We start from the raw sequence: 71,766 nt of genomic DNA on the forward strand, positions 1-71,766 counted from the left end.
GTGGGCATAGGGATTTTGACACCTTTGCAATATTGCATGCCGAATTTCCTCAACACATCCTTGAGGTATTTCTCTTGAGATATGAAGATGCCTTTCGCTGTTGACGAATTTGAAGACCTAAGAAGAATTTCAATTCTCCCATCATAGACATTTGATATTCCTCACTCATCATATAGGCAAATTCGTCACTGTAACGTTAGTCAGTACAGCCAAAGATGATATCATCAACATATATTTGGCACACGAATAATTCATCATCATAGGTTTTGGTGAAAAGAGTTGGGTCAAGTGAACCGGGTTTGAAGCCTTTCTTCATGAGGAATTCCTTCAAAGTATCATACCACGCCCGAGGGGCCTGCTTGAGATCATAGAGGGCATTATTGAGTCTGAAGACTTTGTCAGGATGCTTTGGATCTTCAAAACCTGGGGGTTGAGCAACATATACTTCTTCCTCAAGCTTACCATTGGGGAATGCGCTTTTCACATCCATTTGATATAAGATGATATTATGATGGTTTGCATAAGCAAGCAATATGCGAATAGCCTCAAGTCTAGCAACAGGTGCAAAAGTTTCATCGAAATCAATTCCTTCAACCTGTGTGTAGCCTTGAGCTACAAGCCGTGCCTTATTCCTCACCACAAGGCCATTTTCATCTTGCTTGTTGTGGTAGATCCATTTGGTGCCGATGATATTGTGCTTGTGAGGGTCTGGTCGCTTGACAAGTTACCAGACATTGTTGAGCTCGAATTAATGAAGTTCCTCTTACATCGCTTGAATCCACTCAGGCTCTAGAAATGCCTCATCTATTTTGGTGGGCTCTGTGATAGAGACAAAAGCAAAGTGCCCACAAAAGTTAGACAAATGTGAAGCCTTTGAGCGTGTGAGAGGACCTGGTGCGTTGATGTCGCTGATGATTTTCTCGATCTGCACTTCATTTGCAACGCGAGGATGAGCGGGTTGACGATGTTGAGTAGGCTCAGCATTTTCTTCAAAGCCATTTTCCTCAGGTGCACCAGCATGATGTTCTTCACGATCTGGAATGACTTCTTCAACAGATTCTTCGGTAGGAATGACATCCTCTATAGCCTTGAACTTGATGGATTCCTCAGGTGACATTTCATCTAGCACAGGAGGTAGGTGCTCTCTTTGCGAGCCATTAGTTTCATCGAACCGCACATCTATAGTTTCAACAACCTTGTGGTGAACGGTGTTGAAGACTCTGTAGGTGTGCGAGTCCTTTCCGTAACCAAGCATAAAACCTTCATGTGCTTTCGGTGGAAATTTAGAGTTGTGATGAGGATCTCTAATCCAACATTTAGCACCGAAGACTTTGAAACAACTCACATTGGGTTTCTTGTCAGTGAGGAGTTCATATGAGGTCTTTTTGAAGAATTTGTGAATATATACCCTATTGATGATGTGGCACGTAGTATCAATTGCCTCAGGCCAGAAATGACGAGGCGTCTTGTATTCATCAAGCATAGTGCGAGCCATCTCAACAAGAGTCCTGTTCTTGCGCTCCACGACGCCATTCTGCCGAGGAGTATAAGGAGCAGATAACTCATGAGTAATACCAAGTTCATCAAGATAGTCATCAAGACCAGTATTCTTGAACTCGGTCCCATTGTAACTTCTAATGTGCTTGATCTTCACACCAAAGTTGGTTGAAGCCCTCGAGGAAAATCGTTTGAAGACTTCCTGCACTTCAGTTTTGTAGGTGATGATATGCACCCATGTGTAACGAGAATAGTCATCAACAATAACGAAGCCATATAAAGATGCAGCATTAGTGAATGTGGCATAATGAGTAGGGCCAAAGAGATCCATGTGAAGCAATTCAAATGGACGAGTGGTAGTCATGATAGTCTTTGAGGGATGCTTGGCCTTGGTCATCTTTCCAGCTTCACAAGCTCCACACAGGTGATCCTTGAGGATTTTGACGCCCTCGATGCCAATGACATGCTTCTTCTTCGCGAGCGTGTGCAAGTTCCTCATGCCAGCATGACCAAGTAGTCGATGCCATAGCCAGCCTTTGAAGCTTTTGCAAGTAGACATGTAGCAGGTTGTGGTCCTGTAGAGAAATCAACAATATACAAGTCTCCTCTCCTAAAGCCTTCAAAGGCTTTGGAATGGTCAGCTTCCATGATCACAACACAATGATACTTGCCAAAGACAACAACCATATCAAGATCACAAAGCATTGAGACAGACATGAGGTTGAATCCTACGGACTCGACAAGCATGACTTTGTCCATGTGTCGATCCTTTGAGATCGCAACCCTACCTAGACCCAATACCTTGCTTTTGCCTTTGTCAGTGTAGGTGATATGTTTCAGATGTGATGGAGATAAAGTAGTGTCCATCAATAAGTTCCTGTCACCAGTCATGTGATTTGTACATCCACTGTCGAGGACCCACTCAGTAGCTTTGCGTTGATCATCCTACAGATGAATTAGTGCATCTTACAAACTCATATACTTCATCAGTGAGTAATATGACATCAAATTCATCAGATCAATTTCATCAAGCAATAGAACAGCTATAGCAGTATGAGGACGTGAGAAATGAAAATTCATTTCTTCATGATTAGCTTGTGTCCTTTCAAGCGTATTCAGGTCTCCAGCAAATTCTTCGGACGTTTAAGTTCGTCTGGAGACCTGACCCTGCATAAGAGATTAGTTATTTTTCTTCACCACCCACATCTGGAGGGGTGGCAAAGAGTTCATCATTCTGTGAGCTCCATAAGAGAAAGGTGGCATAGAAGCCAGTCCACTTCGTTTCACAGAAGAGGGGTTAGAGTAAGCATATGAATAAGCAGAGAAATTCTTTGAGGACTTATGAACATAATGATTTGAAGAATAATGCACATATTCATAGCCCTTACGCTTTCCCCACGAAAGGGAAGTGTTAGCACGATGATGTTCATATGAGGATTTTGATCCATATGAGGAATTTGATCCATGTGAGGAATTTGGTCCATATGAGGACTTGGATCCATATGAAGACTTTGGTCCATATGAAGAATTTGATCTGGGGTTCCTATTCTTCACAGGTGGTGTCAAGATGACATTCACCTGAAGACTTTCAAGGCACCTTTTGGGAACCCAGATTTTCTTCATAGGGGGGCCATTCCTGTAGTTAGTGCCAACATATCTAGCAAATACTTCACCATTCTGATTTTTGAACAGTTTATAGTTGGAGTCAAATGACTCATCAGAAGAATATGAAGATTCACATGTAAAGCCAGATAAAGTGGATGGATCTACTGGAGGTCCCTTTGCAGCAACCCATGAGGTTTTGGGATACTGCTCAGGTTTCCAGTAAGTCCCATCAGCATTGAGTTTCCTATCAAAGGCAATACCCTCTTTCCTAGGATTCCTGTTGAGGATCTGCTTTTTAAGCACATCACAAAGAGCCTGATGTCATTTGAGGCTTTTGTACATGCCTGTCACATAAAATTCCTTCAGCCCTGCATTGTCAGTGATACTAGTAGCATCCTAAGATGAGGAATTTGTGATAGCAGAGATAGTTGAAGAATTTGCAGCAATAGAAGCATTTGAACTTTTAGGTGAAGAGTGAGCAGATTCACATTAATGCATTTCAAACATGGTGGAATGAATTCATCCTGAGCGGCACTGATCTGTTGAGCAAGCAATGAATCACGTTCCTTCTGAAGATCTTCATAACTCACCCTTAGCTTTTCAAGATCTTGCTTTCTTTGAAGAAATTCATAAGAAATCTTCTCATGATCAGATAAGAGAGTGTTATGATGACTTTGAAGGTTGTCAAACTTAGACTGAAGTCTCTGAAGATTATTAGTCAAGGTTTGAGTTCGATCCATTTCTTCACCCAACAGGTCATTGCTTTTGTCTAGCATATTTTGAACCTTTTCAAAAGCCTTTTGTTGTTTCATAGCAATCTTAGCAAGTTTAGAATAGCTAGGCTTGAGGTTTTCATCAGATTCATCCTCACTTGATTCAGAGGAGGGGTATTTGAGTACCTTGGCACCCTTTGCCATGAAGCAATAGGTGGGAGTGTAGTCATCATCGCCATCGTCAGCAGTGTTGGGGAAGTCATTTTCTTTAGAGTTGAAGATGGACTTGCTGACGAACGCAGTAGCGAGGACTAGGCTCGCCACACCAGAGTCTGACTCCTCAGATGCTTCCTCTTCCTCATTTTCCTCAGATTCAGCTTCAGACTCCATTTACTTGCCAATGAATGCCCAAGCCTTTTTGGAGCTGCTAGGTGGGTATGACCGTTAGGTGGGTAGATATTTTGGGACACCTAGGGAGCAGCCCGACATGATAAGACATAAATGCCCTTCAATGATATGACCGTTAGGTGGGTAGATATTTTGGGACACCTGGCGCGTAGCACAACAACAGTCGGATATTTGAGTATCAAATTCCTCAGGGCTATCATATTCCTCACTTGTAGGCAATCCGCACCGGCGAATTCCTAACTCCTCAGTCAGAACAAATTCCTCAAAGAACAGAAGATCTTTGTTGGCGTCCTGGGAACGGGGGTCCCCAGACTTGCCTGCCTGCGGCCCATGGCGTGGCTCTGCTAGCAGGCCTGTACGGCCCATCTTCATCAACAAGGCACTCAAGACCCTCCCGAGGGGCCAAGCCTCGCGAGGCGGACGACGCAAGACCTCCTCAGGAGCGGCCTCGCCAGGCAGGCTCACGAGGGGCGGAGAGACCAAGGCACGGCAAACCTCGCGAGGTTCTCATGACGTGAGCCATGACGATCGAGACCAGGCGGGCGCCAGCACGCGCAGCGTCCTTGTTTCCTCTTTGGTGCCAAGGAGGCAAGCGCAGGCGCAGAGTACCGAGGCATCAAGCAAAGGTTTCCACATCGGTGCAGCGAGACCAAGACCAGCAGGACGGCAAGATGGAGGTCACCATGGAGCCCAAGGCGGCGTCACCACCAGAGCCTTTTGCAGGCGAAGACTACTTTTGTCAGGATAAGTTGTACTAGCTGTCCCCTTTCAAATTGGCCGTTGTTGGCTCCCTTCCCGCTCAATATTTGGGGAGAGGACCAGGGCCTCTATAAATAGGACCAGCCACCACAGTAGAAAGGACGAACTAATTCAGAGGCATCTCATCCGATCTTTTGCCACACACAAAGCACAAGAGCACCTCATCCTCAGGAGGCTGTTCTTCCCCTTGTACTGTTCATCATCAGCCCAAGAGGCAATCCACCACCACCACACTGGAGTAGGGTATTACACCACAATGGTGGCCCGAACCAGTATAAATCTTGTGTCCCCTATGTTGTGAGTTCATCGAGTTCGTTCTTGAGATCTTAGCTGGTCAGGACGTGGATCGGTAGGGAGGAAATCTTCGTGCGCACCCTAGTGTTCGAACCTTGAGGGTTTTGCCGGAACCCGTGATCCGCCATTTGGCGCGCAAGGTAGGGGTGCGTCGGAGCCTCTTCCCCACCAGACGATCCATCGACGCTCCGCGGTTTCGATGTCTGGCGATCCGAGGGCCGACGCCGACCGCTGGGCAGCCTGGCCCGCCCGGGCGCCGCTGCTTGCCCAGGAAGACCTCAACCCCGCCCTCCAGGCGGCACGGGCGCTACCTAACACTGCTGGGCGCGGGCGGCGCGGCCAAGCGCCGTCCACCCTTACTCCACGACAAGCGCGAGTCGCTGCAAGGGCCGCAAGCCACGCTGCAGCAACGGCGCCACACACCCGGCGGGAGCACGCGAACATGGGGGCCGCACTCACAGTGGCGCGGGAGCTGCTGCGGTGCCGACTGATGGAAAGCGGCCGGGATGCTTTGCTGGAACGCGTCGCCGAGCTACTGGACGCGGCGGCCACCGGAGCGCCGCCCTTCTGCTATCAGCTCATGCCTCAGGCGGTGGCTGGGTCACATGGCGGGCCTCGCCGTGCCCGCGTGCTCCCGGGTGCGTCCGGGGGCCTCGTCGACGTCAACATGACCCACGGTGGAGGGCGCCCTGCCGCGCCCGCACCACCCCAGATGGGTGCGGGCACAAGTGTTGCCATGTACGGCCCCATCGGAGCACCACCCTGCCATCCTCGGGACGGCATGACAGGCCGGGCAACATGGAGCGTGGGGCACTTCGGCGAGGTCTTCGGGGCAGCGGCCTCGGAGGCCTATGTGCCCCGCATGATGGACCAAGGGTACACGCCGGAAGACGACCCTGGCTCGTTCCTCGGGCCAGGTTGGGAGGAGGAGGCGTTAGGAGCTGAAGCCTTCCAGGAGCCGCTAGAGAGCCCCACCAGCCGCGCGGTCGACAATAGATACAGGGTACCACTAATCCCTCAGGAGCAAGCTTACGCTAACCATGAGTCGCAGGGGGATCAGGTCACTACAGCGGCTGGCGGCCCCAGCTCGGCGGCCTTCCTTCCGCCAGGGGGATCGCGCTGGGGGCTGCAGGAGAGGGGTCGGGAGCCAGATCCCTCCCCGCATCGCACGGAGCAAGGCGCCCCCCGGAGGTAGGCCCTCTGCTGGGGAGGTGCTGAAAAGCCTACCCCCGGCAGAGGACCCGTGGTCGCCGAGGGCGCCGCTAGCGTCCCCTTTGCCCCTTTGGTGGCGTCCTGGTTTCTGGTCGCCCCCAGCGGTGGCCGAGGGAGGCGCAAGGCGGGGCCCTCGCCTGGCGATATGAAGTAAGGCTCACGCCAGTGAAGATCGCCGCCCGTGACACTCACGTAATAATGAGTGGGGCTGTACACGCCCCGGAGCCTTAGGAGAGCCGCCCTCGGGCCTCGGGGGCTTCCTCCCACACCCTAGTGGCAGCAGTTAGCTCTGTGCTGGTGAGAAGACTTGAAGACAAGAAGACTAGACTAGGTACTGGACGCGGCTATTTGCTTTGAATCCCTTTTTGTAGCCTTGCCTTCTGGATTTGGATTTAAGTTGAAGTTGAATTTTCATTGATGCGCGGGGGGGGTGCCTTTTCTCGTTCGAGCGATTTCTTGCTTTCCGGTTCTCGCCTTATTTGGGACTCGCGCCAGTTGCCTCCCCTCACGAGCCCCTTGCGAGCGGGACTAGGCGAGGCACACGCGTGCCGCGCACGCGCCAGCGTCACAGCAGATGCTTACCTCTCACGAGGCCCCCTCGGAAGGATCGGCAGGCCCCTCAGGAGCCTCGGAAATGCACGACCCCGCGACCCAGCTCGGAACATGCGCTGGATACGGTAAGCCGTACCAAAGACCCTTCATCAAAGTTAGGGCTCCATCGGTCGTGATTTTGACTATTGTACCCAAGTCAGGTGGCCGCCAGCCGTGACCCGGAAGAGTCAGGGTGTCTTTCCTTGGCAGCTGTAAGAGGGAAATAGCTTCCTTGATAGATCTCAAGGTTGATGTGGGATCCCTCCCCTCATCACCATGCTTGATGCGGTTCCTGGAGTGCCAGATGGACCACATAGTGGTAGTGATCTTAGCACGATCATCTGAAGTGAACTGTGGGTGACATGTTATGTCTCGCGCCCACGTATCCGAATGAAGAGGAGGCAGGCGAAGACCTAGCCAAGACCACGCCTCTTCCCAGAAGCGCTGAGCATGTGGACAGTGTATTAGCGCATGCTTCAGATCCTCCTCCATGGAACAGCACACCTTGCATTGTCGAACATCTGCAAGATGTCTGTAGTTTAAGGTAGCCTCATCTGGGAGAATGCCACGCAAAACTCTCCACCAGAATACTCTCACTTTGGGAATAACTTTCAATTTCCACAAGGATTTCAACAACTATTGATCGTCCGTTGAAGTTTCGGTAGCCGTCCCTTCTTCTTGAGCCATATGCTCGTTCTGAGTCACGAGAGCACGGTACGCCGTCTTTACAGTGTAGTTTCCTGATTTATCAAAAGCCCATGCGAGAAAATCTTCACCTCCACCTTGCCTGATTGGGATGTTAATAATGGCGGCGGCATCCTGGATGGTGAAATTGTCCGTAATCACATCATGTTTCCAAGTCCAATGATCAGTATCAATTAGATCCGATACTCGGTCAATGACTGTATCCGCAGGCCTCGTAGTAGGTGTCATGGAGACCGTCCCCGGTATCCATTTGTCCTCCCATACTGAGATGGTGGATGTAACGCCCACGATGCGGCTATATCTCCCACGTGTCGAGGCACGAGTTAGAGGCATAACCGCATTGTGGTATTGTCGCAAGAAGGGTTATCTTCACACAATCCCATGTAATGAATAAGAATGGGATAACGAGAGTTGGCTTACAATCGCCACTTCACACAATACATAAATATAATTCATACATCATCCAAAATCCACACATAGACCGACTACGGTCAAATCCAAATGAAAATAAGATAACCCCAAATGCTAGATCCCTGACCGTCCCAACTGGGCTCCACTACTGATCATCAGGAAACGAAACATAGTAACGACCACGTTCCTTGTCGAACTCCCACTTGAGCTCGGTTGCGTCATCTGCACTGGCATCGTCGGCACCTGCAACTGTTTTGGCAGAATCTGTGATTCACGAGGACTCAACAATCTCACACCCGCGAGATCAAGACTATTTAAGCTTATAGGAAAGGATGGTGTAATGAGGTGGAGCTGCAGCAAGCACTAAGCATATATGGTGGCTAACATACGCAAATGAGAGCGAGAAGAGAAGCAACGCAACGGTCGTGAAGCTAGAAATGATCAAGAAGTGATCCTGAAACTACTTACGTTCATGCATAACCCGAACCGTGTTCACTTCCCGGACTCTGCCGAGAAGAGACCATCACGGCTACACACGCGGTTGATGTATTTTAATTAAGTCAAGTGTCAAGTTCTCTACAACCGGACATTAACAAATTCCCATCTGCCTCATAACCGCGGGCACGACTTTCGAAAGATAATACCCTGCAGGGGTGTCCCAACTTAGCCCATCATAAGCTCTCACGGTCAACGAAGGATAAACCTTCTGCCGGGAAGACCCGATCAGTCTCGGAATCCCGGTTTACAAGACATCTCGACAATGGTAAAACAAGACCAGCAAGACCACCCGACTGTGCCGACAAATCCCGATAGGAGCTGCACATATCTCGTTCTCAGGGCACACCGGATAAGCGAAGCGTACATGTACCAACGTAACCCAAGTTGCCAAGGGACGGTCCCGCACGATGCTCTAGTTTGGACCAACACTCAGAGGAGCACTGGCCCGGGGGTTAAAATAAAGATGACCCTCAGGCTCGCGAAAACCCAAGGGAAAAAGGCTTAGGTGGCAAATGGTAAAACCAAGGTTGGGCCTTGCTGGAGGAGTTTTATTCAAGGCGAACTGTCAAGGGGGTCCCATAAATCACCCAACCGCGTAAGGAACGCAAACTCAAGGAACATAATACCGGTATGACGGAAACTAGGGCGGCAAGAGTGGAACAAAACACCAGGCATAAGGCCAAGCCTTCCACCCTTTACCAAATATATAGATGCATTAATTAAATAAGAGATATTGTGATATTCCAAAATATCCATGTTCCAACATGGAACCAACTTCAACTTCACCTGCAACTAGCAACGCTATAAGAAGGGCTGAGCAAAAGCGGTAACTTAGCCAAACAACGGTTTGCCAGGAAAGGATGGTTAGAGGCTTGACATGGCAATATGGGAGTAATGATATAGCAAGTGGTAGGTAGCACAGCAAAGCAATAGAACGAACAACTAGCAAAGCAAAGATAGAAGTGATTTCGAGGGTATGGTCATCTTGCCTGCAAGGTTCTCAGAGTTGTCGAAAGCTTGATCCTCGTAAGCATACTCAACAGGTTCCTTATTCACGAACTCCTCTCCCGGCTCTACCCACAACAAGAACACAAGCAAAAGAACCACAATCAATCACGGGAAATGCACAAGCAACATGATGCAAAACATGCATGATATGCGGGATATGATATGCGATGCATATGCGTGCTCCGGAAGAAAAAGGATGAACAAGGCAGTAACTTGGCAACCCAAGTATGCCACTGGAAAGATGAGATGATTTCGGTCGAAATCGATATAAAGATCACCGGAAACGGATGCACGGTTTGCAAACGGCAAGCAAAACAAGAATGACACGAATCTGCGATTAACAGCATGATAGCACTTAGAATACATCAAGTAACTATGCTACAGCACCCCAACATAGCAACAAAGCACAGTAATCTACAGGAGATGCTTGACAAAAGAGAAACACTGAGCTATGGCTAGATCACACAATAACAGGTTCAAACAAGCATGGCAAAAGTGCAAAAGATATCAGGATCACAGACTTAGTGAAAATACTGGGCATGGCTGAAACAGCATCAGGTAGCAATGTTCAAAGCAAGCAAAACACATGCTACGGGTACTTATCATAGCAAAACAAGGTATGGTATGAATGTACTAAATGCATAGAACAAAAGTCCCTTACTGATCATGAGCTAAACAGGATCGGAAGATATGATGACACCCATGTAAACATAGCAAGTTTCGTTAACAGATTTCAGACTTAGCAGAAAACAGAGCATGGCAGTAAACAGAATTATGAAGGCATATTGGTGAGCTTGATTCACTCATCACAAGGCAATGCATGACAAAAAAAGCATACCTACAGCAAGATGGCATGTTTATGAAGCTAACCATGGCCAGAGAAAATACATAGCATATATGGATCAACTACAACAACCTTGGCAAAATTGAATATCATGTTAAGAATCTGCCAGGAATATTTTATAGCAAAAGTGGAGCAAGATTAAGATATGCTATAGTACTCCATAATTCCAAACAGGGGTATGGATGGATAGAGAACAACTATATCTACAAAACATCCTTAATGAACATACTCAAAATAAGCATGGATCTCTCTGTAGCCACATGGATACGTGGCAACAAAATAACAGCAGTCACAGACTTAGCAAAATTCCAAGTTCCTGAAAACAGAAACATCACGAAGCCTAGTTTGCATGCTTGTGCTAGTCACCACATAGATCACAAAAATACATGGCATACACCTCTGTAAAGATGGCATGGCATAGATCAAAACACCTGTAGAGCTCATGCCCATAAGATGCACACATCAAATGTAGCAAAAATAACAAAACACCAAGTTCTGATAAGTAACGGCAGTAAACATCATATAGCATTCTTGCACCAGAGATTTGGGCATCAAGATGGACTCAAACGAGCATGGCACAATGGAAAAAAATGAAGAGCATCTCGAGGCAAACATTTCGATATATCATGCATGCAAAATGGAGCAGTATGCGATGAGATATGATGCGATGAACAGGGCAATATATTGCAATAGTTCGAGGACTTAGAGGAAAATACGGGGTCGACCTGATCCCAGATCTAGGGTTCTTCGGCACGGGCTTCGAGGCGCGGCGCTCGCCGGAGACGGAGAGGAGACGGCGGCCGGAGGTGGAGGAGCTCGCCGGGGTCGGGGAGGCGACGGGGCACGTCGGCGCGGGGTGGCGCGGGTCCCGGCGACCGGGCGCGGCGGCGAGGGAGAGAGGCGGCGGCGGACGCCGGTGGCGGGCGAGCTCGGCGGGCGTGGGGCCGCGGCGGCGCTGGGCCGGTGAGGCGCGGGCGGGCGCCAGCGGAGCGGGAACGGCGGCGGCGCGGGGAGCCGCGGGAGGAGGCGCGCGACCCGGCGGCGGCGAGACGGGCCGCGGGGGCCGGTCGCGGGCCGAGAGGGCCGGCGGCGGCGCGGTGGCGCGGGGGCCACGTGGCGGCTCCCGATTGGCCCGGGGCGGCGGCGGCGACGCGTCCGTCCGGACCGGACGTGTCCGGCGGCGCGGGGTGGAAGAAGACTAGGGTTAGGGTGGATTTGATCCGAAATTTTCGGGGAAGGGGTGTTTATGTAGGTAGAGGGAGCTAGGAGACTCCAAATGGAGTGCGGTTTTCACCCAAACGATCGTGATCGAACGACCGAGAGCATGGAAGGGACTTAGAGGGGTTATTGGACTGTTTGGAGGGGGGTTTTGCTGCAACACACAAAAGGACTTTGCGGTTACCCGGTTAACCGTTGGAGCATCAAACGACCTCCAAATGGAACGAAACTTGACAGGTGGTCTACCGGTGGTGTACCAAGGCCACTTGACAAACCTCGGTCCATTCCGAGAAAGTTTAATACCCGCTCACGAAAAGAAACAAGAGGGGTGCGCCGGTGCACGTGGGAGTGTCGGATTGCAAAACGGACAACGGGGAAAATGCTCGGACGCATGAGACGAACACGTATGCAAATGAGATGCACATGATGACATGATATGAAATGCATGACATGAACAAAAAGCAAAACGACAAACAAAACCCAACCACGCAGGGAATATCATAGCACCTAGCCGAAAATGGCAAGAGTTGGAGTTACAAGTATGTAAAGTTACATTCGGGGTGTTACAACACTCCACCACTACGAGAGGATCTCGTCCCGGGATCTAGGACTGAAAGAACTCCGGATATTCGGAACGGAGGTGGTCCTCTCGTTCCCAGGTGGCTTCTCGGTCGGAATGGTGCGACCACTTCACTTTCAGGAATTTGATTGACTTGTTGCGAGTCTTGCGCTCAGTTTCTTCAAGAATAGCAACGGGGTGCTCATGATAAGACAGATCTTCTTGGAGGTCAATCTCTTCGAAGTTGATGGTGCGCTCAGGCGTCTTGAAGCACTTGCGAAGCTGTGACACGTGGAACACATCGTGCACGTTCGCGAAGTTGGAGGGAAGCTCAAGTTGATAGGCGAGGTCGCCTCTTTTGCCAATGATCTTGAAGGGACCCACGTATCTAGGGCAAGCTTCCCTTTGATACCGAAGCGATGAGTGCCTTTTATTGGAGAGACGCGGAGGTAGACATGGTCTCCGATCTCGAAAGCCACATCACGGTGCTTGCTATCATAGTAACTCTTCTAGCGCGATTGCGCGGCTTTGAGATTTTCACGGATGACTTTACACATTTCTTCAGCCTCTGTGATTAAGTCATTGCCAAGAAGTTGGCGTTCACCAGTCTCTGACCAATTGAGAGGTGTACGGCACTTTCTGCCATAGAGAATCTCGAATGGGGCCTTGCCCGAACTCGCTTGGAAGCTGTTGTTGTAGGAGAATTCGGCATATGGAAGACAATCTTTCCATTTCATGCCAAAGGAAATGACACAAGCCCTGAGCATATCTTCAAGGATTTGATTGACTCGCTCGACTTGGCCACTAGTTTGAGGATGGAAAGCTGTGCTGAAGCGAATGTTGGTGCCCATGGCCTTCTGAAAGGTGTCCCAGAACTTAGAAGTGAAGATGCTTCCACGATCTGAAGATATCAATTGTGGAATGCCGTGCAAGGATACAATCCTGGAGGTGTATAGCTCTGTCAACTGAGCTGTTGTGATAGATTCTTTGATTGGAAGGAAATGAGCCACTTTAGTAAGCTTGTCGATGACAACGAAGATAGCATCATTTCCGCGCTTGGACTTGGGAAATCCAGTCACAAAGTCCATTCCGATATGATCAAACTTCCATTCTGGGATAGCAAGAGGTTGGAGGAGACCAGCTGGTTGTTGATGTTCTGCTTTCACTCTTCGACAGACATCACATTCGTTCACGAATTGAGCGATTTCTCGCTTCATTCGAGTCCACCAATACGACTGCTTGAGTTCAAGGTACATCTTCGTACTTCCAGGATGAATGGAAAGAAGAGAATTGTGCGCCTCATTCATAATGACTTTCCGTAGATCACCTTTAGGAACCACAATCCGGTCCTCGAAGAATAAAGTGTCTCTGTCATCAATGCGATAGCACTTGTATTTGGAAAGGCCCTTGTCAATACCACGTTTCACCTTCTTCACCATGGTATCCAGGAGTTGTGCCTCACGAATTTGATCTTCCAAAGTAGGAGAGACTATGAGGTTGGCAAGAAAGCCTTGAGGAACAACTTGGAGATTCAGTTTGCGGAAAGCTTCACAAAGATCCGGTTGGAATGGCTTGAGAATTAAGCTGTTGCAATAAGCCTTCCTGCTCAAAGCATCTGCAATGACGTTGGCCTTGCCTGGAGTATATTCAATACTCGGATTGTACTCTTGAATCATTTCGACCCATCGAGTTTGCCTGAGGTTGAGGTTTGGCTGAGTGAAGATGTACTTGAGACTCTTGTGATCGGTGAATATGTCCACTTTTCTTCCCAACAAGAGATGTCTCCATGTTATTAATGCATGGACAACTGCCGCCAACTCAAGATCGTGAGTGGGGTAGTTCTTTTCGTTGGGCTTCAACTGACGAGAGGTATAGGCCACAACTTTCTTCTCTTGCATTAACACAGCACCGAGACCTTGAAGAGAAGCATCACAGAAAACTTCAAATGGTTTGGATTCGTTAGGAGGAGTCAAGACAGGAGCTGTGACGAGTTTCTCTTTGAGAGTGTTGAAAGCAACGTCACACTCAGGAGTCCAGACATACTTCACATGCTTCTGGAGGAGGTTGGAAAGAGGCTTTGCAATCTTAGAGAAATTCTCAACGAATCTTCGGCAATAGCTTGAAGACCAAGAAAACTGCGAAGCTGCTTGACATTCTGAGGAGGTTCCCAATTTACAATTGCAGACACCTTCTCGGGATTAACAGCGATGCCCTTGGCAGAGATGATATGACCAAGGTAAAGAACTTCATCAAGCCAAAACTCACATTTGGAAAACTTCGCATAGAATTGATACTCTCTGAGCTTGTCGAGCACCAATCGCAAATGTTTGGCATGATCCTCCTTATTCTTGGAGAAGACCAAGATATCATCGAGATACACCAGGACGAATTCAGTGGTATAGGGGTTGAAGATGAAATTCATCATTCGAGAGAATGTTGGAGGAGCATTGACAAGGCCGAAAGACATGACAGTATATTCATAAGAACCAAAGCTTGTTCTGAATGCTGTCTTGGGAATATCTTCTTCACGAATGCGAATCTGATGATAACCCATACGAAGGTCAAGCTTGGAGAATACTTTAGCACCCTTGAGTTGCTCGAATAGCTCATTGATGTTGGGAAGTGGATACTTGTTCTTGATTGTCTTCTTGTTCAATGGACGGTAGTCGACACAAAGTCGGTCCGTGCCATCCTTCTTCTGGACAAAAAGAACACCACAACCCCATGGAGATGAACTCGGTCTGATCAAACCCAGACGCTCTTGTTCATCGAGCTGTTTCTTCAATTCCTTCAGCTCCTTGGGTCCAAGCTTGTAAGGACGCTTGCAAACGGGTTCCGTGCCAGGCTCAAGATCGATAACGAACTCAACTAGCCGGTGCGGAGGCATACCCGGAAGCTCTTCTGGAAAGACATCTTGGTACTCACAAACGACTGGAATTTGAGAAATAGCATCCAATTCGCCCTTCTCATTGAGAGAAAATAACCGAATGGTTTCATCATGAGCGGCATAGATGATAACATCCTCAGAAGAATGTGTCAATTGAATTTCTCTGGCAGCACAATCGAGTTGAGCCTTGTGCTTAGAAAGCCAGTCCATCCCGAGAATTAGATCAATATCCGAGTCACCAAGAACAATTGGAGAAGACAGAAATTTATAGTTTCCCATCTTGATGGAAACATCCGGAACTATCGAGTTGGCTCTCATTGACTTCCCCGGAGAAACAACACCCAATGGTTTATCCAGGTAAGACCAAGTAAAATCATTCTTTGCAAAGAACGATCTTGACATGAAACAAAGTGATGCACCAGTATCAAATAAGACTTTTGCAGGAATATCATTAACTGAGAGATTACCCATTATCACATCAGTAGATTCCTCCACTTGAGCTGCATTCATCATGTTCACCTTTGTAGACTTGGGATTATGCTTGACCACTGCATTGCTGGAAGATCTCACAGGAGGAGGAGGCGGAAGGCGCCTTTGGTTGAAGCATTTGTTAGCATAGTGACCTTTCTGCTGACACTTGTTGCAAGTCACCTCTGAGAGTGGACGATGATAAGGAGCATTCGACTTTGGAGCTTGACTTTGGAGCTTGATTCTGAGACTTGTTCTGATAGCCAGGGTTGGATGAGTGGGAAGATCCATGGCCACCTTTGTTCTTCTGCTGGAAAGGCTGACGAAACGGAGGAGGAGGAGGCAACCAGAACTTCTGTTGCTTAGCAGCCACTAGTGAGGAAGAAGAAGACTGGACTGCGTCCCTGACTCTCTTCTTAGAAGCCTCACACTTGAGCTGAGCAGCCTCTTGCTTCAGAGCCATATTGTAGAAATCATCATACTTGGTCGGCTCAAAAAGCACGAGAGGTAATTGCAGATCTTGGTGAGTAGAAAAGTACTCATGGGATAGGTCGGAATAGATTGAATCACATACTTGAGCAAAGTTTCCCGTCCTGCACATGCAAGCAACTTTTCGGACCACCCTTGCATCTTCCCACGAGCTCTCTCGCTGATGTGGTCGAAGGTACCACTAGTGATCCGTCCAACAGCAGTGGGGAGCCCCAGGTATTTCTCGTTGAACGCCTCTCTCTGGATGTTCAGAGTTGATTTCAAAATTTGCCTGACAGTATCCGGAGTATTCGTGCTGAAATATACCGAGTTCTTCTCTCGGTTAATGCACTGACCCGAGGCGGCACCATATATCCGCATGATCTCGTTCAGTCATTCCGCACTCAGGGCGTTTGCATTGATAAAGACTAAGCTGTCATCTGCAAACAACAAGTGAGAGACCCAAGGTGATCTATAGCTCACTCTCAGGCCTCTATCAATAGTTCCACCATTGTAAAAATTTAACAATGAGGATAAACCCTCTACACATAGCAGAAAAAGGTAAAGAGATACTGGGTCACCTTGTCTGAAACCCCGAGTCGACGTGAAGTAGGGGAGTAGTTCACCATTGACCCGGACAGAAAAGCAAACCGAGGTTACACACTTCATAATCAGCGGATGAATGTGATGCTGAAACCTAGCCGGGATAGAATTGCCTTGAGGTAGTGCCACTCGACGCGATCCTAAGCCTTCTTCATGTCCAGCTTGACCGCACAAGAATAATTTTTACCCTTCTTCCTTCTTCTCATCGTATGTATGCTCTCATAAGCGACCAATACATTGTCTGTGATGAGACGTCCAGGAACGAAAGCGCTCTGTTCTTCGCTAATGATCTCGTCCATATTGCCTCGGAGGCGGTTTGTGATCACTTTGGCTGCAATTTTATAGAGCACCGAACATAACGCAATAGGACGATACTGGGAGATCGACTGTGGGTGCCGAACCTTGGGGATAAGAGTTATAGAAGTGTCGTTCAACCCCGACGGTAGCTCACCCCCGTTGAGAAAGTCCAAAACTGCCTTGGTTACATCATGTCCCAACAGATCCCAATGTCGTTGGTAAAACCCTGCAGTAAATCCGTCCACTCCAGGAGCTTTTGATGGGGCCATTTGAAATAATGCCATTTTGACTTCCTCCGGAGTGTATGGTTTTGTAAGATCATCGTTCATGGCCTGAGTGTGACGCCCCCGATTCAATCGTATACTAATCATACACGCAAGCGTGTACGATCAAGATCAGGGACTCACGGGAAGATATCACAACACAACTCTAAAAATAAAATATGTCATACAAGCATCATAATACAAGCCAGGGGCCTCGAGGGCTCAAATACAAGTGCTCGATCATAGACGAGTCAGCGGAAGCAACAATATCTGAGTATAGACATAAGTTAAACAAGTTTGCCTTAAGAAGGCTAGCACAAACTGTGATACAGATCGAAAGAGGCGCATGCCTACTGCCTGGGATCCTCCTAAACTACTCCTGGTCGTCGTCAGCGGCCTGCACGTAGTAGTAGGCACCTCCGGTGTAGTAGGAGTCGTTGTCGACGGTGGCGTCTAGCTCCTGGGCTCCAGCATCTGGTTGCGACAACCAGGAAGAAAGGAAAGGGGGAAAAAAGAGGGAGAAAAGCAACTGTGAGTACTCATCCAGAGTACTGGCAAGCAAGGAGCTACACTACATATGCATGGGTATATGTGTAAAGGGCCACATCGGTGGACTGAACTGCAGAATGCCAGAATAAGAGGGGGATAGCTAATCATGTCGAAGACTACGCTTCTGGCCACCTTCATCTTGCAGCATGTAGAAGAGAGTACATGGTAAGTTCACCAAGTAGCATCGCATAGCATAATCCTACATGGCGATCCTCTCCTCATCGCCCTGTTAGAGAACGATCACCGGGTTGTATCTGGCACTTGGAAGGGTGTGTTTTATTAAGTATCCAGTTCTAGTTGTCATAAGGTCAAGGTACAACTCCGGGTCGTCCTTTTACCGAGGGACATGACTATTCGAATAGATAAACTTCCCTGCAGGGGTGCACCACATTACCCAACACGCTCGATCCCCTTTGGCCGGACACACTTTCCTGGGTCATGCCCGGCCTTGGAAGATCAACACGTCGCAGCCCTACCTAGGCACAATAGAGAGGTCAGCACGCCGGTCTAAATCCTATGGCGCAGGGGTCTGGGCCCATCGCCCATTGCACACCTGCACGTTGCGAGGGCGGCCGGAAGCAGACCTAGCCCCCTTAATACAAACGCGGGCTTACGGTCCAATCTGGCGCGCGCCGCTCAGTCGCTGACGTCAAGAAGGCTTCGGCTGATACCACGACGTCGAGTGCCCATAACTGTTCCCGCGTAGTTGGTTAGTGCGTATAGGCCAGTGGCCAGACTCAGATCAAATACCAAGATCTCGTTAAGCGTGTTATTATGAAGTAACCGTGAACGCCGACCAGGGCCAGGCCCACCTCTCTCCTAGGTGGTATCAACCTGCCCTGTCGCTCCGCCACAAAGTAACAGTCGGGGGCCGTCGGGAACCCAGGCCCACCTCTACCGGGATGGAGCCACCTGCCCCTTCAGCCCCCATCTCCGAACAGTATCATAAGTAATGTAACAGTATAAAGTATATAGCATATGCCCGTGATCACCTCCCGAAGTGATCGCGGCCCAGTAGTATAGCATGGCAGACGGACAAGAGTGTAGGGCCACTGATGGAATACTAGCATCCTATACTAAGCATTTAGGATTGCAGGTAAGGGTAATTGTAGCAACAATGACAGGCTATGCAACAGAATAGGATTAACCCGAAAGCAGTAACATGCTACACTACTCTAATGCAAGCAGTATAGAGAAGAATAGGTGATATCTGGTGATCAAGGGGGGAAGGGCTTGCCTGGTTGCTCTGGTAAGAAGGGTTCATCGTCGATGTAGGCGATCACAGGGGTACAGGCAGCGGTCTCAGGGTCTACCGGAAAGAAGTAACGGAGGGGAACACAATAAATAATAGAGCAATCAAAGCATCACAAAGCATAACATGGCAATACGCGGTGCTAGAGGTGATCTAACGCAGGGATAGGTAATACCGGCGAAGGGGGGAAACATCCGGGAAAGTATCCCCGGAGTTTCGTGTTTTTGGACAGATGAACCAGAGGGGGAAGGTTGCAGGTTTGCTATGCTAGGGACGCGTGGCGGACGAACGGGCTGCGTATCCGGATTCGTCTCGTCGTTCTAAGCAACTTTCATATATAAATTATTTCTATCCGAGTTACGGATTATTTTATATGATTTTCAAAGATTAAAAGATTTTATGGAAAACTTTTATTTCGAAAATAAATGACTAAAAGCTAAGTGTACCCAGGGTGTGTACACTAGCAGTGTGGCTGTTTGACTGCCAGGTGGGGCCAGAGTCAAAATCAACAGCCCCGTCAGAGTTGACTAGTCAAAGTCAACAATGTCGACCGGGCCCAATTGTCATAGATAGTAGGTAATTTGATTTTTGTTTAATCTCTAGGGTACCCGCATGTCAGTGTCACATGTGCTAATAAAAGTAACTAGACTAAATTAATCTAGAAAGGGCCACATGTCATCTACACATCTCACTAACTAAACAAATAAACTAACCTAATCTATTCCTAGACTAATCTAACTGGGGCGGCCTTGCTGGGTAGTAGAACATACAGTCACGTATGCACGGGAGTGCATAGCGACCATGGCCTGCGTTGGCAGCAGCACGCAGTAGCAAAGAGCAGCAGCAAGGATTAGGAGCAGCGGCAGCAATGAGCCGGAGCAGAGAGCACCAACGGTGGCATGAGCAGCAGCAAAGTAGCAGGCGCGAGCAGCAAGCAAAGGCATCGGCAACGGAGCAGTAGCAGAAGATAGCAGCAGCGACAACAGCAGGAGGCGGGCGTGGGCGCGTGGGCTGGGCGCGGGGCACAGCGGCCGGGCGCGCGCAGGGGGGCGGCAGGCAGCAGCGGTTCCAGAGCAGCAGCAGCGCGGGCACGCACGGGAGCTCGAGCTCTGGCCATGGCGGCCGAAGTGCGGGGCGGCTAAACGGCGACGGATCGAGGGGACGAGCAGGGGGAGCCGGCAGAGGAGCTCACAGTGGACTCGGGGACGTGGTCGGGGCGGCCGGGGACGGACCGGAGTAGCGGCAAACGACGGCGTACGGCGACGATGTACGCGGAGATGTGCTCGATGGCGACTGTAAAGTACGTCCTTGCTCGAGAGTGTTGTTGTGGAGGTAGAGGACGTCGAGGCGCAGCTCCTGGGCGCCTTCGAGCGGGACGGGGTGGTGCCGGAGCATGTCAACAACGAGGCGGCGTCAACGGCTGCGTACGGGTGCCTCTCCAGATCGGGGAGGAGAGCAAGGGGGAAGAAGTGGATAAGGTAGGGTTCGACAGCGGCGTCGGGGACGGTCTCCTTATCCACCAAAGGGCCGCGGGATGCTTGACAGCGAGGCAATCGGCGGGTGGACGGCGTACGCGCCATGGCCTCTCTGCCTCTGGTGAGAGGTTGGGGAAAAGGCCAACGCGGGCTGGGCCTTATGCACTGTAGCAATAGGCTTTATGAGCACAGTCTGTGCCGGGCCTCGTAAGAGCATAGTGCCCTTTTCCTCTCTTTCATTTTCTTTATATCTTTTTTTATTAGCTACTGTTTTTTGTTAAGTTGAGCCACCAAATGAATTTTTTTTAAAGTCCCACTTGTCAGAACAAATACTAGGAATTATCTAGTACTTCAACAAAAAGTTTGGAGGCAATAATATTTCATTTAAATTTTATATAAATGAAAACGGATTAATGGGGATGTTTTGGGCACTGTTTTATTTGCCCGGGGCATTCTAAACATCTCCAAAAATGTTGGTTTATTCATGAAAATTAATTAGTGAATATTTGCAACCTAAAAAACATTTTTATTTTAATGTTTGAAGAATTAATAACTTGACATTATTAATTTGAATTTGAATCCGGTTTGGAACAAAGTGAGGTTTAGAAAATGATTGTGATGACATGGCACCATTAGGGTGTGATTACTGTAGCCTAATTATCCGGGCGTTACAAATCTCCTCCACTACAAGAAATCTCGTCCCGAGATTTAAGAGGGGGAGTAAGCGGAAAAGTTCTGGTTGAGAAATTCTAACAAATCTTCTCATTCTTGATTGCTCTTCGCGAGGTAGTCGATCCTTTTTGTTGATGTCTTCAGTTCTCTGTTTCAGGGCATCGTGACAAAGTTGTCATTCTTCCTTCATGATCTTCATCGTACTTACGGGAAAAAAAATAAGAGGGGTATTCTAGGAGAACGGACCCTTGCAAGGTTGACTATCTGGTAGATAACATCGGGGAAGGTGGCGGAAAGTAACTCTCGAATGGAAACTTAAGAAGATATCGAGAGCAAAGTAAGAAGGTACCATGAGAAGTTTCAAACAGATAGGCAATCGTTTGATGCCTGAAACAAAGTGTGAAAGGGATTCAAGCAACGGGAATAAGTATTGTGTCTGATACCAGAATAGATCACTAGGAATGTGGTTCGTGAATTGCATACGAAGCCAAGCTCAAGGAATATCTTTGGCAATAGGGTCTACAGGAGAGTCAGGTTTCGATCCTGTGGAACTGTGGGTTATGGGCCCACCATGTGGGTTAAAAGTAGAAAGTGGGCTGACATCTTGCACGGTCACAATAGCAAGGCATGTCAGAGGGTAGTCTGTCAGTTATGTCGGCAACAACGTCGGTACCAAGGGCGAGGGACGAAGAGAACCATCTTCCTGCTCGTTGAACGAGGCAGACCAATAGGCAAAGTTCTCGTCCATCGGTGGTTACCGGAATGCTATCGACAAATGCAACAGGGTCTTGCTGACAGAATTGTACACCGGGGTGTTTACATAAGCAGGAGAATATTACTGCTTAGATAATATAGATCACAAGAAAGATCAAAAAAAACAATGGAAAGGGAAATGGGTTTAAACACATATTTCAGGGGTATATTCTTCCCAAGGACAAGCAGAGCATGATATCCATGGCAAGATATAATGTAGATAACCCTTTAGGTAAGGGGAGAGGAAGTTCATGACATTTCCCAAACAACGGTGTTTGAATAATTGATAAAGGAAATTTAGCATGGTGCTTCAAATGTTCTTATCGATGATCAGAGTACCACAAACATGCTTCGAGATAGCATTACATGGTCTTCAAGCAAGGTCAGACTTTGGAAACACAAAGGATCCATCAGGAATAACTTGTGGAATAAGTCTTACAATTTCCTCATGGAAGAATGGATAACCTTGTTCAAAAGGAATCTATAACAATAGGGCCTCCGGCCAGGTGTGCTAGGCACGACATCACCTTACCAGGTCACATAAGGACCAATGTTATTACCCTTGGAAAATGTTCCAACCATCATATTTGACCGAGATTCAGATCTGGATGGTGTCCGGATACCTTAGACCTTAGGATGCCTGAGAAGGAAAAGGTGCAACACCAGTTGACGAGATGACATTGTAAGATTCTCGGGAATGAACTATGGAAGCGAGTTCCGAAACAGGAGTTCATCATTAAACCAAGGAGAGGATGAGGAGGTGGCTGATGGACTCGGCGACAATTCATCGAGATTTCCAAAAGGATGGATTTCCACAATTATGTAAACAAGGAGATAATATTAGTCAGATCAAATGATATAATGATGTATGTTCGATGAAAACATACACGATTGAACAATGATAGAAAGGTGCACCCGAAATATGGGCTTAGGTAGCATGACCGATGTTATAATGGTGATTCGATAACCAATGGTCTAAGAATGAAATGTCGACCATTAACTTCAAAGCAATAGGGTTGCTAGAAGGAAAGAATCCAAACAACACCGTTCACTTGTTGAAATCAACACGGGGACCAAGAAAGAATGGTGATGGTGAGAAGTATCACTATACCAAGAATTCTTAAGAGGTGGAGTAATCCTCATGACATTCTTGACATAAAAGATGGTAATACTCCAAGGTAAAGAAGAACAAATGCTGGATAGCAAGGAACTCAAGGTATAACACAGAACACGAACAAGTTTGTGTTGGAAGGCAATAAAGTGGTCGATGACAACACAAAACATCGAGGGCAAGGATGGTATTTCTCATCAAGAATTCGATTGGTATCCTGGAAGGAGTCGAAATGTTGATGATGATCACGACAAATTTTGTCGAGATATTTCATGAAGATGTAATCGATCAGCGATGACATCAAGTCAAAGGAATGATGAAGCAAGAGGTTATTGGAACCACGGTTACGACACAAACTAGAAATCAAGCTTGTTGTTTAAGGTGAAAGGGTATGACGAGGAAGATCGACATAAGCTTAGCTATCGTCGCAAATTGCGCTCCCGGAAGGACCAGATAGCACAGTTAAAAATTTAGCACGATAATGATATACTCGATCAGGCTAGGAATGACTTGAAGGATTAATAAACTCATAAGCAACAAAGATTATTTAGAGTTATTGAATCGGAGTGCAGAATTGATGCACTTATCAGTGTTCTCGGTTGACGACAACCCAGAACCCAGGAAAATTGGAATCGGTGAGAAATAACAATTGATGAAGAACCCATAAGAAGTTATGCAGTTCCATGATATTCTTGAGATACCAGAGTGTAATACTCGAAGGTAGATCAAAGTAAAGGTTGGACAGGTGCAATGATCTGTAGAAGACAAGTGCTTAAACTTGTCCGAGAAATGGGATCAAAGAAGAACAATATGGTCAGAAACCATGATTGCAAAAGACCAAATCCCAGATATAAGATGAAATTATATCAAGCGGATAATTATTGTTGCGAGAAGCTTCCATGACAAGATCTACATCATGTCCATGGGCATGAACACAAAGTTCAAGGTCGACTCCCACTTCTTCAATGTATAACCTTTCATTCACTTCTCATTTTTTGAAGAAGTTGTAATGTTAAAAAAAATCTAGCAAAACACCAGAAGAGTATGACTCGTGATAGCTCTCGGGTTTACCCGGATCTGGGAAGGCATAGGTTCAACCCTTAGGGGTATCTTGGGAACATATACCACAAGCTTCAATAGTAATTAACACAAGCTCGATAGTAGAGCATGGGTGACAAAAGAAGAGGATACAATTTACCGAAGGCATTATGTATCAGGGAAAGAACTTCTCGAGGTTTTTGTATACGAAGGACAATGTCGGATGATATTTCAACAAAGGATTTGACAGTCCATAGCAGAGCTGATGTGAGTATCGGCACACAACCAGAGGAATAAACAATGCGAAGGCATTGGATTATAGAAGCAACTGACTAGTTCAAAGCTCACATGTAAAGGAATTATGATTTCCAAATCAAAGGATCAGAAGCAAACGCTCTGATTAAGGATAGATAAGTTGAGTAAGCTTAGGGGTAAAATCGACAACAATTCGATTGGTCGAGATCCAGCTCATGCTTAAAATGACGTCTGAACCAAAAAGATATTTTAAAAGGATCAACCGATGATTGCGTGCACTCGCACTCATGCTGAATCAATAGGTTCAAAATGACGGTGTCAAAAGGAGACTAATGGATATTGCCAGACATATGGGAAGCATCCATAATGCAAGCAGACAAGTATTTGCAGAGCAATAAGCTGCTAAGGATTTTCGAAGGATCGAATAGTATTTCGAAGACTTTTGTGAAACACATGAACAACTGGGGATGAGCGGATACTAGGTAAGTGCGAGGAATTATCCGTAGGAGTATTCATGTGGCAAAGAACTACAAGGCAGTAGGCACAAAATATTCTCGGAACAATAGAGAGAATTTTAAGGTATCTTATAATAACAAGATCAACGGGGAATGATTGTATGAATGGGAGGTATACTTGGTTATCCATTGGGGTTTATCGATGGAATGGAATTGCAAAAGCGATGGCACAAAGTATCGAGGGAACATCAGAGAGTAACTTCGGAATCTTCTAGTGCATCAAGCGATCATCTGTATCGAGTGGCTCTCCGGGAGGAAGTAGTTACGAGAACCTAGAGTTAGAGTTAGTAAACCATTTAACCCGAGTAGAAGAGAGATAAGAGTCCCAGAGTATAGACGAGAAATAAAAAAACCTAATACCACCCAATGGCGACGTGGGCCTGTAAGCCACACAGCCATGTTAGTAAAAGTTTTTCAATGTCTAGACTCAACTTCGGCCAAGGAGTTTGGAAGGGGGATTCCTATAGGCAGTTGGCTCTAATACCAACTTGTGACGCCCCCGATTAAGTTAAACAAGTTTGCCTTAAGAAGGCTAGCACAAACTGTGATACAGATCGAAAGAGGCGCATGCCTACTGCCTGGGATCCTCCTAAACTACTCCTGGTCGTCGTCAGCGGCCTGCACGTAGTAGTAGGCACCTCCGGTGTAGTAGGAGTCGTTGTCGACGGTGGCGTCTAGCTCCTGGGCTCCAGCATCTGGTTGCGACAACCAGGAAGAAAGGAAAGGGGGAAAAAAGAGGGAGAAAAGCAACTGTGAGTACTCATCCAGAGTACTGGCAAGCAAGGAGCTACACTACATATGCATGGGTATATGTGTAAAGGGCCACATCGGTGGACTGAACTGCAGAATGCCAGAATAAGAGGGGGATAGCTAATCATGTCGAAGACTACGCTTCTGGCCACCTTCATCTTGCAGCATGTAGAAGAGAGTACATGGTAAGTTCACCAAGTAGCATCGCATAGCATAATCCTACACGGCGATCCTCTCCTCGTCGCCCTGTTAGAGAACGATCACCGGGTTGTATCTGGCACTTGGAAGGGTGTGTTTTATTAAGTATCCGGTTCTAGTTGTCATAAGGTCAAGGTACAACTCCGGGTTGTCCTTTTACCGAGGGACATGACTATTCGAATAGATAAACTTCCCTGCAGGGGTGCACCACATTACCCAACACGCTCGATCCCCTTTGGCCGGACACACTTTCCTGGGTCATGCCCGGCCTCGGAAGATCAACACGTCGCAGCCCTACCTAGGCACAATAGAGAGGTCAGCACGCCGGTCTAAATCCTATGGCGCAGGGGTCTGGGCCCATCACCCATTGCACACTTGCACGTTGCGAGGGCGGCCGGAAGCAGACCTAGCCCCCTTAATACAAGCGCAGGCTTACGGTCCAATCTAGCGCGCGCCGCTCAGTCGCTGACGTCAAGAAGGCTTCGGCTGATACCACGCCGTCGAGTGCCCATAACTGTTCCCGCGTAGTTGGTTAGTGCGTATAGGCCAGTGGCCAGACTCAGATCAAATACCAAGATCTCGTTAAGCGTGTTATTATGAAGTAACCGTGAACGCCGACCAGGGCCAGGCCCACCTCTCTCCTAGGTGGTATCAACCTGCCCTGTCGCTCCGCCACAAAGTAACAGTCGGGGGCCGTCGGGAACCCAGGCCCACCTCTACCGGGATGGAGCCACCTGCCCCTTCAGCCCCCATCTCCGAACAGTATCATAAGTAATGTAACAGTATAAAGTATATAGCATATGCCCGTGATCACCTCCCGAAGTGATCGTGGCCCAGTAGTATAGCATGGCAGACGGACAAGAGTGTAGGGCCACTGATGGAATACTAGCATCCTATACTAAGCATTTAGGATTGCAGGTAAGGGTAATTGTAGCAACAATGACAGGCTATGCAACAGAATAGGATTAACCCGAAAGCAGTAACATGCTACACTACTCTAATGCAAGCAGTATATAGAAGAATATGTGATATCTGGTGATCAAGGGGGGAAGGGCTTGCCTGGTTGCTCTGGTAAGAAGGGTTCATCGTCGATGTAGGCGATCACAGGGGTACCGGCAGCGGTCTCGGGGTCTACCGGAAAGAAGTAACGGAGGGGAACACAATAAATAATAGAGCAATCAAAGCATCACAAAGCATAACATGGCAATACGCGATGCTAGAGGTGATCTAACGCAGGGATAGGTAATACCGGCGAAGGGGGGAAACATCCGGGAAAGTATCCCCGGAGTTTCGTGTTTTCAGACAGATGAACCGGAGGGGGAATGTTGCAGGTTTGCTATGCTAGGGACGCGTGGCGGACGAACGGGCTGCGTATCTGGATTCGTCTCGTCGTTTTGAGCAACTTTCATATATAAATTATTTCTATCCGAGTTACGGATTATTTTATATGATTTTCAAAGATTAAAAGATTTTATGGAAAACTTTTATTTCGAAAATAAATGACTAAAAGCTAGGTGTACCCAGGGTGTGTACACTAGCAGTGTGGCTGTTTGACTGCCAGGTGGGGCCAGCGTCAAAATCAACAGCCCCGTCAGAGTTGACTAGTCAAAGTCAACAATGTCGACCGGGCCCAATTGTCATAGATAGTAGGTAATTTGATTTTTGTTTAATCTCTAGGGTACCCGCATGTCAGTGTCACATGTGCTAATAAAAGTAACTAGACTAAATTAATCTAGAAAGGGCCACATGTCATCTACACATCTCACTAACTAAACAAATAAACTAACCTAATCTATTCCTAGACTAATCTAACTGGGGCGGCCTTGCTGGGTAGTAGAACATACAGTCACGTATGCACGGGAGTGCATAGCGACCATGGCCTGCGTTGGCAGCAGCACGCAGTAGCAAAGAGCAGCAGCAAGGATTAGGAGCAGCAGCAGCAATGAGCCGGAGCAGAGAGCACCAACGGTGGCATGAGCAGCAGCAAAGTAGCAGGCGCGAGCAGCAAGCAAAGGCATCGGCAACGGAGCAGTAGCAGAAGATAGCAGCAGCGACAACAGCAGGAGGCGGGCGTGGGCGCGTGGGCTGGGCGCGGGGCACAGCGGCCGGGCGCGCGCAGGGGGGCGGCAGGCAGCAGCGGTTCCAGAGCAGCAGCAGCGCGGGCACGCACGGGAGCTCGAGCTCTGGCCATGGCGGCCGAAGTGCGGGGCGGCTAAACGGCGACGGATCGAGGGGACGAGCAGGGGGAGCCGGCAGAGGAGCTCACAGTGGACTCGGGGACGTGGTCGGGGCGGCCGGGGACGGACCGGAGTAGCGGCAAACGACGGCGTACGGCGACGATGTACGCGGAGATGTGCTCGATGGCGACTGTAAAGTACGTCCTTGCTCGAGAGTGTTGTTGTGGAGGTAGAGGACGTCGAGGCGCAGCTCCTGGGCGCCTTCGAGCGGGACGGGGTGGTGCCGGAGCATGTCAACAACGAGGCGGCGTCAACGGCTGCGTACGGGTGCCTCTCCAGATCGGGGAGGAGAGCAAGGGGGAAGAAGTGGATAAGGTAGGGTTCGACAGCGGCGTCGGGGACGGTCTCCTTATCCACCAAAGGGCCGCGGGATGCTTGACAGCGAGGCAATCGGCGGGTGGACGGCGTACGCGCCATGGCCTCTCTGCCTCTGGTGAGAGGTTGGGGAAAAGGCCAACGCGGGCTGGGCCTTATGCACTGTAGCAATAGGCTTTATGAGCACAGTCTGTGCCGGGAGCATAATGCCCTTTTCCTCTCTTTCATTTTCTTTATATCTTTTTCTTATTAGCTACTGTTTTGTGTTAAGTTGAGCCACCAAATGAATTTTTTTTAAAAGTCCCACTTGTCAGAACAAATACTAGGAATTATCTAGTAGTTCAACAAAAAGTTTGGAGGCAATAAGATTTCATTTAAATTTTATATAAATGAAAACGGATTAATGGGGATGTTTTGGGCACTGTTTTATTTGCCCGGGGCATTCTAAACATCTCCAAAACTGTTGGTTTATTCATGAAAATTAATTAGTGAATATTTGCAACCTAACAAACATTTTTATTTTAATGTTTGAAGAATTAATAACTTGACATTATTAATTTGAATTTGAATCCGGTTTGGAACAAAGTGAGGTTTAGAAAATAATTGTGATGACATGGCACCATTAGGATGTGATTACTGTAGCCTAATTATCCGGGCGTTACACTGAGTCACCTTGACAGGCACATGAGGTAATAGGTCACTAGCATCCGCAAAGCCCTGCGTATGATACAGGTCTTGGTAGAAAGCTAGCACCTCCGCTTTGTCCTCATTCTCATTTGCACAAACTGAGCCATCTGCTCGGCAGAGGCCAAGAATTTTGTTCATACGCTTGTGTTGGGCTGCTTGTGCCTGAAAATAGGAAGTGTTCCGATCGCCTTCACGGAGCCAAGGGACTCGAGATCGCTGTCGGATCCATACCTCCTCTTGGTATAGGGCTTCCTTCAGTTTCTTAACTATGGATTTCTCCTCATCTGATGGCCCCGTGCCCACCGAATGGCACCGAACACGGTCAAGTCTCTTTCGGAGTTGTCGGACTGTACATGCCAAACACCCGAATTCCTTAGAGCCCCATGGCTCCAACGTTGCCTGCAGGGTCCCCAGGGCAGACGCAATTCCTTGGAGCCCTGCCGAGCGCTGAATTCCCTGCCAAGTGCCACTCACCAGGCGGTCGTAGTCAGTGTGTGTCTGCCATACGTTCTCATACCGGAACTGTTTCTTGGCCCTTGGCCCGTGTGACATAGTCTCTTTTATTTCCGCCATGACAAAACAGTGATCAGACTCAACCGAAGGCAAGTGTCTGACCCTTACATGTTGGAAGAGTTGCCTGAACTCCTCATTTGCAAAAGCTCGGTCTAGTTGTGCCTTCACATTTGCCTCACCCGCTTGGTGGTTATCCCATGTATACGGCATCCCAGACCAGCCTAAATCTTGCATGGAGATCTCATCAGTGACCTCCCGAAATGCTCTCATTTGCGCATCAGGTCTCGCTCGTCTGCTGAAGTGTTCAGACGCGAATAAAGTTTTGTTATAATCCCCCATAGTCAGCCAAGCAGCATGGGGTAAAGCAAACAGGTTACGAAGAAGCTGCCAATGATCACTACGGTCAGCTGGTCGCGGCGCCCCGTAAAAACCGGTGAATCTCCATGGAGGAGAAGAATTCTGGTCATTGCCATTAACCACAACATCAATGTGACAGTTGATGTAGTTTTTTAATTCAACACTCACGTCGCGAGACCAGAACAGACCTATGCCGCCACTCAGGCCGACACTGTCAACAGCAAAACAGCCTCCAAAACCTAGAGCATACTTCAACTCCTCTACTCTTTTTGCTTTAATCTTCGTTTCCATAACGAAGAGTAGAGTGGGCCCTTCCAACTTCACAATGCTGCGAAGCTCACGAACTGCCTCGGGGTTCCCAAGCCCCCGGCAGTTCCAGCTCAGGCATGTCATGATGACGGGCAGGACCGCGTAGCGGTCTCTGCCGAGTTCTCAGGTGTGGGTTTCTTCTTCTTTGCGTTCCTGACAAAATCATCATGTTCTGTGTCATTACTAGCGGAAGTATCACCATCCTTGGCAAGGATTCCCTGTCCTTCGGCTGTGTTCACTCCCCCGTCAGTGAGCAGCAAGGTTTTTGCCACAGGTCTGTAGACTTGGTTTGGGGCATCTTTTCTCTTTAGTGGCTGCTTACTCTTGATCGGAGAATCAACTTCCTCACCTTTGTCCTTGTTTGTGCTTGAATTCCTCGTGGCCGGCTTGCTAGCGCCTGACCTCGATGTGTTACCACTGTTCGCCGGCTTCCAAGACTCCTCTGGAGCCCTCAGATTGGGGCCAAACGGGAGCTCGCCCTTCTCATCCCTAGACCCATGGTTAGGGCAATATAGCTCCGAGTGCCCTAGTCTGCCACAGGAGAAACAAAAGTAGGGTATCTGTTCATACTGAATATCGTACATGTCCACCTTTTTCCTCCTGGCCGAATCAATCAAAATCCAACGCCTGAGCGGCTTGGCAACATCTATAGTAATCCTGGCTCTCAAGTATCCACCATTGTGATCAAATTTAACCGCAAAAGCATTCTTGTCCATCTGTTTGGCTATTGGATTCCACCAGGTTTCATCCCGCAAATTGTATGGCAGATTCACAACCCTAGCCCAAACCATTAGCTTGTCAAACTTCACCTCATCAGGTCTCATACACTCATCAAACTCGGCCAACACCACGGCATTCTTGTTGATGTGCCACGGGGATCCACCCCAAACCCGATCTCTGTCTCTCTGGCTGTCAAACTCCGCCACGAAGACATTGACGCCCGCCGATCTGAACTGTAGACCTCGTGGGTTACCCCACGCCGGCCGGAGAGCGTTGGTGATAGTCTGGATGTGAAATTGGTTGCGGTGTAACACCTTACCAGCCAACAACCACTTCTCCGGCCCGCCGTCGTTGCGATCATCGAGTATTAGAGGAGTCGCTTCTTCCTCGGAGATGTCAAGTTTTCCCAACGCCTCCTCCAATTGCTTCCGGGCGGCGCGACTCTCAGTTGAGTCGCTCTCCGCCCCCGCCCCCGCAGCAGGGTTGGGTGTTGCCATGCACGCCCTTCCCTCGATTTCTCTCACACCGGCGACGAATCACCAGGCGAAGGTAGGTTTCCACGTCCAAGCCCTAATCGCCTCCAGCGCCGCCAGGGGTTTTTAGGGTTAGGGGAAAAACGTTTGCCACTTTTGTTTGTTAATACGGCAACGTTCTCATCTTCTAGACAACCGTGAAGACCGTCAAGCTTCGAATCCTATCCGTGGCAATGGAGTGCAAGACCGCATCCAAATGTGTCAAGATGAGGAACGACACCAACTTGTTCGGTAGCTTTTTGGTAAAATCTTATATGGCAAACTCTACCAATAACCTACACTACTATCTCAGCTCTTATACAAAAGCTTATATCCAGGTATAACCGAGCAGTGCGATCAATTGCGTGTACAGGGCGTCTGGGTCTATACGTACGCACCTTATACTCAAGATAAAGTTCAGGTTGAGTGCAATTCTCAGAAGGCTCGACTCCCTATCCCCTCTAAGCTCCGCAGGTCATACCACACTGATACCAAAAGTCAAGTTCGCCACAAGTTGATTCAAACATGGCCATGTTAAGTATGAACACGCAACAGACATCTACTCCTTCCGTTTCTAAATATGATTTCAATATGATTCAAACATGGCCATATTCACTCATTTTGCTTTGTTATTTGAAATCTCTAAAAGACTTGTATTTAGGAACAGAGGGGGTACCACATTGTATGACAAATAAATGTGCTATCTTCATAACTGGAAGGTAAGAGGAATCAATCACTTTAGATGAAGAACCTGGAACATAAAGATTGACAAGATTTGATAATGACGTGAAGGTTCAATACACTACCGTAGAATATTCTTCAGGTTTCAGCCACTTGGACAAGCAACCACAAAGATTAAGCAGAAGGGGGTATAGCTTTCACTGTTCGAAATATAGATGACCTGACGTAATCTAAATTTGTTAGGTGGCTTCACGAGTCCAAGTTCAGTGTGGCATCTGCCCTGGCCTCGATATCGTTCTTGCTCCTGACGACGCATCTCTTCTTTGTCTCGTCGTCCAGGTACCCGAGATCTTCAGCCAGTGCAATATGTGCATGCAGCAGCTCTTCGAGTTTGTCAGCAGGAACTGAACTCTTACCTTTCTCGCATAGTATCTGATGGAGTTCTTCCTTGCCGTGGTTCTCAGAGCTGAAATGATCGTGAATTCTCATTGCTTCCTGAAATCCAGATATTGTTGGTAGGAACTTGACCACAAACACACTCTGATTGGCTGGTCTTCCCTGGGTTATCTTTGCCTTGTCACATGCAACACCAATATCTGGAGACACAAGGTGATGATATAAGAAACGTTGAATAGTTCAAACAGAAGAAACAAAGCAGTCAAAGCATAACAGAGGGTTTCCTTTTCAGAACTACATAATGCATTGTGTCAGAAGTTGTAGAATCAGTAGACCCGTTAGTTTGCCTCACAAGTGGTCAGACTACAGAAAGAAAGGGAGGGGGGGAGAGAGATGTTTGTACTATATCAACAATTGATATTACCATGGAATCTCAAGAAAGCACATGATAAAAAAAATGAATGGCCCAGGCTGGATACTTTGGGGAACAAAAGAAATAACAAGTGGCAGACTAATAACATATATATTCTTCAAACTAACCTGCAAGTACACCTTCGATTTCTTCTATTGTCACAATCTTTGCTTCAGAGACCTTTGCCTTGTTTGTGATAGAGCTGTTGTGTATCAGGACAACTGGAGGCCATACCATCAGATCTCTCTTCATGGCATTTACTTCCTCAGCGGGAACAGACTGATAGGCTTTAGAAGTGTCTGGAGCAACATGCCAATTCCACCCCATCAGAACACAGAGTGCCTTGTGAAAACCTAAATGCTTTGTTTTCAAACCCGGTTTGTGTGTATCGTAAGCATGTGACATCAAGGCATCAATGTCTGGAAACTTCCTTGCGACACTGTTGTAAGAATAAGTGAACAAAAAGCAAATAAACAAAGCATATCTTCATGTTAGACATTCAATATTCAATGACATCACAATTGAACAAATACAAGAAATTTGTTTTTATAACTAACGAGAAGAAACAATTTCAAAGGACACACAAATCACATGGTATAATATAGGTTTAGACATTATATATTTCCTAGGAAATTTACTTAGTAACACCCAAAAAATAGGTTGAAGATACTAGAAAAATTAACATGAAACTATGCTACATTAGCCCACAAAGTAAACAAAATGCTCAACTGTTGCTTCATGTAAACACATCTAATGGAGGTCAAGTGAATAAATTTAGCCAAAATCAATATGCCACATTGCACATGGGAAAGCAAAACGCCATCTGGTTGGACAAGGTAGAAACTAATCAATTTGCAAGTAAGATAGCATTTGCATACTTACTAAAAAGTAGACCATCCTACAAAGTCAAAATCTAATCCATCCTAAGGGATAACTAAGTTCCAGGAAAAATATCCCTGTAAAATACTCCGTTAATCAAATTTCTGGTCTACAAGAAAAAAAAGCTTAATCTTATTACAAACATGTTTATATATACCTCCTTATTCAATAATGTCAAAGTGAGTTGCTAACAAAACTCAAAGTAGCAAAGTACACGCTATCCATACTGAAGAAAATAAATACTAGGAACTATGATGAAATGGAAATGTTAAACTAGAATTCAAGCCAAACTTACTCACCAGGATAGGAAGAGGAAAATACAACACAATAGTTAATAGATAGGCAATATTCCCCGCATATCTTATTTTAAGTTCTATAAGTGCAACTGTTGGTTCAACCTACAGCCTCTATGCACACTAAAGGCCATCTTCAAAGCGGACCCTCACATCGCATGCATACGTCCAGACTGTGCTGTCCGGACACAGCTTGCCATCCAACACCGTCCTGAATCAGTCCGCTTGTCCGTTGCCCGCAAACCGGAAGCAAACTAGGGGGGGGGGGGGGGGGGGGGGGCTTTGCGGGAGTCCGGACCGCTGGCACAAGGACTCCGACACCCCCGGCCCACCCAAACCCCGGGTCTCCATCATTCCCTCTTTCTCTGCATCCACTTCCTCCCTCGCTGCCGCCGCCACTCTACCACCCCGGCCGCCCGCCAAGCCTTCCCGGACCTCCAGCGCTACAACCGGTCGCCACGCCGCTTGTCCTGTGCCGCCGGTCCACACCTCTCGCACGTCTGCCGCGCAGGTACCATCCGCCCCACGGTGGTCACCACGCGGGCAAGTGTTTGGTGAAATGCCCGTGCTAAATTTGTTCCTCCTCCTTTGAAGGAATGGATTCGGACATGGGAGTACATGGACAAGCACTACGCTGAGACATCCGGCAAGGAGGATTATGCGGATGAAACAATGATGATGCAGGCAGTCCATGCATGAAGCATGCGGAAGAACATGTCCTCAATTTCAAGGGATGGATCAAGGGTCATCGAGGGCTGAATCGGAAGGTTTGATATGCTATTATTTTGAGTGCTCCGGACTTAGAAAAAAAAAACAGAGACGGACGTTTAGGGGACAGGGTTGGATGGCCGGCTCCGACATCAGTGTCCGCGGACTGGTCCGGATCCGTCCAGGGACAAATATAGTGTCCATTTTGGGGCCGGCGTTGGAGATGCCCTAATATAGCATGCATATGCGCGATACAACTAAGTGGATCCTATGCTACTGGTATGTGTCATACTCCCTCCGTTCCTAAATATAAGACCTTTTAGAGATTCCACTATGGACTACATACGGATGTATATAGACATACTTTAGAGTGTAGATTCACTCATTTTGCTCTGTATGTAGCCTATAGTGAAATCTCTAAAAGGTCTTATATTTAGGAACGGAGGGAGTACTTCAAAAACTCAGCCAGCCCTAACATCTTAAGTTGACAAACTTGCACATAATGGTCTTCAGCTTGCCTTGTAGAGGAACCACAACGGTATTTACTTGATTGATGTAAACATTGCAAGCAATTTAACTTGCCAAATTTATGATCCTGGTCATCCAAAGAAAAGAGTAACAATTCATGATGCCGAACCGGATAATTCCAATTTCCAAGACATTAGCAACCAGAAATTCCAACCACGAGCTAGCTCAAATGCATCAGGAACAGCACCACATTGTTACTCTTTCTGCCAACCATCCTGCCCCTAAACATCTGCAATGTATTATTACTCCAAAAAAGCTACATCATCATCCTTTGCATCAGATGGAACATCGATTCACATCATAGACCAATGCTGAAACTGATCAGAGCCTTTCATACAAACATTTTACTGCCTGAATCCTATAAACAGAGCCAAGATGTTGTGGTGCATTGCGTCTCTGGACTGAAACATCAACTGACAATGTTTTGGCATAGTCTAGCATGCTGAACTCCATTCAATCCTAGCAGTGCATATACAGGAAATAAGAAGGTTCGTCCCGAGGTTGGTGAGGGTGGGGCATAACCTTAGCAATTACTGCAATAAAGTTACTGACATAGTTCAGCATATTGTTAACCTATAAGAACTACGGGGCCAACAGTATCTACGACAAGGTATGCTAAAACACGACCAGGCAATAGAATTTTAGAGGATTCCTCCATTCCAGTTACCAAATCAGCAGTAAGCGGCTGCTGAAATGACCAGAAAGCGCACTCTAACACAATGATAGGAGCAACTAATTAGGTGGTAGAGTGTTAGCACAGATGAAGGAACACAAACCTGCCACATACACGGCAAGATAAAGATCCTTTTGGTGCCTCACGGTATCTCTTCTGCATGGTCGGGCTCTCGTTTAATATCTTTGAGAACTTGAGGAAGGCCTGGTGAACCTGTTTACTGAATTCTTCTGAACCTTCTGGTGGATCTTTCTGCACAGAAAGATCCACTTCATCAGGTGCATCCTCGTAGTCTGGTTCGGTGCGTTTCTGATTATCTTCTGACAGCTTTGTAAATTTGTTTGGCCGAACAGATTCATTTCTCTCTGATGTATATCCACCATGGAATTGAGGAAGACCGACTCTCAGTCTCTTTTTCGCACTTTTGGTCCATCCTCCCCCTCTTCCTCTTCCAAGCATGGCAGATCCCCCAATTTGTGGCTGGACTATAGGTCTGGACAGCCTCTGAGACATAGGCTTATATTTCAAGCGCCCATGAGCTAACCCGTTAGGATGAGGATGATTACCTTCTTCAGCATCAATCCATTCATCATTCATGTTGTCTGGCAAAGCAATTCTTGAGAAAACATTACGACTCGATGACATATCATATCTTGCGTCATATCCATCTTCATCGTCAATGATATCACAACTTCTTCTTGACAATTTCTCAGGGGATAGGTCATATGGGTCAATCTCATCATTGTAATGCTCTAGTCCAATTTCATCATTGTAATACTCTGGTCCTAGTGGGCCATCAGCTTGGTACATATCCATATCACGAGTACTATATGCAGCTCCCCGGGATCCTCTTCTATAAGCCACGGGAGAAACTTCCAGATGACTTGACTGACAGCCATTCTCCAATGAAGCAAACTCACGTTGTCGAACTGGTTGCCTTGCAAGTTCAAGAGGGTAAGTTTCAGGAGAGCGTGAGTAGCGTATATGAGCATTCCTTGGCTTGGGATAATCTGTGGGTGTATCTCTATGATAATTATGATATGTGTTGTATTCTGCATCCTCTCCCATCCTGCGGGATAGTCTCACTTGTGCATTACTCCTTTCATCCTTGAGATCTGTCAAAGGTGATGAGACCAATGTGTGCCTGGGGCTAGACCTTGAATCCCGTGAGCAATTTCCACGGAAGTTCCCAAAAGCAAAATATGTGTCATTTTCTGGACCCCTTCTGCCATATCCATCTGCATCATATTCCATGGATGCAGTTGTTGGTGGATACTTAGAGTGTGTTTGACTTGTGATGTCCAGTGATATCTTGTCGTCGTGACCACTGAGGTGCTCTAGTGAACTTTCTGAGAACCTGTGAACCTGACCACTCCCATGTCCCAAGGAACCTGGTTTGCTTATGTTATCCATGGTGTAGCCATGGCTTGGCTCATAACCTCCACCATGCACTCGGTATGGGCTGTCCTTGGCAAGTACAGATGGTGAAGAACCAGCATATCGCTTCAACTGCATAGATGGTGTGATGTCCGAACCATACACGCCCCTACTAGAGTAAAGCCTATCCAATTCTCGATCCCTGTCACTAAGCACATCTCTACTAGGGCCAAGCCTTTCAATTTCTCTGTTCCCAACATATGGGCCAGGCAAATGGTCATGGTAGTGAAACCTGGTGTCATCCTGAGGCAACCGGGTACTTCCAGCGCCAAGGCTCTCCCCACCTTTCACCATTGAACTCCCTGTGAGGAATCCAGTCTCTCTAAGTGGCACCGAGGGGTACATTGTCCTAGGAGCCAATGAAATCGTAGGTGGCGGAGGCAGAGGCGACCTGCTGTCCAGGTACATTGAGCTACTCCTTCCCAATCCCGTGGAACTAACTCTGAGTTTCATGGTATCGTCCCCATAAAACCCATCCTCATTGTTAATGCTCCGGTCACCAGGGCCTCCAAAGAAGTCACTTGCATTCTTGGCAGCACGCCCCTGGTCGTATGGATGCTCTGGGAGCATGTAGTCCGGTGGAGCATCATACCTCCCGCTAGTCACACAGTCGCCACGACTGTCAAAGTTCCTGTTCGGGCCACGCTCGCTGCGACCGACATAGCTTGCTCTTGAACCGCGGTCGCCGCGACCATCATGGCTTCCTCTCGGGCTGCAGCGATCGCGCTCCTGGTGAAAGGGTTCCCTCCCGTAGTCCCCTTGCCCGCGGCGGGGCAGGTTATGTTCGCCGTCGTCATCCCTCGAGCGCCTTCCGCGGTGGTCCGGAGAGCGGCTGCGGCGCAAGCGGTGGTGCGGGGAGGGGCCGCGAGGACGGTAGCCCGGGGAGGGGCTGCAGCTGCGAGGACTGCGGCGAGGGCGGTAGGCCGGGGAGGGGCTGCGACCAGCGCTGCAGCGGGGGCGGTTTTCGGGCCGGCGGTCCCGTATACCCATGTCGTCAGGGCGGCGATCGCGCATGCCCCTGATGTCGCGGCCACCTCCTGGCCGTTCGTCCCTTCGCCCACGCCCTCCCACCCCTCCACCTCCTCGTCCGCCCCGGCGTCCCATGGTGTCGACTCGAGTGCGGCCACCGGAGCGATGCGCAAGGGCTGAGCGGATTTCGACCGTGGAGGTGGATGAGAAAAGGCTGTTTAGATCTAGGATTCGACCCTCAGATGCAGATTGGAGATGATGGTGGTGGAGACGACGGAGTACGCGGTGGCGGCGGTTGTGTTGATTTGTGCGGCGGAGACGGCGGGGGAAGTGGGGGAGGCAGCGGTGCCCGGTTGCGGTTAGGATGGCAATTTACGCCGCTGGTGCTGGGCCTCCGCAGTTTGGGCCTACTATAGTAGGCAGTGCACGTCTCTGTTATCTGTTACGTATCTGTTAATGTATAAGGTAGAGAAATATTCACCTAGGGTCACCAAATTTGTCGCGGAATTCACTTTGATCCCTGTCTTCCAAAATACTCTAAATACAGTTATTAAGGTGTCTTAATAGCTCAGATACAGTCACTTGTACGTGCATGTACGGAGCTGATTGGTATACATGGCGTCAGTCCACTGTGGCGTTGACCGTTCACGTGGCCCTTATGCTGTGAATACACACGGATTCTAGGGGTTCAGCGCCATGAGCTCACCATCGGCCGCCGACCGGCCGCCATCTGTGTCGTTTGGGAGGGGATTGTGCGACGTTCCTCTCGCTCGCGAGCGGGGGTTGGTTGGAGCTTCACCATCTTTGTATGGTATGTCTTCTGTCGTCGTTTTCTTTCACGGAACAACTGCGGTTAGGGTTTGGGCTGCCTCGCCTTTACATGTCGCGGATCATGTGGCTAGGTTGGGTTTAAGGTGAAATTGGGGGTTTGCTAAGCTTTAGGCTTTGTCATGTGAAATCGGGGGTTTAGTGATATTTGCGGTGGCGCATAATGATGTGACACGTCTAATACCAATCACATTTGATGGGCCTAGTGCATCGACTATGCCAGTAGTTGATAAATGGGTGCAGACAGATGTTGTTGTTGGCGACGAGACATTGAACAGGAAAGAGAACGACATGCAAAATAAAAAAAATGTAACATTTTGGTTGGTTCAGTTCAACAGAGGTCTTTTTTTAGAGTTCAACAGAGGTCTTGATGGTCATCTTTGAGCATTTTCGGACCAGGTATTGCACCGGTCCTCATTAGTGGGACAAGACACACCAATATGATGTACTAGTACAAAAAGTACAAAAGAGAGAGAAGATGTCGTGGTATTTGCATGACAGATGCCATGGGGTTACTTATCTCGTGTGGTTAGGGGCCGAGGGCGTCCGAATGCGGGATTAGGCACGAGCACGTTGAACATAGAGACGCGCCCAGGTTCAGGGCCCTCCGGTGAAGGTAACACCGCTAGTCCTGCAAGGATCACTAAGATGAACACAAGGTGTACATGGTTGCTCCTAGAGCTGTATCGGAGGAGTAAGAGGAGAGATCTAGCTCTGCTCTCTGCCTCAAGTGTGTGGGTGTGGTGGAAAGAATGAGCCAACCCCCTCTTAGGGGGGGCTCCTGGGAGGCCTTATACTTGGGCCTCCCCCGTTACAAAATGCCTGAGAAAGAGGGGTGGGCCCTTGTTGCTAGCGTCTCTAGCCTCTAGTGGGGCCCGCCGGCTGTGGGGTCCTATTGGCCATGGGGCCCGCCGGCTGCACGGCATTGTGGCCCGTAGGCCGCGGCGTCAGGGAGTGGGAGACAGATGCATGCTGCAGCGCCGGGCTGCCCCGACGCCAGTCGTCCCAGTCCGCGGTACCGACGGCACTGTAGCCATGCTCCCCACAAGGTGGAGGATGTCTTGTCGTACGGTTGGATTTGACAGGCGATGACCCCGTCGGCTATTGACTGCTGCCAGACGGCCCGGGCAAGGCGCTATGTCCAGCCGGCCTCCAGCAGGAGGAGCCGGCTGAAGGCCCAGCTAATTTGAGAGATCAGAGCCGTCCTGATGTTTTGAAATGTTGACTTGTCTCCTTGAGCCTACCCGGGGGTCATCCCCCCGACAGTAGCCCCCTGAAATTGTTGAGGTTTTGCAGTCTTTGGAGAAGGGCCTCCACAGGTTTCCCCCGAAGATAGGTTGTAGACGGCGATCGTAGATCTTGATGAGGACAGGTCCGGCTAGCAGCAGTCTCCCAGTCGAAGGTCGGCCAGATGCCAGGGAAACCGGCTGGCCGCGGCCGGCCAGGCTAACGTACTGTCGGCGCCGAAGTTGAACCAGACGGCCGGCTCGCGCCTGGCCGGCGTGTCGATTCGTGCCCCGCCACGGGCCACCCGTGTAGCACGTGTTGCTCAGAGAGGGAGCTGGGGCCTGCCAAGCCACACGCGGCAAGGCGTCTCCGCAGGTCTGGCCCGCCTTGACCCGGGCGTAGGATCCGATGCGGCCCGACCCGTCGATTGCGCTTCCACAGTAATTAATGTGGTCGTGTATTGTGGGGTAGTAGGGATCGTGGGCGTAAACGATCCCACTACCCCACGTTCTCCGTGGTCTTTAAATGGAGGGGGCGGTCGAGGCACTCCACACTTTGCCACAACCACCCCGTCCCTCGCTTCGTCTTCCTCGCGCGCTCATAGAGCACCGCCGTAGAGCCGCGCATCTCCGTCTCCGGTCTGCCGCGCTAGCCCCCACTGGGTAATCTTGGAGGCTTCCTCCGCGCCATCGCAACCGCATCCACGCCCCCGACGCACGTGGAGATGGTCGGGCCAAAGGGTTCGTGGGAAGGGTCTACCGCCACGGAGTAGGAGATCCACCGCATGTGCTGGGCAGGGAAGCTTCCGTCGGCGACAGAGGTGGCGGCCCGTGCCGCTGGGACGAGATGGTGCCGGAGCCGTGGGACAGCAAATACGTGGTGTTCGCCGCGCACTCCACCCGCAGATTCAGCCTCCCCACGAGTACGTTTTTCTGGCGGTTCCATACTTTTTTCGGTCTGCAGCCGCACCATCTCACCGCCAACGCCGTCTTGCAGCTCTCGAGTTTCGTAGCCTTCTGTGAGGGGTACATTGGCATTCTATCGACGATGGACCTCTCGAGCCGGATGTTTTACCTTCAACCCCAGACGGTTAACGACGACATGTCCGCCTACGGGGCGGCAACGGTGTACTTCCAGGAAGCCGACGGTTTCCCACGCCTCCCCCTCCTCGAGTCAGCAGCCAAGAAGTAGGAGAGGACATTCTTCTACATGTAGAACATCAACCCAGTCGTGGACTGGATCAACATGCCCTTCTTCGATAACGCCCCGCCGGCTGCGAAGCTGAATTGGGACTACGACCCGAAGCAGTCGGTGCCGGGGATCACCGCCATCTGCGAACGACTGAAGCAGATGATGCCCTCAAGAGCGGCTTGTCGTGATGGACTTCATCGCGTGTTCGTCGGTCGTCGGTGCAGCCGCTTCAGCACTGGCCGCACCGGATCTATGACATGAGCGGACGGCGTGACCCCTGCCGGACGTCGACCATTGAGCTAGAGCCGGCCGAGATCGCATGCCACATCAATAACATCACCAGCACCAACCTCGACAAGGAGGATTGGTTTTGGGCAGGGAGCCCCACTGTTGGAACTTCCTAGTGTCGGCGGTATGCTTCTGCCTGACAGCTCTTTCTCTCTTCCTTCTCTCTATCCTTCACCTTACTCCTGTTGGAAATATGCCCTAGAGGCAATAACAAATTGGTTATTATCATATTTCCTTATTCATGATAAATGTTTATTATTCATGCTAGAATTGTATTGATCGGAAACTTATATACACGTGTGAATACATAAACAACATCGTGTCCCTAGTAGGCCTCTACTAGACTAGCTCGTTGATCAAAGATGGTTAAGGTTTCCTAACCATAGATATGAGTCGTCATTTGATAATGGGATCACATCATTAGGAGAATGATGTGAGGGACAGACCCAACCATAAGCTTAGCAACAGTTCGTATCGCTTAGTTATTTGTTATAGCTTTCTTTATGTCAAGTATTTTCCTTAGACCATGAGATCATGCCACTCCCGAATACCGGATTAATACCTTGTGTGCTATCAAACGTCACTTCATAACTGGGTGATCATAAAGGTGCTCTATAGGTATCTCTGAAGGTATCTACTGGGTTGCATGGATCGAGACAGGGATTTGTTGCTCCGTGTGATAGAGAGATATCTCTGGGCCCTCTCGATAATACAACATCACAAGAAGATTCATGTGGCTAATGAGTTTAGTCACGGTATCTTGCATTACGGAATGAGTAAAGAGACTTGCCAGTAATGAGATTGAACTAGGTATGGAGATACCGACGATCGAAACTCAGGCAAGTAACATATCGCCGGACAAAGGGGATTGCATACGGGATTATCTGAATCCTCGACATCGTGGTTCAACTGATAAAGATCTTCGTGGAATATGTAGGAATCAATATGGGCATCCAGGTCCCGCTATTGGTTATTGACCGGAGAGGTGTCTCGGTCATGTCTACATGATTCCCGAACCCGTAGGGTCGCACACTTAACGTTCAGTAGCGCTAGGGTAATGTTGAGATATTAATAGTGGAAAGTATGAAAGTAGTTCAGAGTCTCCAATGGGATCCAGGACATCACGAGGAGCTTCGGAATGGTCCAGAGGTAAAGATTTATACATGGGAAGTCATATTCAGGGTTCCGGAAAAGTTTGGGAATTTTTGGTAGAGTACCAGGAAGGTTCTAGAAGGTTTCGAGGGTTCCGCCGTGGGGCCCAATGACCCGGGAAGGGCCCACATGGACCGAGGGGTGGGGATACAACCCACATGGGCTAGCCGCATGTAGCGATCTGACCTCAAACGGTCAAATCTCTGTGCATAAGTGTCATCCCTGGATCGGTAATGCTGACACACACAGTATTTGAAGGATTTATAACAGAGTGCAATCACACACTTATTACATCGAATGTCTCAAAAGAGAACTTATTACAATAATATGGCTTAAGGCCATCTAAATAAGATAACAGCGGAAGACTTGGAAGATAAAGTGAGTTCATCAACTCCAACGGCATAGCTGAGTGCACGACAAACGACCTAGCGCACCTTACTCTTCGTCTGAAAAGTCTGCAACATGATATGTTGCAGCCCGAAACGGGTCAGCACATGGAATATGCTGGCAATATAACACAGTAAAGCAATGAACAGAATAAATGCTATCACTACATGCATATATGGCTGGTGGAGGCTCTATGGTTATAATGTTTTGCGAAAAGCCAATTTTTTCCTACAACAAAGGAATATATTTTGTTTAACTATCATGGTAGTTGATAAACATTGAGAATGGTAACCCCATTTCAATCCCAATTAAACAATAGTTAACAACCCAACAAATTAATTTAGAGTGATGAGATCAACAGGATAATTCAAGAACCAGATACTCAAGATGTCCATAACCGGGACACGACTAACCATGATTAGTTTGTACACTATGTAGAGGTTTGCGCACTTTTCCCCACAAGACTCGATCTCCTCCGTTGGATTTCTCGCACTACATGGTGTTTAAGAAACAGATGACCGAGACACAGTCTTTCAGAAACATTAACTCTTTACTCTGGGTGGACAGTTACACCTACTTTCCCCTACATCTGCTAGCCCACCACTGAAAGAGGTCATGCAACATACTCAACTATGCTAGAGCCCATAATAGCTTGTGGTTGCACACGGAAGTTTCTAGCATGAATAATCTTATGATCCCTTTGAGCCTGGGTGGCGAACCAAAGGACAACACTGGTATATCCCCAGGTGCCCGCAACCAATCCGCCTAGATGTGTATTTAAGTAGTCACCTTAAGTTAACCATTAATTATCAATCTCACATCTGTCATGGATCGCTCAAACCAAACCACGCATACGAGCATAGCATGGCAACCTAAGCATAACATAGAAGTAACTCCCAAGGTTTGTTATAAAGGACAATTGGTTCTACCTCAACAACTACTTCCCATAACCCACATGTTAAGAGATCCTACTCATGCAATGTTCGAGGATTGTAGCTAATGCATAAAAACTGGGTAATAAAGGGGTATGATCAATGTGTTACTTGCCATGCTGACGATCTGCAAACCCTAGAGACTTGTAGTAGCACGCTTCGCACTCCGGGAATTCTATCGCAAACAAACAATGGCATACATAAGCACTCAAGCATAGATGCAAGGGTAAAACTCAAATAAGAAGATCCAATCTGAAAGATCAACTGAAGAGCTTCGATTTGCAAAAAGAATCAACCAAATCGGAGCTACGGAAGTGAAACTACGATCAAACGAACTTCGAATTCAAATTTGCTTGAAACCAAATTTTAATTTGTCAAAACCATATTCAAGTTGATTAGCTGGAAAGAGGGGCTCGAGACAAAGATTTTGGCATTGGTTTCACTGGATTTGGACGAACGGCTAAAAAGTTGCGAGGGTTTGAAGATCAGGGGCTAATCTGCGATAAAAGTAATCGCGGATAGGTCCATGGCCGAAAAAAATAAAAATCTATCGGACGAACTTCCGCTAACAAAGACTAACGAACGAATTCGTTCGTTAAAACGAACTAACGAACGAACGTTCGTAGATTAGAGCTAACCGAAGAAAACCGAACCGGTCTAATAATAAAAAAACCGATCTAGTGTTTTTTTTAAACCGAACAGTTTATACCTAAAACCGAAAAAACCGGCGGCGACGAAGTCAACGGCGGCGGCAGCGGCTCTGGCGTGGGTCAGCGGGGCGGCGGCGTGGGCGACGGCGGCGCGGCGCAGCGGCGGCAGATGCGGCGCGAGGCGGCGGTGGCTTGGGACGAGGAGGAGAGGGCGGCGGGGCGGCGGTATTTAAGGGGAGGGGGCGCGCGGTGGCTTGGGGCATGGGGCGCGCGGCGCGGCTCGGAGCCGGACTCCGACCAGTGTCCGACGCGGGCACGACGGCGGAGGCGGTGGCGCAGCGGGCCGGCTGGGCCTTCGGCCCAATGCGCTCCGGGAAACTTTTTTTTAAATAAATTCCGTCAAAAGGAAAAATCCTAAATAAATATAAAAAATTCTAAAAATGCCAAAAACAATTTTCGCCGTCTAAATAAAATATTTAGAACAAAGTGAACATTTTTCTGGCCTAAAAATGCATATTTTTCTAATTCAAATAAAATAGCAATAAAACCAAATAAAACTATTTATTTGATTTTAATATTTTTCCTCCAATATTTCTTTCTATTTTGGAGAAGTCATTTTATCTCCTCTCTGTTATTTTTAATGTTGGAAATATTTTGGAGAGAAAAATAATTAAAACCAAAATGATCCTCTTTTCAAATTTGAGAAAAATTCAAATATGAAAATAAACGAAATCCCCAACTCTCTCCGTGGGTCCTTGAGTTGCTTAGAATTTCTAGGATCAAAACCAAAATGCAAATAAAATATGATATGCATATGATGACCTATATATAACATTCCAAATTGAAAATTTGGGATGTTACAAACCTACCCCCCTGAAGATGAATCTCGCCCTCGAGATTCGGGTTGGCTAGAGAATAGGTGTGGCTGGTCTTTCCGTAGGTCTTCCTCTCGTTCTCAGGTGGCTTCATCCTTAGTATGGTGGCTCCACTGAACTTTGCAAAACTTGATAACCTTGCTGCGTGTGACTCGGCTGGCAAACTCGAGAATCTTGACTGGTTTCTCCTCGTAAGTCAAATCGTTATCCAACTGTATTGCTTCCAGGGGCACTGTATCTCTCAGAGGAATATCGGCCATCTCAGCATGACACTTCTTCAACTGAGAAACGTGAAACACATCACGAACTCCTGACAGTCCTTCGGGTAACTCCAACTTGTAGGCTACCTCTCCCATACGTTCCAAAACTCGGTATGGTCCTACAAATCTCGGGGCTATCTTTCCTTTAACTCCAAATCGTTTAACTCCTCACAGAGGTGACACTCGTAGATATGCTCGGTCTCCGATTTCATAGACTACCTCCTTGCGTTTTGAATCTGCATAACTCTTCTGCCTGGACTGAGCTACCTTCAGTCTATCTCGAATCAACTTAACCTTCTCTTTGGACTCTTTAATCAAGTCAGGTCCAAACAACTGACGATCTCCAACTTCATCCCACATAAACGGTGTCCTGCACCTCCTTCCATACAAAGCTTCGAAAGGTGCCATCTTCAAACTGGCGTGGTAGCTGTTGTTGCATGAGAACTCCGCGTAAGGCAAATTATCATCCCAGCTAGATCCATAATCTAGCGCACAAGCTCTCAACATGTCCTCCAGAATCTGATTGACTCTCTCGGTCTGCCCATCTCTCTACGGATGAAAGGCTATACTAAACTCTAGCCTGGTCCCCAAAGTCTGGTGCAACTGATGCCAAAACTTTGAAGTGAACTGTGTCCCTCTATCTGATACGATGGTCCTCGGAACTCCATGCAGACATACGATCCTGGTCATATATATCTTGGCCAACTTTGCACTTGTATAGGTGGTTTTCACTAGGATAAAGTGAGCTACTTTGGTCAAACGATCCACTACTACCCAGATGGAATCATATCCCGATCGGGTCCTGGGTAAACCGGTGATGAAATCCATGCCAAGCTTATCCCACTTCGATTCGGGTATCGGCATAGGCTGCAGTAATCCTGCTGGCTTCTGATGTTCTTCCTTCACTCTCTGACATACATCACATAAGGCTACATACTCGGCAATATCCTTCTTCATTCTTGTCCACCAGAAACGCTCCTTCAAATCCAAATACATCTTGGTGTTTCCGGGGTGTATCGAGTATGGCGAGTCATGAGCTTCCTGAAGTATTAACTTCCTGATCTCTGCATTATTGGGTACATAAACACGGTCCTCAAACCATAAGTTATCGTTCTCATCCTCACGAAAACCCTTGGCTTTTCCTTTGCTCATCTTCTCCTTTATCTCAGCAATTTCCTTATCATCCTTCTGAGCTTCTCGAATCTTTCCCAATAATGTCGACTGAACCTCCATTGCTGCAACAAAACCTCTAGGGACTATCTCCAAACGAAGCTCCCTGAGATCTTCGAGTAACTCCTTGGGTAATCCTCCGCTCACGAGGGTATTGGCATAACTCTTCCGGCTCAAAGCGTCTGCTACGACATTGGCCTTTCCTGGGTGATAATGCAACTTCATATCATAATCCTTTATAAGCTCCAACCATCTCCTTTGCTTGAGATTCAACTCCTTCTGAGTGAAAATGTACTTCAAACTCTTGTGATCCGTGTACACATCACATCGGTTTCCAATAAGAAAATGTCTCCAGGTCTTGAGCGCATGCACTACAGCTGCTAACTCCAAAGCATGCATGGCATGGTTCAACTCATGCGGTCGAAGCTGTCGTGAGGCATATGAAACAACTCTTCCGTCATGCATAAGTACTCCTCCAAGTCCTAAGCGAGAAGCGTCGCAATACACATGGAAATCCTTGCGTATATCTAGCAGAATCAGCACTAGGGCTGTAACCAAACGTTTCTTCAGCTCCTGAAAACTTGCCTCACATTCATCTGTCCATTTGAACTTGGTGTCCTTCTTCAACAACTCCGTCATAGGCTTCGCAATCTTAGAAAAGTTCTCAACGAATCTCCGATAGTATCCCGCGAGTCCTAGAAAACTGCGGATCTCTCCAACTGAGGTGGGTGCTAGCCAATCGGTGACAGACTGAACCTTGGTAGGATCCACTGCTATACCTTCTCCTGATATAACATGTCCAAGAAATCCAACTTCCTTCAACCAAAACTCACATTTGCTGAACTTGGCATACAACTGATGTTCCTTGAGCTTCTCGAGAACTAAACGCAAATGCTCCTTGTGTTCCTCTTCATTCTTCGAGTACACCAAAATATCATCAATGAACACCACGACAAACTTATCCAAGAGCTCCATGAACACCTTATTCATCATACTCATGAAATAGGCTGGGGCGTTAGTCAATCCAAATGACATAACCATATACTCATATAGCCCGTACCTTGTGGTGAAGGCTGTCTTAGGTATATCCTGTTCTCGGATCTTCAGCTGGTGGTATCCTGATCGTAGATCGATCTTGGAGAATACTTTAGGTCCTTGCAGCTGGTCAAACAAATCATTGATCATCGGCAGTGGGTACTTGTTCTTGATCGTCACCTCATTCAATGCACGATAATCAACAACCATTCTCAATGTTCCATCCTTCTTCTCAACCAAGAGCACTGGGGCTCCCCACGGTGACGAACTTCGTCGAATGTAACCTTTCTCCAATAACTCCTTAATTTGCTTCTTAATTTCCTCCAGATCATTTGCGGGCATCCGGTATGGTCTCTTCGATATCGGTCCGGTGCCTGGCAACAACTCTATCAAAAACACAATGTCTGGATCCGGTGGCATGCCTGGTAGTTCCTCTGGAAATACATCCGGGTAATCCTTCACTACAGGCACTTCCTCCTGAACAACTCTTGAGAGGGAATTTACTTGGGTCCTCCTAGGTGCATGCCTAGATACATACTTAATCCTTTTTCCCTCCGGGGTGGTGAGCAGAATTGACTTACTCGCGCAATCGATGTTTCCTCCATACATCGATAGCCAATCCATTCCTAGTATCACATCCAATCCTTGCGACTCAAGAATTATTAAGTCTGAGGGGAAAACATGCCTACCTATGGTCAATGGCATCTGAAAACATCCTTGGCTTGCCATATACTCCGCTCCTGGCGAGCTTACTAACATAGGTGTCCTAAGAACTTTAGTAGGCAACTTATACTTATCCACAAATCCCCTTGAAATGTATGAATGTGATGCACCAGTATCAAAAAGAACAATTGCAGTAAATGACTTAACCAAAAACTTACCTATAACTGCATCTGGCTGCTCTTCAACCTCCTCCACGTTCACGTGGTTCACTTGTCCCCTATTCAAAGGGTTGGGCTTCTTCCCAGAGCTTCCATTGCCATTTCCATTCTTTGCTTCAGTACACTCATTGGCATAGTGTCCAGTCTCCCCGCACTTGAAACAAGTAATGTGACTTTGGTCCTTCTTGGCGGGTGTGACTGGGTTAGAGCGGTTCTGATTGCTACCTGCTCCATTCCCATTCCCATTCTTGGATCCACTGTGGTTATGCGAACTTCCTCCATTGTGGGTATGGCCTCCATGGTCATGGGTGTATCCTCCCGAGTTTGGGGTAAAACGAGGCTTCTGCTGAGCTCCTGTATTGTACTTCCCTTGTCAATACTGTTGGGAATCGTAGCATAATTTAAAATTTTCCTACGCTCACCAAGATGCATCTATGGAGTCTACTAGCAACGAGGGGAAAGGAGTGCATCTACATATCCTTGTAGATCGCGAGCGGAAGCGTTCCAATGAACGTGGATGACGGAGTCGTACTCGCCGTGATCCAAATCACCGATGACCGAGTGCCGAACGGACGGCACCTCTGCGTTCAACACACGTACGGTGCAGCGACGTCTCCTCCTTCTTGATCCAGCAAGGGGGAAGGAGAGGTTGATGGAGATCCAACAGCACGACGGCGTGGTGGTGGATGTAGCGGGTCTCCGGCAGGGCTTCGCCGAGCTTCTGCGAGAGAGAGAGAGAGATGTTGCAGGGGAGGAGGGAGGCGCCCAAGGCTGTAGCTTGCTGCCCTCCCTCCCCCCTTTATATAGGCCCCCTGGGGGGGCGCCGGCCCTGGAGATGAGATCCAAAGGGGGGGGGGCGGCGGCCAAGTGGGGGGGAAGGGGTGCCTTGCCCCCCAAGGCAAGGGGGAAGCTCCCCCCTAGGGTTCCCAACCCTAGGCGCATGGGGGGAGGCCCAAGGGGGGCGCCCCAGCCCACTAAGGGCTGGTTCCCTTCCACTTTCAGCCCACGGGGCCCTCCGAGATAGGTGGCCCCACCCGGTGGACCCCCGGGACCCTTCCGGTGGTCCCGGTACAATACCGGTAACCCCCGAAACTTTCCCGGTGGCCGAAACTTGACTTCCTATATATAATTCTTCACCTCCGGACCATTCCGGAACCTCTCGTGACGTCCGGGATCTCATCTGGGACTCCGAACAACTTTTGGGTTTCCGCATACATATATCTCTACAACCCTAGCGTCACCGGACCTTAAGTGTGTAGACCCTACGGGTTCGGGAGACATGCAGACATGACCGAGACTCTCCGGTCAATAACCAACAGCGGGATCTGGATACCCATGTTGGCTCCCACATGTTCCACGATGATCTCATCGGATGAACCACGGTGTCGAGGATTCAATCAATCCCGTATGCAATTCCCTTTGTCAATCGGTATGTTACTTGCCCGAGATTCGATCGTCGGTATCCCAATACCTTGTTCAATCTCGTTACCGGCAAGTCTCTTTACTCGTACCGCAATGCATGATCCCGTGACTAACGCCTTAGTCACATTGAGCTCATTATGATGATGCATTACCGAGTGGGCCCAGAGATACCTCTCCGTCACACGGAGTGACAAATCCCAGTCTCGATCCATGCCAACCCAACAGACACTTTCGGAGATACCCGTAGTGCACCTTTATAGTCACCCAGTTACGTTGTGACGTTTGGCACACCCAAAGCACTCCTACGGTATCCGGGAGTTGCACGATCTCATGGTCTAAGGAAAAGATACTTGACATTGGAAAAGCTCTAGCAAACGAAACTACACGATCTTTTATGCTATGCTTAGGATTGGGTCTTGTCCATCACATCATTCTCCTAATGATGTGATCCCGTTATCAATGACATCCAATGTCCATAGTCAGGAAACCATGACTATCTGTTGATCAACGAGCTAGTTAACTAGAGGCTTACTAGGGACACGTTGTGGTCTATGTATTCACACATGTATTACGATTTCCGGACAATACAATTATAGCATGAATAATAGACAATTACCATGAACAAAGAAATATAATAATAACCATTTATTATTGCCTCTAGGGCATATTTCCAACAGTCTCCCACTTGCACTAGAGTCAATAATCTAGTTACATTGTGATGAATCGAACACCCATTGCGTCTTGGTGTTGATCATGTTTTGCTCTAGGGAGAGGTTTAGTCAACGGATCTGCTACATTCAGGTCCGTATGTACTTTACAAATATCTGTATCTCCATTTTGAACACTTCCACGAATGGAGTTGAAGCGACGCTTGATATGCCTGGTCTTCCTGTGAAACCTGGGCTCCTTCGCAAGGGCAATAGCTCCAGTGTTGTCACAGAAGAGAGTCATCGGGCCCGACGCATTGGGAATCACCCCTAGGTCGGTAATGAACTCCTTCATCCAGACTGCTTCCTGTGCTGCCTCCGAGGCTGCCATGTACTCCGCTTCACATGTAGATCCCGCCACGACGCTTTGCTTGCAACTGCACCAGCTTACTGCTCCTCCATTCAAAATATACACGTATCCGGTCTGTGACTTCGAGTCATCCAGATCTGTATCGAAGCTAGCGTCGACGTAACCCTTTACGACGAGCTCTTCGTCACCTCCATAAACGAGAAACATATCCTTAGTCCTCTTCAGGTACTTCAGGATATTCTTGACCGCTGTCCAGTGTTCCTTGCCGGGATTACTTTGGTACCTTCCTACCAAACTTACGGCAAGGTTTACATCAGGTCTGGTACACAGCATGGCATACATAATAGACCCTATGGCCGAGGCATAGGGGATGACACTCATCTCTTCTATATCTTCTGCCGTGGTCGGGCATTGAGCCGTGCTCAACTGCACACCTTGCAATACAGGCAAGAACCCCTTCTTGGACTGATCCATATTGAACTTCTTCAATATCTTGTCAAGGTATGTACTCTGTGAAAGACCAATGAGGCGTCTTGATCTATCTCTATAGATCTTGATGCCTAATATATAAGCAGCTTCTCCAAGGTCCTTCATTGAAAAACACTTATTCAAATAGGCCTTTATACTCTCCAAGAATTCTATATCATTTCCCATCAGTAGTATGTCATCCACATATAATATGAGAAATGCTACAGAGCTCCCACTCACTTTCTTGTAAACACAGGCTTCTCCATAAGTCTGTGTAAACCCAAACGCTTTGATCATCTCATCAAAGCGAATGTTCCAACTCCGAGATGCTTGCACCAGCCCATAGATTGAGCGCTGGAGCTTGCACACTTTGTTAGCATTCTTAGGATCGACAAAACCTTCCGGCTGTATCATATACAACTCTTCCTTAAGGAAGCCGTTAAGGAATGCCGTTTTGACGTCCATCTGCCATATCTCATAATCATAGTATGCGGCAATTGCTAACATGATTCGGACGGACTTCAGCTTCGCTACGGGTGAGAAAGTCTCATCGTAGTCAACCCCTTGAACTTGTCGATAACCCTTAGCGACAAGTCGAGCTTTGTAGATGGTCACATTACCATCCGCGTCCGTCTTCTTCTTAAAGATCCATTTGTTTTCTATGGCTCGCCGCTCATCGGGCAAGTCAGTCAAAGTCCATACTTTGTTTTCATACATGGATTCTATCTCGGATTTCATGGCTTCTAGCCATTTGTCGGAATCCGGGCCCGCCATTGCTTCTTCATAGTTCGAAGGTTCACCGTTGTCTAACAACATGATTTCCAGGACAGGGTTGCCGTACCACTCTGGTGCGGAACGTGTCCTTGTGGACCTACGAAGTTCAGTGACTTGATCTGTAGCTTCATGATCATCATCATTAACTTCCTCCCCAGTCGGTGTAGGCACCATAGGAACATCTTCCCGCGCTGCGCTACTTTCCGGTTCGGAAGGGGTGACTATCACCTCATCAAGTTCCACTTTCCTCCCACTCAATTCTTTCGAGAGAAACTCCTTCTCTAGAAAGGACCCGTTCTTGGCAACGAAGATCTTGCCTTCGGATCTGAGGTAGAAGGTATACCCAATAGTTTCTTTAGGGTATCCTATGAAGACGCATTTTTCTGACTTGGGTTCGAGCTTTTCAGGTTGAAGTTTCTTGACATAAGCATCGCATCCCCAAACTTTTAGAAACGACAGCTTAGGTTTCTTCCCAAACCATAATTCATACGGTGTCGTCTCAACGGATTTCGACGGAGCCCTATTTAAAGTGAATGCGGCAGTCTCTAAAGCATAGCCCCAAAATGAGAGCGGTAAATCGGTAAGAGACATCATAGATCGCACCATATCCAATAGAGTGCGATTACGACGTTCGGACACACCGTTTCTCTGAGGTGTTCCAGGCGGCGTGAGTTGTGAAACTATTCCACATTTCCTTAAGTGTGTACCAAATTCGTGACTTAAATATTCTCCACCACGATCTGATCGTAAGAATTTTATTTTCCTGTCACGTTGATTCTCGACTTCACTCTGAAATTCCTTGAACTTTTCAAAGGTTTCAGACTTGTGTTTCATTAGGTAGACATACCCATATCTACTTAAATCATCAGTGAGAGTGAGAACATAACGATATCCTCCGTGAGCCTCAACACTCATTGGACCGCACACATCGGTATGTATGATTTCCAATAAGTTGGTTGCTCGCTCCATTGTTCCGGAGAACGGAGTCTTGGTCATCTTACCCATGAGGCATGGTTCGCACGTGTCAAATGATTCGTAATCAAGAGACTCCAAAAGTCCATCTACATGGAGCTTCTTCATGCGCTTGACACCAATGTGACCAAGGCGGCAGTGCCACAAGTATGTGGGACTATCGTTATCAACTTTACATCTTTTGGTATTCACACTATGAACATGTGTAACATCACGTTCGAGATTCATCAAAAATAAACCATTGACCAGCGGGGCATGACCATAAAACATATCTCTCAAATAAATAGAACAACCATTATTCTTGGATTTAAATGAGTAACCATCTCGAATTAAACGAGATCCAGATACAATGTTCATGCTCAAAGCTGGCACTAAATAACAATTATTGAGGTTTAAAACTAATCCCGTGGGTAGATGCAGAGGTAGCATGCCGACGGCGATCACATCGACCTTGGAACCATTCCCGACGCGCATCGTCACCTCGTCCTTTGCCAGTCTCCGTTTATTCCGTAGTTCCTGTTTTGAGTTACAAATATGAGCAACCGCACCGGTATCAAATACCCAGGAGCTACTACGAGTACTGGTAAGGTACACATCAATTACTTGTATATCACATATACCTTGGGTGTTGCCGGCCTTCTTCTTGTCCGCTAAGTATTTGGGGCAGTTCCGCTTCCAGTGACCACTTCCCTTGCAATAAAAGCACTCAGTCTCAGGCTTGGGTCCATTCTTTGACTTCTTCCCAGTAACTGGTTTACCGGGCGCGGCAACTCCCTTGCCGTCCTTCTTGAAGTTCTTCTTACCCTTGCCCTTCTTGAACTTAGTGGTTTTATTCACCATCAACACTTGATGTTCTTTTCTGATCTCCCCTTCCGCTGATTTCAGTATTGAATATACCTCGGGAATGGTCTTTTCCATCCCCTGCATATTGTAGTTCATCACAAAGCTCTTGTAGCTTGGTGGAAGCGACTGGAGGATTCTGTCAATGACCGCGTCATCCGGGAGATTAACTCCCAGCTGAGACAAGCGGTTGTGCAACCCAGACATTCTGAGTATGTGCTCACTAACAGAACTGTTCTCCTCCATTTTACAGCTGAAGAACTTGTCGGAGACTTCATATCTCTCGACCCGGGCATGAGCTTGAAAAACCAGTTTCAGCTCCTCGAACATCTCATATGCTCCATGTTTCTCAAAACGCTTTTGGAGACCCGGTTCTAAGCTGTAAAGCATGCCGCACTGAACGAGGGAGTAATCATCAGCACGCTGCTGCCAAGCGTTCATAACATCTTGGTTCTCTGGGATTGGTGCTTCACCTAGCGGTGCTTCTAAGACATAATCTTTCTTGGCTACTATGAGGATGAGCCTCAGGTTCCGGACCCAGTCCGTATAGTTGCTGCCATCATCTTTCAGCTTGGTTTTCTCTAGGAACGCGTTGAAATTGAGGACAACGTTGGCCATTTGATCTACAATACATAGTGTAAAGATTTTAGACTAAGTTCATGATAATTAAGTTCATTTAATCAAATTATTTAATGAACTCCCACTCAGATAGACATCCCTCTAGTCATCTAAGTGAAACATGATCCGAATTCGACTAGGCCGTGTCCGATCATCACGTGAGACGGATTAGTCAAGATCGGTGAACATCTCCATGTTGATCGTATCTTCTATACGACTCATGCTCCACCTTTCGGTCCTCCGTGTTCCGAGGCCATGTCTGTACATGCTAGGCTCGTCAAGTCAACCTAAGTGTATTGCGTGTGTTCCGAGGCCATGTCTGTACATGCTAGGCTCGTCAACACCCGTTGTATTCGAACGTTAGAATCTATCACACCCGATCATCACGTGGTGCTTCGAAACAACGAACCTTCGCAACGGTGCACAGTTAGGGTGAACACTTTCTTGAAATTATTATAAGGGATCATCTTACTTACTACCGTCGTTCTAAGCAAATAAGATGCAAAAACATGATAAACATCACATGCAATCAAATAGTGACATGATATGGCCAATATCATTATGCTCCTTTGATCTCCATCTTCGGGGCACCATGATCATCTTCGTCACCGGCATGACACCATGATCTCCATCATCATGATCTCCATCATTGTGTCTTCATGAAGTCGTCACGCCAACGATTACTTCTACTTCTATGGCTAACCCGTTTAGCAACAAAGTAAAGTAATTTACATGGCGTTATTCAATGACACGCAGGTCATACAAAATAATAAAGACAACTCCTATGGCTCCTGCTGGTTGTCATACTCATCGACATGCAAGTCGTGATTCCTATTACAAGAATATGATCAATCTCATACATCACATATATCATTCATCACATCTTCTGGCCATATCACATCACATAGCACTTGCTGCAAAAACAAGTTAGACGTCCTCTAATTGTTGTTGCAAGTTTTTACGTGGTTTGTAGGTTTCTAGCAAGAACGTTTTCTTACCTACGTATGACCACAATGTGATTTGCCAATTTCTATTTACCCTTCATAAGGACCCTTTTCATCGAATCCGTTCCGACTAAAGTAGGAGAGACAGACACCCGCTAGCCACCTTATGCAACTAGTGCATGTCAGTCGATGGAACCTGTCTCACGTAAGCGTACGTGTAAGGTCGGTCCGGGCCGCTTCATCCCACAATGCCGCCGAAACAAGAAACGACTAGTAGCGGCAAGAAGAATTGGCAAACTCAACGCCCACAACTGCTTTGTGTTCTACTCGTGCATAGTAACTACGCATAGGCCTGGCTCATGATGCCACTGTTGGGAATCGTAGCATAATTTAAAATTTTCCTACGCTCACCAAGATGCATCTATGGAGTCTACTAGCAACGAGGGGAAAGGAGTGCATCTACATACCCTTGTAGATCGCGAGCGGAAGCGTTCCAATGAACGTGGATGACGGAGTCGTACTCGCCGTGATCCAAATCACCGATGACCGAGTGCCGAACGGACGGCACCTCTGCGTTCAACACACGTACGGTGCAGCGACGTCTCCTCCTTCTTGATCCAGCAAGGGGGAAGGAGAGGTTGATGGAGATCCAACAGCACGACGGCGTGGTGGTGGATGTAGCGGGTCTCCGGCAGGGCTTCGCCGAGCTTCTGCGAGAGAGAGAGAGATGTTGCAGGGGAGGAGGGAGGCGCCCAAGGCTGTAGCTTGCTGCCCTCCCTCCCCCCCTTTATATAGGCCCCCTGGGGGGGCGCCGGCCCTGGAGATGAGATCCAAAGGGGGGGGGGCGGCGGCCAAGTGGGGGGGAAGGGGTGCCTTGCCCCCCAAGGCAAGGGGGAAGCTCCCCCCTAGGGTTCCCAACCCTAGGCGCATGGGGGGAGGCCCAAGGGGGGCGCCCCAGCCCACTAAGGGCTGGTTCCCTTCCACTTTCAGCCCACGGGGCCCTCCGAGATAGGTGGGCCCACCCGGTGGACCCCCGGGACCCTTCCGGTGGTCCCGGTACAATACCGGTAACCCCCGAAACTTTCCCGGTGGCCGAAACTTGACTTCCTATATATAATTCTTCACCTCCGGACCATTCCGGAACCTCTCGTGACGTCCGGGATCTCATCTGGGACTCCGAACAACTTTTGGGTTTCCGCATACATATATCTCTACAACCCTAGCGTCACCGGACCTTAAGTGTGTAGACCCTACGGGTTCGGGAGACATGCAGACATGACCGAGACTCTCCGGTCAATAACCAACAGCGGGATCTGGATACCCATGTTGGCTCCCACATGTTCCACGATGATCTCATCGGATGAATCACGGTGTCGAGGATTCAATCAATCCCGTATGCAATTCCCTTTGTCAATCGGTATGTTACTTGCCCGAGATTCGATCGTCGGTATCCCAATACCTTGTTCAATCTCGTTACCGGCAAGTCTCTTTACTCGTACCGCAATGCATGATCCCGTGACTAACGCCTTAGTCACATTGAGCTCATTATGATGATGCATTACCGAGTGGGCCCAGAGATACCTCTCCGTCACACGGAGTGACAAATCCCAGTCTCGATCCGTGCCAACCCAACAGACACTTTCGGAGATACCCGTAGTGCACCTTTATAGTCACCCAGTTACGTTGTGACGTTTGGCACACCCAAAGCACTCCTACGGTATCCGGGAGTTGCACGATCTCATGGTCTAAGGAAAAGATACTTGACATTGGAAAAGCTCTAGCAAACGAAACTACACGATCTTTTATGCTATGCTTAGGATTGGGTCTTGTCCATCACATCATTCTCCTAATGATGTGATCCCGTTATCAATGACATCCAATGTCCATAGTCAGGAAACCATGACTATCTGTTGATCAACGAGCTAGTTAACTAGAGGCTTACTAGGGACACGTTGTGGTCTATGTATTCACACATGTATTACGATTTCCGGACAATACAATTATAGCATGAATAATAGACAATTACCATGAACAAAGAAATATAATAATAACCATTTATTATTGCCTCTAGGGCATATTTCCAACAAATACTTCCTTTTGCGGCTCTTTATTTGCTGCTGCTTCCCTTCAATCATAAGAGCCGTGTCTACCAACTCTGGTAGTTAGCAAATGTTGCCACCATTAACTACATACTCATCTCATCATTCAACCCTTCGATAAACTTCTCCTGCTTCGCGGCATCTGTGGCCACATCATCTAGGGCATAGCGGGCTAACTTACTGAACTCATCCATGTACTGCCCCACAGTACGGTTTCCCTGGCGTAAGTTGCGAAACTCACGCTTCTTCATGCTCATAGCTCTAGTTGAGACATGTGCGGTGCGGAATGCTTGCTGAAACTGCTCCCAAGTGACATTGGCTATGGGGAAAGCGGCTGTATAATTCTCCCACCATGAGGCTGCGGGTCCATCCAATTGATGTGCGGCAAAACACACCTTCTCAGCATCTGTGCAACCTGCAGTGGTCAACTCCCTTCCAATCCTGCGTAGCCAGTCATCAGCAACTATCGGCTCGGTGCTACTGGAAAAAACCAGCGGTTGCAACCTCAGAAAACGGGCTAGGTTATCAACTGGAGGTGGTGGCGGTGGGTTGCTGTTGTTGTTGAAATGTATAAATGTGATGCACCAGTATCAAAAAGAACGATTGCAGTAAATGACTTAACAAAAAACTTACCTATAACTGCATCTGGCTGCTCTTCAACCTCCTCCATGTTCACGTGGTTCACTTGTCCCCTGTTGAAAGGGTTGGGCTTCTTCCCAGAGCTTCCATTGCCATTTCCATTCTTTGCTTCAGGACACTCATTGGCATAGTGTCCAGTCTTCCCGCACTTGAAACAAGTAATGTGACTTTGGTCCTTCTTGGCCGGTGTGACTGGGTTAGAGCGGTTCTGATTGCTACCTGCTCCATTCCCATTCCCATTCTTGGATCCACTGTGGTTATGCGAACTTCCTCCATTGTGGGTATGGCCTCCATGGTCATGAGTGTATCCTCCCGAGTTCGGGGTAAAACGAGGCTTCTGCTGAGCTCCTGTATTGTACTTCCCTTGTTCCTTTTGCGGCTCTCTATCTGCTGCTGCTTCCCTTCAATCATAAGAGCCCTTTCTACCAACTCCTGGTAGTTAGCAAATGTTGCCACCATTAACTGCATACTCATCTCATCATTCAACCCTTCCATAAACTTCTCCTGCTTCGCGGCATCAGGGCATAGCGGGCTAACTTACTGAACTCATCCACATACTGCCCCACAGTACGGTTTCCCTGACGTAAGTTGCGAAACTCACGCTTCTTCATGCTCATAACTCTAGTTGAGACATGTGCGGTGCGGAATGCTTGCTGAAACTGCTCCCAAGTGACATTGGCTATGGGGAAAGCGGCTGTATAATCCTCCCACCATGAGGCTGCGAGTCCATCCAATTGATGTGCGGCAAAACACACCTTCTTAGCATCTGTGCAACCTGCGGCGGTCAACTCCCTTCCAATCCCGCGTAGCCAGTCATCAGCAACTATCGGCTCGGTGCTACTGGAAAAAACCGGCGGTTGCAACCTCAGAAAATGGGCTAGGTTATCAACTAGAGGTGGTGGCGGTGGGTTGCTGTTGTTGTTGAAATGTATAACTCCTGGATGTCCTTAAGATCCTTGCGCACATTTGGTTCTCCTGGCGACGAATGTGCTGGTTTAACTCCTGGATGAAAGCTGCAATGGACATGTCCTTCCTGGTGCTGATCATCTCCCATTGCTCGTCTCGGCGCCCACATATCTGATAGATGGTGTCCTTAAGATCCTTGTGATAAACTTCGCCGATGCGTCCCATGGCGATGTGGGCTGCCATGCTCTTTCCTAGACTCCAGGTTTGTGCATCAAAGGAAAACTCTTTGGGCTTAGTAACTAGCGTGAATGTCTTTCCTGGAACTTGAACTCGAATCATCCAATGCTCCTCTTCTGGTAAAGTGGCGGTGTAGGTCCCGGTGAAGCTTGGTATTCCGAAGTTCAGGTACCTAGTGACTTCCTTCAAGTGTCGTCCAAAAGGGGTGTCTTCATCCGGTTGAGCAAACTTGTTCCTTGAGTCCGCCATCCTATAGTGCGGAAAATGGAAAGGAGTTAGGAATGAGTAGAGAAGAGTGACCTAAGGCTTAACTTAGTGGTCGTGTCCTACAATCAGCGTGTGCTCTGATACCATCTTGTAGCAATCTGACCTCAAACGGTCAAATCTCTGTGCATAAGTGTCATCCCTGGATCGGTAATGCTGACACACAGTACTTGAAGGATTTATAACAGAGTGCAATCACACACTTATTACATCAAATGTCTCAAAAGAGAAATTATTACAATAATATGGCTTAAGGCCATCTAAATAAGATAACAGCGGAAGACTTGGAAGATAAAGTGAGTCCATCAACTCCAACGGCATAGCTGAGTGCACGACAATCGACCTAGCGCACCTTACTCTTCGTCTGAAAAGTCTGCAACATGATATGTTGCAGCCCGAAACGGGTCAGCACATGGAATATGCTGGCAATATAACACAGTAAAGCAATGAACAGAATAAATGCTATCACTACATGCATATATGGCTGGTGGAGGATCTATGGTTATAATGTTTTGCGAAAAGCCAATTTTTCCCTACAACAAAGGAATATATTTTGTTTAACTATCATGGTAGTTGATAAACATTGAGAACGGTAACCCCATCTCAATCCCAATTAAACAATAGTTAACAACCCAACAAATGAATTTAGAGTGATAAGATCAACAGGATAATTCAAGAACCAGATACTCAAGATGTCCATAACCGGGGACACGCCTAACCATGATTAGTTTGTACACTCTGTAGAGGTTTGCGCACTTTTCCCCACAAGACCCGATCTCCTCCGCTGGATTTCTCGCACTACATGGTGTTTGAGAAACAGATGACCGAGACAGAGTCTTTCAGAAACATTAACTCTTTACTCTGGGTGGACAGTTACACCTACTTTACCTACATCGATTTGTAAGAAGATCCAATCTGAAAGTTCAACTGAAGAGCTTCGATTTGTAAAAAGAATCAACCAAATCGGAGCTACGGAACTGAAACTACGATCAAAAGAACTTCGAATTCAAATCTGCTTGAAACCAAATTTTAATTTTTCAAAACCATATTCAAGTTGATTAACTGGAAAGAGGGGCTCGAGACGAAGATTTTGGCGTTGGTTTCACTGGATTTGGATGAACGGCTAAAAAGTTGCGAGGGTTTGAAGACCAGGGGCTAATATGCGATAAAAGTAATCACGGATAGGTCCCTGGCCGAAAAAAATAAAAATAAAAATCTATCGGGCGAACGTCTGCTAACAGAGACTAAAGAACGAATTCGTTCGTTAAAACGAACTAACAAATGAACATTCGTAGATTAGAGCTAACCAAAGAAAACCGAGAAAACCGAACCGATCTAATAATAGAAAAATAGATCTAGTGTTTCAAAAAAACGAATGGTTTATACCTAAAACCGAAAAAAATGGCGGCGACGGAGTCAACGGTGGCGGCGGCTTCGGCGTGGGTCAACGGGGCAGCGGGCGGCGGCGTGGGCGACGGCGGCGCGGCGCGGGTGGCGGCGGCTACGCGGCGGCGGTAGCAGATGCGGCGGCGGCGGCTTGGGACGAGGAGGAGAGGGCGGGGGCGGCGGTATTTAAGGGGAGGGGGGCGTGCGGTGGCTTGGGGCCGGACTCCGGCCGGTGTCCGACGCGGGCACGGCGGCGGACGCGGTGGCGCAGCGGGCCGGCTAGGCCTTCGGCCCAATGCGGTCCGGGAAACTCTTTTTTTAATAAATTCCGCCGAAAGGAAAAATCCTAAATAATAAAAAATCTAAAAATGCCAAAGTCAATTTTCACCGTCTAATTAAAATATTTAGAACAAAGTGAACATTTTCTGGCCTAAAAATGCAATTTTGAAAAATGCATATTTTTCTAATTCAAATAAAATAGCAATAAACCAAATAAAACTATTTATTTGATTTTAATATTTTTCCTACAATATTTCTTTCTATTTTGGAGAAGTCATTTTATCTCCTCTCTGTTATTTTTAATATTGGAAATATTTTGGAGAGAAAAATAATTAAAACCAAAATGATCCTCTTTTCAAATTTGAGAAAAAATCAAATATGAAAATAAACGAAACCCCAACTCTCTCCGTGGGTCCTTGAGTTGCTTAGAATTTCTAGGATCAAAACCAAAATGCAAATAAAATATGATATGCATATGATGACCTATATATAATATTCCAAATTGAAAATTTGGGATGTTACACCGCATCATTCCCCAAGGCACATGTCGTTTAAATATAGAGATAAGCTCTTATCTCTAGATTTAAAGGGTTGAATCTAGAGATAAGATGTTATCTCCAAGTTTAAAGGGATTTTTTCCATGTGGTCGGTGAGGGAGTCCTGGACTAAGGGGTCCTCAGGCGTCCAGCCTGTTGGACATAGGCCGGACTAATGGGCTGTGAAGATACAAGACCGAAGACTCTCTCCCTTGTCCGGATGGGACTCTCCTTGGCGTGGAAGGCAAGCTTGGCGACCAAATATGAAGATTGCTTTATCTGTAACCGACTTTGTACAACCCTAGTCCCCTCCGGTGTCTATATAAACCGAAGGGCTTAGTCCGGATCGGCATACATACAAATATAGTCAGACAGGCTAGGCTTCTAGGGTTTTAGCCATTACGATCTCGTGGTAGATCAACTCTTGTAATATTCATATTCATCAAGATCAATCAAGCAGGAAGTAGGGTATTACCTCCATGGAGAGGGCCCGAACCTGGGTTAACATTGTGTCCCCCGTCTCCTGTTACCATCAACCTTAGACGCACAGTTCGGGACCCCCTACCCGAGATCCGCCGGTTTTGACACAGACAGCCGGCCCTAGGAGGGTTTTGGACTCCCTCCCCTGCCCCCTAGCCTATATATAGAGGGGGAGGCTGATACGTCTCCAATGTATCTACTTTTCCTAACGCTTTTCCTCTTGTTTCAGACCCTAATTTGCATGATTTGACTGAAACTAACCCCGAACTGACGCTTTCATTGAGAGTTCCACTGTGCCGTCCTCAAAAGGTTTGATGGCTCCTCCAATCATCTACAACAATGCCGTCCAAGGGGAAGTCTTCCTCCCCGGACAGATCTTCGTGTTCGGCGGCTTCGCACTGCGGGCCAACTCGCTTGGCCATCTAGAGCAGATCGACAGCTACGCCCCTGGCCGTCAGGTCAGATTCGGGAACTTGAACTATGTCGCGGATATCCGCGGAGACTTGATCTTCGACGGATTCGAGACCGCGGCAGTCGCTCCTCGTCAACACGATGAACATGACCTAAGTCTGTCATTGTACCATATCCAGGAGATAGCACCTGTGACTGCTCTGGCCTTAGATCCGGAGCAGATCGCGCCATCCGAAGACGGGAAGCTCAACCCCGCCACGGATGCCGTAGTCCCAGCGGCGTCAGAGCCGCACACAGACCCAACCTTGAGTGGAATCTGTGTTACCGGAGCCTCGGACTTTCCGGCTATAGGTTCTGAACCATGTGCGTCCACCAGCGTCGAGCTCGATCAGTCATCGATCGTTGAATTCAGCTCCGCGGACATTTTTCGGCACACGCCTTTGGGCAACGTGTTAAACTCGTTAAGAGCATTTTCCTTAGCGGGGGGCTCACAGTCGAACACTATCCGGTTCGAACTGGAGGCTGACAACGGGGAATTTCGCTTCCCACCCACCGCCCACTTCATAGCCACTGTTGAAGACTTAACTGACATGCTCGATTACGGCTCCGAAGACATCGACGGTATGGACGACGATGCCGGAGAAGAGGAGGCCCAAAACTCGCCGTTTACCGGACGTTGGATGGCCACCGCCTCGTATGACGTATACATGGTGGACACACCTGAAGAGAACAAGGGCGATAACAAGAAGGATCCAGTCGAGGATAAACCTACTGAGATACCACCAAAGCGCCGGCGTCAACGGCGTCGCTCAAAATCACGCCGCAGCAAAGATAGTAACACCGGCACCAGAGAAGATAATACTCCGGATGGTGCCGAAGATAATGAAGATCCCATTGAAGCAACTTCTGAACAGGGGGAACAGGAAAACGGGAAAGTTAGCCCTGACGAACAGGCCATAAACGATGACTCGGAGGACAGTAATTATATTCCGCTCTTCGAGGATGAGGTGAGCCTCGGCAACGAGGATTTCATCGTGCCAGAGGAACCTCTCGAGCAGGAGCGCTTTAAGCGCCAGCTAATAGCCACTGCAAGGAGCCTGAAAAAGAAGTAGCAGCAGCTTCAAGCTGATCAAGACCTGCTCAACGATAGACGGACCGAAGTCCTGGCTACCGAGGAATACAGCCTCAATCGCCCAGCCAAAAATTACCCGAAGAGCAAATTGCTACCTCAGTTCGATGATGAGGCGCTAGAGCTCATACCATCATCACACAATGCGGCTAACCGACCACAACGAGGTCGAGACAGAGCGGCAACTCAAGCCGAACACCAGTCCGCCTCACCTCACCGTAAAGGCAGAGATAAAACAGCTCGAGGTTATACACATGACCATTGGCAGGACCTGGACAGTAGAGCAGGACATACCAGATCGATCTACGGATCACGAGGACGTGCCCTGAAGCGCGGCGACGACTATCTACTCGGACGCGACAAGCCTAGTCACGCCCGGGCCGAAAACCGCAGACGGACTCCATCGGAGCTACATCGCAATGTGGCCCAATATAGAGGTGTCGCACATCCGCTTTGCTTCACAGACGAAGTAATGGAGCACGAATTCCCAGATGGGTTTAAGCCCATGAATATCAAATCATACGACGGAACAACTGATCCTGCGGTATGGATCGAGGATTTCCTCCTCCATATCCACATGGCCCGCGGAGATGACCTTCATGCCATCAAATACATGCCACTAAAACTCAAAGGACCAGCTCGGTACTGGTTAAACAGTCTGCCGGAAAACTCTATTGGCAGCTGGGAGGACTTGGAAGGCGCCTTCCGCGACAACTTCCAAGGAACATATGTCCGGCCACCGGATGCCGATGACTTAAGTCACATTTTCCAGCAGCCCGGAGAGTCAGCTAGGAAGCTCTGGACTAGGTTCTTAGTTAAAAATAACCAAATCGTCGACTGTCCGGATGTGGAACCCTAGCGGCCTTCAAACACAGCGTCCGGGACGAGTGGCTCGCCTGCCACCTCGGTCAAGAAAAACCAAAATCCATGTCAGCCCTTACCGCTCTGATGACCCGCTTTTGCGCGGGAGAAGACAGCTAGCTCGCTCGTAGAAGCAACAGCGCCAGTGATCCGGGCACTTCCGAAGTCTGAGACGGCAATGGCAAGCCACGACGCAGTTAACACAAATGTCGCAATGATAATGAAAGAACGCACGACACAACGGTCAACGCCGGATTCAGCAGCCCTAAACCCGGTCAACGGAAAAAGCCATTCAAGGCAAACAGAGACGGACCACCCAATTTAGACAAGATATTGGATCGGCCCTGCCAGATTCATGGCCACCCCGATAAACCAGCTAATCATACCAACAGAAGCTGTTGGGTCTTCAAGCAGTCTGGCAAGCTCAACGCCGAACACAAGGGGAGGAGGTCGCCCGGTGATAGCGACGATGAAGAGACTCACGAACCAAATACCGAGGGTCATAAGCAATTTCCCCCCGAAGTAAAACAGTGAACATGGTATACGTGACACACAACTCTACAGGGGAGCAGGAGAAGCGCTCCCTCCGGACTGAGGATCATACTACGGCAACCTCAGCCGAAGTACAAAGCGGTCTTATTAAACCGCATACCTTGTCGGCCATTAAGCCATCAGTCTCCATTCAACAGGATCGACCAATTTCGGAGCTGGATTAGCAGTTCGGCTTCTGCCGTCTGCCTCATATACCTGCGAAATCTGTACCGTGCATACATAACTATGCACTTAAGATACCCTGGGAATCAACGGAAGCACAATACGGACGAGCCTGCAAGTACTCCCATAACCTCTTTTTTCTTTTCTAACTACTCTTTCTTTTTCATTATCCTTTACCACAGGGGGTGCAAAGGCTGGTCATTTCACGGACTCTACCAGAGTTCGGATTCGCAAGTTAACCTAAAGGCTACTCCTGTTAAGGAGCCCCTTCACCGAGGACAGGCGGCGCAGACGTGCGACAGGAGGTCCAAAACAACTTTTTGTAGACCGCACTCTCTATTTTACGAGCCTGTAAAGTGCCTGTTTCCTCAACCGTCGGCCCCTGGCTTGTCAAATAGCCGGGGTTGTGGCGTTATTATCTATAAAATGACGATTGGCATGTCACTCAGGTTCCAGTGAACATAATCCGTATTCGGTATTCACTTTTCTATAAAGAACTGAATTTTGCTCCTTTGGTTGTTTCACACACCCACCCCAACATAACTTGCTAGGGGCTTGGCATGGGAACAAAATGAGTTGCCAACAAAGTCCGAACAACTTTATAGCATACTTCGGCGTCGCGAGTTAGGCCTTATATGCATCAGCTCCGAATCATGCCTTGGGTCAATAGTTGGGTTGCCCCACGCCGCGGCTATTCAATAAAAGGATTGGTAGTTAGTTGCCTCACCCTATTGGTTGTTGGTTTTCTTTCTCCTCTGCGTTCGTGAAAAGCTAGTATGCTCGCGGAAATCGTCTAAAGGAAACTACTCGCTAACTCGCTAACAAGACGGCTCCTGTGCTTACTACCTTATGTTCCGCTCTATCTGATAGGGTAGTAAAGGGAGAACTACTGCGATTGTGTTTCTGGTTCATCTGGTCAAACACCTCAGTAGAGAAAGCCGAAAACTGACTGTCATGATGCGGCGAGAGCTGGTCAACCACTCGATGACTTAACGGAATCTTCGCGATTCCCCCGTATTACATGAAGGACCTTCTTTCAAGTCATACATGTAACGCACCGCATTGGGACAACCGCGTACATAACAGGGTCTATATCGTAGATCCACCATAAAACTCCTATGGCTAAGTGAAAGTGTTAATGCCCTATAGTCCGATTGCCTAGTTCACTGCATTGACACCTCCTTTATGGACCAAGACGTTGGGTTAAGAGTGATCAATTGCTTTTCCGAACACCCCCGTATTTTCTACGAGGGGGCTGAAGCCGACGACTGGAAACTTTCAGATTATATAAAAACGTCCGCACAGGAGGAATCAAAGCTTTTAAGCAACTCTAAATGAAAAATAGCTTTATTCTTTCATAATATTGTCTTTTACAATTTCAATACATCTCACTCGAATATTATGTCTTTTGAGCACTGACCCGCTATCAAGCGGGCACCCTCTAAGACATCCTCGAAATAATGCTCTGGTGCGTGGTGGTCCTTGCCCTTGGGTGGACTCTTCGCTGCAACGTCGGTGGCCTTCATCTTCGCCCAGTATGTCTTGACACGGGCAAAAGCCATCCGTGCACCTTCAATGCACGACGACCACTTCATAGTGTCGATACGCGGCACCACATCAACAAGTCGCCGCACCAGACCGAAATAACTATCCAGAATTGGCTCGGTCGGCCACAGCCGGACCACGACGTCCTTCATGGTAGATCCAGATATCTTATGGAGCTCTGCCCATTGGGCCATCTGTTCGTTCAGCAGCAGCGGACGCTTTGGCATGCTAAATTGCGACCAGAACAACTTTCCTGTTTCTCGTCCTTCTTGCGCTTGGAAAAACTGCATCGCATCAGAGACACTCTTCGACAAATCCAACAATGCGTCTGGAGAACTCCACACTTGATTAAGCAGGGCATAATTCGGATCGCCGAACTTAGTTTGTAATAAAAAGAGCTTACCAGCCGCGGTCTCCCCCGCTTACCGGATCTCCTCCCGGGCCGCTCTAGACTCGGACCACGCTTCTTTCGCCTCTCGTAAGGCCTTGTCAAGATCAGTCGTTTTGGCTTTATTATCCTTCTTGAGAAATTCGCAGCGGCTAGCAGCATCCTTTAGCTCAAGCGCCATCGTGGACATCCTCTCCTCATATTGGCGCCGAGAAGCCTGTTCGGCCTTTAATTCGGCCGATGCCTTTTTGGCAGCCGCATTACTAATCCGGGCCTGCTCCTTGGCCTGGGCCAGCTCAGCCCGCATGATCTCAACTGCGGCAGCACCATCTGCAGTCATGCATATTTCAGTATACAATTCTTAGCGTCATGCTCATATTATAAGCGCGTGCATATAATGACTACCCCCAAGACATACCTTGCACCTCGTCAAGCCGCCTGTTGATAAGCGTAATGTCATCATCTTCTACATCAAGCTTCCGCTGCATGATCTGCAACCTCTGTAGTCCGGGCAGTCATCAGGGAGGTAACAGCCTGTGTTCCAATTAATCAGATTCTTTCCTGGGCATATCTTTTTGATCCTCTAATCGCCTCCCTTGGGAAGCCAATTAGAGTCTCAGGGGCTACTATCTATACACGGGTGCATTTTGTGAATAAAGCACAATCGAAAATATTACAGTACAAACCTCGAAGCCTCTTAGCAGGCTCGTGAAGGCTTCATTCAATCCGCTTTTCGCGGACAGAACCCTTTCAACCACCGTACCCATCAAGGTGCGATGTTCCTCTGAGACGGATGCCTGACGCAGCATGTTCGTCAATATATCCGGCGCTTCTGGATCTCCGGAAGCTGCTGTAGGAGTACGGCCTCCCTTCGAAGGGATCCGTTTATTCATCCCTAGCATCGTCTCCGGCTGTAAACCGGACAGTCCGGGGCCTTTATTGTTGGCCCCGAACCCTGGGCTACCGAAGTATCACCTTCGGATAGTGTCTTCATCACCCCTCGCACCACTTGTGGATCAGGAGAGACCCTTCGGGACGACACCTCAAAGTCGTCTGCCTTATTGGGCGAAGAGACCGGTGGAGGTGTCTCGTTTTCCATCATCTCTGGAAGAAGATCTCCCGAGGAAGAGGATTGGTGAAGAAGACTGTTTGCCGAGCTGCACAAACATATATTCTAGATGTTACCTTGGTAACAGGAAAGGAAAGGGATATGTTTAAAAACATCCTTGTTCACTTACGATTTGACTAGAGGCTTGTCCTCAACGTGGGACTATGCGACGATGTCGTCTTCCAAGCCCGAGCCGCCCAACAGGGGCACCTTGCCTCGCTCAGGAGCCCTTTCCTCCCAATCTTCGGAGGCAGCCCTTTTCTTACCATGGGGAGAAGGGATGTTGGCTTCTCCTTCACTTTTGTCTTTAGGTGGGGGAACCTTGATCTCCCCGGACACGGTGTCTGATATACCCTCGGAAGGGAGGCCACCTTTGGCCTTCCCGCTCTCCGCCTTGTCTCCCTCCACAGGCACCTGGTACGGTGCCGGGCCAGCAATATCCTTGTTAGTACAGGAACCGCTAAGTCTTCGGGAAGGGGGGGGCAAACACCTAATTCGCTCCGCTTTCTTCATCCAGCCCTGGAAGAAGATAGTCTGGTCAGTAACGTATTACGACATACTTAACTACAAAGTATTCAGGAGCTAAGCGCTTATTGAGGTATCCGGATGGTTGCAGTCGAGGCCGATGTCCTCGGTGGTGTCCGGCCACTGTTTTCGTTTCCCGAAAAACAACTTCCACATTCCTTTGTGCGTAGTGCCGAAGAAGTGTTGGAGGGTTCGTGGTCCTTTCGGATTAAACTCCCACATGCGGAGAGGCCTACGCTGGCATGGCAGGGCTCGGCGGACTAGCATTATTTGAATCACGCTGACAAGATCGATGTCCTTCTCAAGGAGGGTTCGGGTGCGGCTCTGTAGAGTCTGCACTTCATCAACTGATCCCCAGTCCAGCCCCTTATTAATCCATGATGCAAGCTGTAACGGAGGGCCAGAACGGAACGCACGTATAGCTGCCCACTTGGTACCACGGGGTTCTGTGACGTAAAACCACTCCCGCTGCCATTGGTTGGAAGTTTCGGTGAAAGAGCCTTTGGGCCAGAGAGTATTGGTAAGCTTGCTCACTACAGCACTGCCGCACTCCGCCTGTTTCCCGTCGGCCACCTTCAGCTTCACACTAAAGGTCTTGAGCCATAAGCCGAAGTGTGGGGGAATCCGGAGGAAGGCCTCACACGTGATGATAAACGCCGAGACGTGGAGGAAAGAATCTGGGGCTAGATCGTGAAAATTTAGTCCGTAATAAAACATGATCCCCTGGACGAAGGGGTGAAAAGTGAATCCTAGCCCTCAGAGGAAGTGAGAGATGAATACGACCCTCTCGCCGGATCTGGGAGTCGGAATAACCTGTCCTTGAGCATGAAGCCTGTGGGGGATCTCCGCGGTCAGGTATCTGGCCGCTCAAAGCTTCGCGATGTCCTCCTCTGTAACAGAGGAAGCCTCCCATCGGCCCTGTGGCTGGGTCCGGACATGATTGGGAAGCTTGAAGCAATGAAGTCGAACCTTGGGTGCTAGAACTCAAGGTTGGAAAGGCTGAGGAGAGGTTTGGCGTAAAAAGAGACGGCCCTTGGCTCCTTTATAAAGGCAACGGGTATCGGCCGCCTCCTCCTAAACCTGAAAGCCTGCCTATTCCTAAGGAATCATCCCAATGGGACGGTTGGATTACCCACGCTCGCATTAATGAGAATCCCGCAATAAGGGGACATGATCTTTGCTTTGACAAGACGTGCCAATAAAAACCGCACCTCGAAACATGGAACGACAGGACAAGAAACAGTTCAAAATAATGACCGGACAAGCGTGATGTCACGTTACAAAAAGTTGTCAGCAGATTGGATTCGTGAAATATTATACTCTCTGTGGTTGTGTGGGTACTTGTGTTGCAGATCCGGACACGTTCGTTGCGTCCGAAGACTATCTTGGAGTATTCGGGAAAGGGAACCCGCCTTGCAATGCCGAAGACAATCTGCGCGCCGGACACCTCATCATTGAAGCCTGGTTCAGGGGCTACTGAGGGAGTTCTGGACTAAGGGGTCCTCGGGCGTCCGGCCTGTTGGACATGGGCCGGACTAATGGGCTGTGAAGATACAAGACCGAAGAATCTCTCCCGTGTCCGGATGGGACTCTCCTTGGCGTGGAAGGCAAGCTTGGCGACCAAATATGAAGATTCCTTTATCTGTAACCGACTTTGTACAACCCTAGTCCCCTTGGTGTCTATATAAACCGGAGGGCTTAGTCCAGATCGGCATAGATACAAATATAGTCAGATAGGCTAGGCTTCTAGGGTTTTAGCCATTACGATCTCGTGGTAGATCAATTCTTGTAATATTCATATTCATCAAGATCAATCAAGCAGGAAG

General features: G+C 48.2%; 3 protein-coding genes across 5 annotated transcripts; all 3 read right to left on the reverse strand.

The window, feature by feature from the left end:
• Nucleotides 1-17,461: 17,461 nt before the first annotated feature.
• Nucleotides 17,462-20,641, reverse strand: LOC141023354 (uncharacterized). Of its 2 annotated transcripts, none has more exons than XR_012184496.1 (3): nt 20,302-20,549; nt 19,095-19,166; nt 17,462-17,782 (listed from the first exon to the last, which is right to left on the reverse strand). XR_012184496.1 is itself a non-coding variant. In XM_073500117.1 (3 exons), exons 1-3 carry the CDS (start codon nt 20,502-20,504, stop codon nt 17,682-17,684), a joined length of 336 nt encoding a protein of 111 aa, XP_073356218.1. In that variant the 5' UTR covers nt 20,505-20,641; the 3' UTR covers nt 17,462-17,681. The 2 variants fall into 2 exon arrangements, 1 of the variants encoding a protein (XP_073356218.1); XM_073500117.1 differs by having other exon boundaries at nt 20,342-20,641.
• A 4,799-nt stretch (nt 20,642-25,440) lies between these two features.
• Nucleotides 25,441-28,466, reverse strand: LOC120964461 (uncharacterized). 2 transcript variants are annotated; one of them, XM_073500116.1, is made up of 3 exons: nt 28,183-28,466; nt 26,936-27,007; nt 25,441-25,623 (listed from the first exon to the last, which is right to left on the reverse strand). In XM_073500116.1, exons 1-3 carry the CDS (start codon nt 28,343-28,345, stop codon nt 25,523-25,525), a joined length of 336 nt encoding a protein of 111 aa, XP_073356217.1. In that variant the 5' UTR covers nt 28,346-28,466; the 3' UTR covers nt 25,441-25,522. The 2 variants fall into 2 exon arrangements, 1 of the variants encoding a protein (XP_073356217.1); XR_012184495.1 differs by having other exon boundaries at nt 25,464-25,623; nt 28,143-28,438.
• Nucleotides 28,467-32,246: 3,780 nt separating this feature from the next.
• On the reverse strand, nt 32,247-38,927 carry LOC109779183 (uncharacterized). The gene is made up of 3 exons (XM_020337794.4): nt 36,200-38,927; nt 33,144-33,454; nt 32,247-32,803 (listed from the first exon to the last, which is right to left on the reverse strand). The coding sequence occupies exons 1-3, from the start codon at nt 38,635-38,637 to the stop codon at nt 32,457-32,459; spliced, it is 3,096 nt and encodes a 1,031-aa protein (XP_020193383.1). The 5' UTR covers nt 38,638-38,927; the 3' UTR covers nt 32,247-32,456.
• Nucleotides 38,928-71,766: the final 32,839 nt, after the last annotated feature.

Source organism: Aegilops tauschii, chromosome 5 (assembly GCF_002575655.3).
Source record: "Aegilops tauschii subsp. strangulata cultivar AL8/78 chromosome 5, Aet v6.0, whole genome shotgun sequence".
Taxonomy (NCBI): Eukaryota; Viridiplantae; Streptophyta; class Magnoliopsida; order Poales; family Poaceae; genus Aegilops; species Aegilops tauschii.

Bases quoted from the DNA above. Each gene is read 5' to 3' on its own strand.
- LOC120964461 (XM_073500116.1), bottom strand. From the start codon at position 28,345: ATGCTCCGGCACCACCCCGTCCCGCTCGAAGGCGCCCAGGAGCTGCGC. The intron at 27,008-28,182 runs GTCCGTCCCCGG...TCTTTCCGGTAG, and splicing joins CGTCGTTTGCCGCTACTCCG to ACCCCGAGACCGCTGCCGGT. The intron at 25,624-26,935 runs GCAAGCCCTTCC...TGTCGCAACCAG, and splicing joins CTTCTTACCAGAGCAACCAG to ATGCTGGAGCCCAGGAGCTA.
- LOC109779183 (XM_020337794.4), bottom strand. From the start codon at position 38,637: ATGGGACGCCGGGGCGGACGAGGAGGTGGAGGGGTGGGAGGGCGTGGG. The intron at 33,455-36,199 runs GTTTGTGTTCCT...TTCTTACAACAG, and splicing joins TCTTGCCGTGTATGTGGCAG to TGTCGCAAGGAAGTTTCCAG. The intron at 32,804-33,143 runs GTTAGTTTGAAG...TTGTGTCTCCAG, and splicing joins AATCGAAGGTGTACTTGCAG to ATATTGGTGTTGCATGTGAC.
- LOC141023354 (XM_073500117.1), bottom strand. From the start codon at position 20,504: ATGCTCCGGCACCACCCCGTCCCGCTCGAAGGCGCCCAGGAGCTGCGC. The intron at 19,167-20,341 runs GTCCGTCCCCGG...TCTTTCCGGTAG, and splicing joins CGTCGTTTGCCGCTACTCCG to ACCCTGAGACCGCTGCCTGT. The intron at 17,783-19,094 runs GCAAGCCCTTCC...TGTCGCAACCAG, and splicing joins CTTCTTACCAGAGCAACCAG to ATGCTGGAGCCCAGGAGCTA.